This window comes from Nicotiana sylvestris, chromosome 7 (genome assembly GCF_000393655.2).
Source record: "Nicotiana sylvestris chromosome 7, ASM39365v2, whole genome shotgun sequence".
Lineage (NCBI taxonomy): Eukaryota > Viridiplantae > Streptophyta > Magnoliopsida > Solanales > Solanaceae > Nicotiana > Nicotiana sylvestris.
This window is the reverse complement of record NC_091063.1, coordinates 22,223,734-22,295,822: the sequence shown is the minus strand read 5'-3', so window position 1 is coordinate 22,295,822 and position 72,089 is coordinate 22,223,734. Positions and strand designations below refer to the sequence as shown.

General features: G+C 36.8%; 1 protein-coding gene across 1 annotated transcript; it reads left to right on the top strand.

Moving 5' to 3' along the window:
• Positions 1-34,854: 34,854 nt before the first annotated feature.
• LOC138872832 (uncharacterized) lies at positions 34,855-35,523 on the top strand. Its single transcript, XM_070151252.1, has one exon. The coding sequence runs from the start codon at positions 34,855-34,857 to the stop codon at positions 35,521-35,523; it is 669 nt and encodes a 222-aa protein (XP_070007353.1).
• Positions 35,524-72,089: the final 36,566 nt, after the last annotated feature.

The window sequence follows — 72,089 nt, the reverse complement described above, 5'->3', positions numbered from 1 at the left end:
ATATGTGTCCTGCATAATTCAAACCGTAATCCGGTCGTTAAATAGAAAATCGTGATTAGGCATTTTCGTCCGTGATTTTATTTGGTTTGACCTTACCTGTTTTGAAATATTTTAGTATGTGTGCAAATAATTGTATTTGAGTGTGTATTTAATTTTAATTTGATTTTTGGCTTAGTTTTGTTTTAAAATAAATAAGAAAAAGAAATAAAAAAAAAAGAAAGAAAAGACCCCTTCCCTTTCGGACTTGGGCCAATTTTAACAAAATTGGCCCAAACAAACAGCCCAAGACCCAGGCCTGCCCGGCCCAGGTCACCTGATGCCCAGGACGTCCAAACGACGTCGTTTGAGTCGTGCCTGATCTGGGCCGTTGATCTCAGAGTGATCAACGGCCAAGATCAATCCCCATAACCCATCAACAAACCCGACCCGTTTACACCCGGACCGACCCCAACCCCTTACCCTTGAAACGACGTCGTTCCCTGTTAGCCGAAGGATCCTGGCCCTTCATCTCGTCTCATCCAACGGCCAGGATCCACTTGCCCACTAACTATATAAGCGCATAACACTACCCTGCCCCCCTATCCAAACCCCAGCCTTCGTCGTCTTCACCACAACACCCAAACCCTAGAGCCGCCCCTGTACCCTTCACCATGAAAACCGGCGGCATGGATGCCGGTGACCTTCCCCTGAACACCATAGGACCCCCATGCCATCCTGAACCCAAATCTACCAACCCCATGGTTCGAATCACCCCCCAGGTCCTCGAATCTTCATTCGAAGATTCGAGTCAAAACTCGATCTAACCCAACCAACCCCAGTTTCATACCAGACACTCCCCAGACCCCCCTCGTGACCAAACCATACTTGGTTTGGTCCGAATCTGATCAGGGAAGCATGAATCCCAGATCTGAGTTTTGGAATTTGTGGGTTCTTCGTCACTGGTCCATATCCGTTCGAACCGAAGAGGTTAAGGTCTAATGGACTTTAATCCAAGTGTTTCTCGTCTGAGAAACACTTCGTTTAAAGTCCGTTCAGCCTTAAGAAAGGCTTGACCAAGTCCGAGTTAAGGTTTTGATCTTTTTGCGGTATAAGGTGAGTTTTCTTTCTTTTCTTAGTTGTTTTGGTTTGTTTGATTGTTGTAAGGGTCTGTTCGTTTGCTGTTTATGTCCTTGACCTCTATCAACTGTGCTTCAACTACTTCGCCTGAACCTCTGTTCGTTTGTCTAAATTCCCCCCTCCTATTCTGATAAGGCATTATGTATTTGTTTGTGCAAGTAGCTGATTTTCGAGTTTGGACTGACTAGTTGACTCCTCGAGTGTATTCCTGCTTAGTCAGTATAATGCGAACCATGTATCAATACCGTTTAAATGTCTGATTTTTGGCTACGATTGTGTATGTTAATACTAATATAGTCGAGTCGACATGTGTCGTCAATTAATTTCAACTGTCTGAGCATGGTAAATCGATTTGCTTCTGTTGAACAGTTGTTGAAATCAATTCAGAACCAGTTTTGTTTACTTATGGCTGTTAATTTGGATCAGTCAATGTAAAAAAGGGATTGTTTATGTTTAAATCCTGAATTGGAAGGCATGTGCACTCGTGCACAGCATGTGCATTGGTGCACCTCATGTGCCTTGTGCACAGCCTGTTTTTCTGCATTAAGGAGCTTTTAAGTTTTAAACAATCTGACAGTATATGCTGTCAGATATATTTTACTGCCCATACTTGCTTTTAGATAATAAAATGAAAAGTTAAAGCCTGCCAAGGGAATGTCATGGGATTAATACTTAAATAGCTGAGTGGAAACTGAAAAGTAATGGGCACATGGGAGGGGTATCTGATTAATTTAACAGGCTGTAAAAGGTTTTGATGTTCAGGCTTATAAAGGGAGGCACATTAAGAGATAGGGAGGAGAAAAAAAAAGGGAGAGGACATCTGATAGGGGAGAGATACACAGAAGAGAGTAACACACACAGAGATATAGAGAGGGACAGAATTAGGAGATAGACATACAGATACTGTGAGGAGTTTTGAAAGGGAGATACCATCTGAAGGAGAGGAGATACACACTGGACCTTGAGAGCTAAAAGGGAGTGAGGCATAGGAACAAATACAGAATTAGAGGGGAGGGGAAATCAGAAAAATACAGGAAGAAAGAGGGAACACACTGTGAGGAACAGAGAGAGAGCAAGAAGAAGATAAAAACAGATTAAGAAATCAGAAACTTGGTCTTGTTTGTCTGAAGTTCAGCTATTGTCAATACGTTAGGCAGTGTTTCTTCTTCTGAATTTCAATTGAGTTCTTTCTGTGGTGCTGTTCTGATTACTGCTGCTATCTTGCTCGCTATTGCTGCTGCATTTTTGTCCTGCTGCTACTGTTAATTCTGCCCTTTTGCTGCTGCTGATTCCCACCTTCTTCTTCTTCTCCTTTGCGTTTTCAGTATTTCCAGGTACACATTTCAAGTCCCATATTGATGTAACTGAACAGTTTGAAAGCATGAAATGAAAAAGGTTGAAGAAGTTCAAAATCATTTGTTGTAATATTCATGGCATATTAAGGGGCCTGTGTAGTTGTTAGTTCCCAGTTCAATAGTACGAAAATGTATGTTAACTAATACACTTCTGAGCTTGGTCCTTCATGTTTTAGTTTGTAGCTATTTGTTAATACAAGGTATGGATACTCCAAACTTATACTATGTTGACTTGTTTTATTTTAGTCTTTGCTGGGTCTCGTTAGGCAGTACATAATATCATATTCAAATCCCATTAGTAACAACGCCTAGTAGTTAATTCCTTTATTTCAGCCCCAATAAGTCTAGTAAAATTCAATTCAAGAAACGTTTGGACACAAGTATAATATTGGGTCAATCTCGAATGTAATTTCTTTGTCCAATTAAAGTATGTTTCATAAGTTATGACATCCCTCCGCTTTGTAAATAATCAATCAGAAATTGATAAGAATCCGGATTAGACAAAAGCATATAGTTAATTTAGCATTTTCCTTCTCTTTTAGTTTTTAGGGACAAATGTATTAAAATGTAGCCACTTTAGGATATCCTTTTCTAAAATAGAGATGAGCCTCGCCAAATAAAGATGCAAAATTGCGGGGCTCTCAATAAATAACCATGATAATTATTTAGAAATTCAGGCTAGGCCGTTTAGTGAATCTCATGGCCTTCTCAAAAATAATAACGCGTCAGACTCTTTAGGCGCGGCTTAATTAAATCATATTCTTAAATTCGGGTGCACATTGATGTGACCCAAATCCAAATCTCAACGAAGTCGAAATGTGTTGACGACCACGGGTGCATTGATTGTGACGTGGTTCGAGGTGCATTTTCATGACGTTGCAATTCTATAAAAAATAAATGATAATAATAAAAGCGGTTTAAACTTAATAAAAGCACGTAAGTCATAATATGTATTTAAATCAGATATTTAGCCATTATAACAATTTAAGCGACCGTGCTAGAACCACGGGATTCGAGGGTGCCTAACACCTTCCCTCGGGTCAACAGAATTCCTTACTTAGAATTTCTGGTTCGCAGACTTCATTTGGAAAAGTCGAATATTTTCCTCGATTTGGGATTCAAGACAAACCGGTGACTTGGGACACCAAAAGCCAAACCTTTCCCAAGTGGCGACTCTGAATTAAATAAATAATCCCATTTCGAATATTGTCACTTAAATTGGGAAAACTCCACCCGCGCACTTAACCCTTCGGGGCGGGCGCGCAAAAAGGAGGTGTGACATACGTATACTCTTTTCTTTTGACGTGTCAAATATCATATCACGCGAACGTGTCCACAATTAATAATGCGTTGTTTATTTATTAAGAAAGATTGATTGAAGTTGCGCGAACTCATCCCTCGGTTTATTTTGAAAATCGTAAATATGTCACGCGAACGTGTACACAATCACGATAATAGACTAAGTCGCACCTAAAGCGTTTCTACGAGTGTTCAAGAATCAAGATTGTCTCCTAAACGACTTTGAGATTATTATAAAATATCAGTTATGGACTGATTGTGGAGAAAGGGCAAGACTTTAGCTAATAAGATTTAGATCGATTATGTGCAAATCACTATCCAAAAATAAGACAAAAACTACAATTAATTCTTATAACTAGTCATGCAACCCATTTAACCTTGAATTAAAAATGTGGCAATTAAAACCAGTTAGTCCTTCAGATGTTCTTGAATCATGAGAAAATTGATTTTGAGCAAAAGAAATCTAATGATGCGTTTATGATCAGGTTGAAGGCAGAACTTTACCAAGAACTAAGAGATTTTCAACGCAAGAATCTTGGGGCAAAAATAAACTTCCTATCAATTAAAGTCAATCAATTAAACCCATTACACAAATTTGCCTTTCCCGTCAGTTTCCATCTACGGCCCATTAAATATTTAGGAAAATTTAAACTAAAGAAAACCTATTTCCATATACAACAAATGAACCTGACTCTCTCTTTCTGATGACTCATTTTTAATTCATTTTAAATCAAACCCCATATCTCATTGACCAAATATTTACAGAAATGAAATAAGCTAGATACTAAAACATTGCATAACCAGAACAAGAGATTGACGATGCATAACCCAAGCGGAATTACCCCAAACTTCCAAACTCCCTAAGCTAAATTAACTAACTCAATAACTTGTATTAGATGATTTATTTAAACATGCTACCACAAAATAAACATAAGCATATCAGCAAGAAGATCAGAATTCATGGCAAACCAAGATATTGAACCAATGAAAATTCTTCAACAAATAGCACAAGTAAACACATAAACAGAGATTCATGAGCAAACATATTGAAGAGATCAACCAAAATATAAATCGAAAGTGAAAACAAAAGGACCTCAACGAGATAAATTCTCCAAACGGATTTTTTCAGCTAACACGTACAAACGTGACGACGAACCCCAGCATCTAAACCAAATGGGAAACAAGCATCGCAACAGAAATTCCGACGGGAACCACGAATGGCCACCTCACTAACAACCTCAAAGCTCGGCTGAAATGGTAAGACCGTTTCTCGGCGAAAGAAGTAGCATTTGAGCCACTGTTTCCGAATGGTTTTCGTGCTGTTCAGCAACACTCTTGACTAGTGTTTGGCGGCGGATTTTCGTGGTTAAGATGTGCGACAATGGCCAGTGTTAATAGTTGCTCTGTCGCTGATTTGCAGCTGGCGTTAATGGAGGTTTTTTTTTGGAAGAAGAGTTGCTGCGAGGAAGATGAAGGGGACGACTGGGTCGTTGTTTGGGGTATAGCGGCGAGCTCGCCGCTGGTGAGGAGAGGAGGAGTCGAGGGGTCTTTTGGGTGGGGGAGGAAGACGAGATCGTGGGGGGTGGGGTGCTTAAAGAAGACGATACCGGGGGTGGGGGTCGTTCCTTGCGCAGCTATTTTCAGCTGCTGCTTCCTTCTTTCGTTGTTTTTTCCTTTTCTTCCTTTATTGATTTTTTAAGCACTTATTTATAGGTAGAGTCTAGGTCTAGGTGTATCTTTGTGTATTTTGCTCATTAGTCCCTAGGTCTTTTGTGTTAAGTCCTTAAGGTCCTCTTTATTTATTTTTTTATTCCAAAGAAGATTCTAGAAGGGTCCCTAGGCTTAATGGACTTACCCGAATTGGACCAAGAATTGGGTTCTAAAACTCTTAAAATTATGATCCAACACCTTAATTGACTCATTTTAAAGTAAGATAAAAATACTACCCTATGCCAAAGGCTAACATGAAACTATTATATATTTTTTATTTTTAAAATTATATAAAGATAAAAATAAGTACTATTTTTGTATATTTTTATTTAAATTTATGAAAGATACGTAAGCTAAAAATATATTTTTTAATAATTTTTGTTTTTTGTGACGAAATAAAGTAAAAGAGTCAAAATCAGCTGAAATAGAGATATTAGGCCTAAACTAAATATTTACATGCTAAAATGTGAAAAATCTTGGGGAGGGTCAAATCACATGTCTACACTATTGAAAAGAAGAATAAGAGGATTCATAAAGATTGTACACTCATATTATTTGAAATCAAATACTACCGTTGTTGTAATATTTTCGGTCTTGATTTTATTTTTTCGATGCAAATTTATTGTCTACAAATTCTGGCACACCTAGTGTGACAATATCTACCTCTCATCTCAACTTTTCAATAACCAAAGTTCGAGAACATCGAAATGGCTTCAAAGAAAATCACCTCCAGATCAACGTCCACTAAGGTTGCTAATTTCAGGTTCTATGCTGATGTGGAAAGCATCCTCGATGTTACCTTTGGAAACTTTGGACCGACTACAAGGAGCAAGGCAAGCTCTTTAGGAAAACAAGCACTCTAAATGTCATCCACATCAACCCCTATTTTCGGATCTTCATCCTCAAAAGGAGCAAGATCTTACACATATGCACCCAAAGGAGGAAGCGATGTTGTAAAAGATTAAGAAAACTCTTTCTCAGCTTGACCTCTCCGGATCCAAGAACTCTGCTGTGAAGGAAGTTGATGATGCTTCAAGTGATGGATCCTCTCCACTTACACCGCATAGAATGAGCCTTTCGAGAATCAATCTGTGTGACAATCCATGCTATTTCCCATCATCCACAACAATCATGCAAGCCTTGGTGACAAGCACTTTATCTATGGAAAAACAATTGGCAATCTTGACGGTAGCAATCGTTGGCTTGACCAAGTGCATGCAAAACCAAGATGCTAAAATTGACAAGCTAACAGACAGGGTAGGAATCTTGATGGAAGAAGAATCCACCCATGCACCTGGAAAGCTCCCAGAAGTTTCCATAGATTGATTCTCCCCCAAGACATGTAGCATCCGCCAAGGCTATCCGTTTCTCATATGAAGGGATGATTCCAATTGATCAACTGAAGTAGTTCATTGAAGGAACTATTAAAAGTAAGTATGAAGTTTCTTCCAAGTCTTCTCTTACATACCAAAGTAGTATACTGCAAGGGTCGATATGTTGAAGATGCCAGCTGGCTATCAACCTCCAAAGTTTCAACAGTTTGATGGTAAAGGTAATCCAAAACAACATGTGGCGCACTTTGTTGAGACGTGCAACAATGCTGGGACTTATGGAGATTTCCTTGTCAAGTAATTTGTTTGCTCGCTAAAAGAAAATGCTTTTGACTGGTACACAGACCTCGAGGCTGGGTCTATTGATAGTTGGCATCAACTAGAGCAAGAGTTCCTCAATTGCTTTTATAGCACAAGGCACACTGTGAGCATGGTGGAACTTACAAATACTCGTCAACGGAAGGGTGAACCAGTTATCGACTTTATCAATCATTGTAGGAATGCAAGCCTCAACTGCAAAGATAGGCTTAATGAATCTTCTTCCATAGAGATGTGTATCCAAGGCATGCATTGGGTACTATGCTACATCTTGCAAGGTATCAAGCGTAGCACATTTGAAGAACTTGCGACTCGTGCCCATGACATGGAGTGGAGCATGGCCTCTGCTGGAAATGAAAGGTTGCCCATCTATGAGCCTCACAAAGGGAATGACAAGCAAGAAGTCAAGAAACAGAGCAAGTTTGTACCCAAGTCTAATAATAAAGAAGCTATGAATGCCAACACATCACCTATGAAGTTCAAAACAAAATCGAGCAAGAAGCAGAGTAAGAAGTCCACTTCTTTTCAAGATAAGCCAAGTGGAAAGTTGACTCTAAAAGAAATGCAAGAGAAGGAATACCTAGTTCTGGATTCTGATATGCCAACCATTTTTGAAGAACTCCTCGAGTTATATCTTATTGAGTTTCTGGAGATGAAGCGGCCAAATGAAACTGGGAAAACGAATGACCCAAATTACTACAAATACCATCGACTTGTTAGTCACCCTCTGGAGAAGTGCTTTTTCTTCAAGGAAAAAGTTGTGGACTTGGCTCGTGAAAAGAAGATCGTGCTTGAAGATGAGAAAGCAAGCGCAAACCAAGTCTCTATCACCTTTGGCTCATTCAGTCCAGATGAATTATGTAGTTTTAAAAACAATAAAGATGAAGAATTACTGGAGGACAACAAAGTTGAAGTTGATCAACCTGATGAGGATGAAGGTTGGACGTTGGTGACTCGTCGTAAGCGCTACAAAAGGAGCCCATGTAAAGAATCTATAGAACAACCAACAAGAAAAATAATGGTAAAAAGACCAAGGAAATGGAATCCGTTAAAAATTTAAAAAAGGCAAAAGTAAAGGTGCACCATTCCCAAAAGCCACAACATCTAGTGACCTTGGAGGAGTTCTTGCCAAGTTGATTCCGCATGAAGATTTCCCGTGATGGTATTGAGGCATCTTCTTGCAATGCTGATAAAGGGGAAGAAAATGGTGATGACCTACCATTGGCACCATCTTCAGAAAAGCTCATCGAGTCAATTTCTCAAGAAGTTAATGCTTGAGAGAAAAACGTTACATTCATAAATGATGATTTCTACTAGGTGACACTACTCATAATTGCCTGTTGTACCTGGTTGGCTATATGCACGATGAAAGGGTAAATCGAATTTTGGTTGATGGGGGATCCTCAGTGAATATCTTGCCAATTCGCACTGTGAAAGAACTTAGTATTCATATGAACGAACTTTCGAAAAGACGAGTCATAATTCAAGGATTTAACCAAGGAGGGAAAAGAGCCATAGGTGCGACCAGATTGGGAATCACCATTAAAGATATGCAATCAAGTGCATGGCTGCATGTGATCAATGCAAAGACTTCATATAACGTCTTGCTTGGAAGGCCTTGGATACATGAGAATAAAGTGGTTCCATCTACCATAAATGTTTGAAGTAATACGAGGGAGGATTCGAGAAGAAGATAGTTGTTGATGATGAGCCAGTCACCGAGGCTGAATCACACTTCGCCGATGCAAAGTTCTACCTGAAGAACTACATTGTGAAGGAGCTAAAAGCTAATGATGTCATGAGTGGCAAGAATGACGAGTCCACGACTAAGAGAGCTGAGATGGTTGCCGACAAAACCAAAGATGTTGCTGAGGAAGTGCACCCTAGCTCAAATAAATATCATAAAGGGAACATTGGGTCTCACGGCAAGAAAGTAACTCTTGCGCTTTGCTATGTCCCTAAAAAGAAGAAAGATGAAAGAGAATCGGCCAAACTCCAAACCAATATACTAAGGGAGTTAATTCTTCCGATCAACTGAATTGATGTAGTAAACTTTCCCTCAATGCTACTCATAGGGTTTGTGGCCCAAAATCCTTTGCAGAATGTGGCACTCCCTGCGAAGCGTATAGATGAAGGCTTTGATCCTAATGCTTACAGACTATTTGCAAAATCTGGATATGATTCTAATGAGCCAGGGAAGCTCCCATCAGAAGATGCTACAAGGCAATCACGTGAAGGTTTTGGGTACAAGCAACCATCACCAATTCGCATCTCTATAAGAAGGGAAAACAATAATTATATCATTGTAGAAGATGAATCTGCCGCTTCTAACAGACCTTCGGTCTTTGATTGACTTGGAAAATCAATTGTGAAAACTTCAGTATTTGAGAGATTGGGTCCATTAAAGAAGGGGAACAAGTTCCATATAAATTATCAAAGCATAAGAACACCCGCTTCGCCCAAAATCCAGAAGATATCTAAGGATTTCCAAAGTTTGGTTCCTTCTTGAATGATGCGACAAACAAAACTTGTGGTTTCATGTAAAGAAGTACAGAAGGTAAAGCTATATACTATGGTCTACACTAAGGAACGTGACGAAGATGAAGAAAGTGTGGGTTCTTCGTATCATATTGCTGTGCAAGGTGAGAATGGTGTTCCATCTTCAATGGAGGATAATACAAAATTGGAGGATGTTTCACCGTGTTATCACATATCCTTCGATGATGGGGACCCTCAAGAAAATGAAGACGCAAAGGATGCTCCGCCTGAACTTGAAGAGGGGGTAAAGACAACAGTGGATGCTTTGAAAGAAGTAAACCTTGGCACTAATGAAGAATCGAGGCCCACTTATCTAAGTGCTTTACTAGCAGCCGATGAAGAAAGAACTTATATGGAGCTACTCAAGGAGTTTAAAGATGTCTTTGCTTGGAGTTACAAAGAGATGTCTGGCTTGGACCCTAAAGTAGTTGTCCATCACCTTGTAGTCAGGAATGGTGTTCGTCCTATTAAGCAAGATCAAACGTGTTTTTGGCCGGACTTGGTTCCCCTAATTGAAACCGAAGTTAACAAACTCATCGAAGCTAGTTTTATTCGTGAAGTTAAATACCCAACATGGATCTCAAGTATTATCCTTGTAAGAAAGAAGAATGGCCAGATTCGGGTGTGTTTTGACTTCAGGGATCTCAATAATGCGTGTCCCAAAGATAAATTCCCTCTTTATATTCCAGAGCTGATGATCGATGCTACTACTAGTTATGAGTCAATGTTTTTCATGGATGGTTCGTCCGGCTATAATAAAATTCTCATGGCACCAAAAGACGAAGAGCTTATTACATTCCTCACCCCCAAGGGTATTTATTGCTACAAAGTAATGCCTTTCGGCTTGAAGAACGCTGGTGCTACTTATCAAATGGCTATGCAGAATATCTTTGATGACCTTCTCCAGAAGAATGTAGAATGCTATGTGGACTGTTACACCCTAGTTTTTGTACTTAAGAGTACGTTGTAAGTCAATTGACGTAAGCTAAGAAATGAAATCATCTTTGAAAAATTTAAAGTAAGCTAATCATGGTACTATGGAAGCTAATGATATTTAAGATCATGAATAACAAGTACCAAGATGGTTGGAAGGCTTAGAAGCTAAACGAATTGAAGAAGATAAGTTTTGTTTAAAAGTCGGCAAGTTTGGCATTACACCTTGTGTGTTCTAATATGATGTATAATGAATATGAGACTTGTTTATCATGATTGAATGAGTATAAAGTCATAGTATGACTATATATGATGTTTGGACATAAAATATAATATTTTGGAAAAATTGGATTTAACTTACGGAAAAATCGAGTTAAGATTTGCCTGGTAATGAGCCATTTTGATAAATTAAATTTGTAAGCTTTATGATGTCATTTTGGGACATATATTATACCAAATTTAAGGTCTTGGAACCTAGTTTCCAACGGTACAAACCATTTATTCATACAACATCGGGGTAGAGAAATATGAATTTTTAAAGTAAGGGTCACCAAGTCACGTTGCCGCACTTCGGAGAAACTGGCAAGTTTATAGGCCAAGTTACGACGCAGTTTTCTCCCAATATATTAGGAGTTACATGGAGATATTTATATGGAATTAAAGACATATGTGTCTAGTTTTGAATTCTGCAAACCGTTTGTCAATACGATAATAGAGTAAAGAGATACAAGTATCCGAAGTGGCACTGCTCAAGATGTCAAGCAGGCAGCTTACCCACCTTCTTGGAGAATTGAGGCGGTGGGCTTATAAGCTGTCTATATCCATTATATTTCGTCAATATCCAAAGATCAATTACTGCAAAACACTATCAAACTCTCCAAGAACTTGTCCAAGGTTCAAATAACTAAACTCAAGAGAAATCAACACAAATCCTCATCAAAGGTGTTAAAGACTACAAGAGAATACTTCTATGATGTTGTGGTGTGATTGAGGGCTATTGTGAGCTAAGTTGGGATGGGGATTTGAGTTTTAGCTGCTATCTAAGATATGTATAACATATTCTTAATTGTGCCTAAGGTTAATCTTGTTTTGGTTGTGTTATTTAAGTGAAAAACCATAAGATGCACTTGAAGGAACATGAGATACGGTTGTCTATTTGGTTGGACTGTTTTGTGGTTAAAAGTATGGTTTGTGGTGGCTGAAAATTGTGAGAAATAATTTGATAATGTTGTGGTTGTTGATGTTAAGCTTTCCTAGGTGTTAATTAAATTTATTGAAGAAGAAAATATGAAAAAAGTGATTGACGATAAAAAAAATTAAGGTGCTGGAGGTATGAGGTTGTTTTGGTAGGCATTTTGTGGAGGTTTTAAACAAGAAATAATATGGTACATATAAGCATGATGTTCTGAAGGTTGTAAACTAATTTATGGAATAAGAGTTAGATTCAGTTTATATCTTGTTATGAGCAAAAAAAAAAACTTGCCGCTCAATATGATTGTTAAGATAATCGGAGAAACTCATATTGGGTTATATTGTTGTTGTTGCTAGTGTTGGTTATATTTGTTGTTGTTGGGCTATTGAGGACACTTAGTGGTCTTTGGTATGTATTAAAATAGGGAAGTTGCTTCCCGATTTTCCTTAAGTCATGCAACTAGCCAAATACGATGGTACGACATTATATGTTAACGACAATATCGTTTCACTTGTTGTAGATGCAAGAAGTTGTGTTGAGCTTGGTTGAGTAATAAGGAAGAGATCATACAGGTATGTTAAGGCTAAGCCCTTCTTCATTTTGGCATGATCTCGCAATTACACGAGTTTGATAACGAGACATAAAAAGAAATTCATATTCCTGAATTTATGTATGTTTCCTAGTCTCATAAGTTACAGTATTCTCCCTTATCGGGACTTCTTATTCAATTGAGTATTATTTTGTTCCAGTCAAGAGAGCAGAGCCTATATATACAGTATTATAGTATTTTTATTACCATCGAGCTATAATCGATAGGCAGGCCCTATTGGGCAACCTCTGATCAGATGGTAAGTTATATGTCGATCCTACTGTGGCCGAGCGCCTATGAGCGAGCCCAGTTGGTCGAGTTATAGAGCCTAGTATGTCCGAGCATATATATATATATACCGAGCCTTATAGGGCCGGACATCTATTTTACTTACTATATTGAGAGAGTTGAGTCAGTATCAGCAGGTAAGCATATCTTCAGATTATCTTTGACTCTCAGTTACTTTCAGTTATTATATTATCAGTTCAGTTTAAGATTTTAGTTATTCTGTTGCCTTACATACTCGGTACATTATTTCGTACTGACGTCCCTTTTGCTGGGGGATGCTGCATTTCATGCCTATAGGTCCTGATAGACAGCTGGATAGATCTTCCCAGTAGACAGAGCCAAACATCAGCTTGGTTGGTACGCTCCATTTTCTCGGAGTTACCAGGTCTATACATTGGAGACTATTTTATATATACAGGTTTGATAGGTAGGTCGAGCCCTTGTCCCTATTATGATACAATTCAGTTATCTCTAGAGGCTTGTAGAAGAGTCTGATATATTTTGGTCTATCGGTAAACGTTCATGGCGGCCTCATCAACTTGCACAGTTATATATATATATATATATATATATATATATATATATATATATATATGAGCTTTTGGGTATATTTACCCCTAAGATGAGATAGATGATTTTTTAAGATTATTCTGAGTATGGCCTCATTGGCTTAAGTTATGGATTACTCCTCCAGAGTTCACAGTTACAGAGTGGTACACTCGGGCCGAGTATGACATCGGGTGCTCGTCGCGGCCCATCGGTTTGGGTCGTGACATGGTATCAGAGCAGTTCTGTCCTAGGGAGTCTACATGCCGTGTCTAGTAGAGTCTTGTTTATGGGTGTGTTATGCACCACACTTATAAGCAGGAGGCTACATGGCATTTAGGATTGTCACTCTTTCTTCTTACTCTAGATCGTGTGGTAGAGCTCAGTTGTAAGAACTCAATTTCCTAAACCCTATCTTATTCATAATACAACGATGCCTACATTTAGAAAGACGGTTGGTAAGGGATTGCACATAGTTATGGAAGAGTTGAGTAAGAGGAACTTGATTCTGCATGATGCTTATAATGAGTAAATGTAAGGTCTTCAGCAGATCATGTGTGTACTAAGACATGTAAGCTTCTTGTTGAGGAGCCCTAAGGCATAAATATTAATCCACCCATATGGTGAAAAGTAACGAGAGAATCAGGCGGTGCAAGTTTCAACAAGTAACAAAAGTAAGGTGAAGAAGGGTACAAGGTAACCCGTTAGTAAAGATGAACATTATCTACAATTCAGGAAGAGAGATATAAGCATTTTGAGTTACCTTCAACAGTAACAGAGGTATGTACAATTGACCACATCGATCTTAGTTATTCCCTATGGGAGCTAACATATATGGTTTAAGAGAAGGACGGGATATCAGGACCCGACTGGGGTTAGAGTAACCCAAAATAATGGATGGATTGTTTGCATTAGTTGACATTTCCAAAGGATATTGCAAATGTGCTAATAGATCTCCTTGTGAGACACCCAGATGGTGCACTCTAGAATAGTACAACTAGATATGAGTACTACAAAGATAGGCACTGGAAGCCTTGAAGGGTCATCGATGATGTGAGATGATGCCAAAGATGAAGAGGTTAAACATCTATAGGTAGATTGTTGTAACGCTAAACCTTAGTACTCCCCTAAAGGGGGGAATATTGAATGATGTGGCACTAAGTCAGAATTAAGTGATTTTAGTAATTTTGGAATGGTGAATGAAGAATGCGATAAAAATATGAGAAAAGGGATGAGATTGCACTTATCCAAATCCTGCTGATATGCTGCGATTCTAGAATATTATGCAAACATGACGTCAAGGAGAGGAAGTAAGGGTTCCTACCCGAGATGCTATTGATAAATAAGGGGCCAGTGCGAGAGGTAAGTTAAGATAAAGGAAATAACCCAAGAAAGATTACGCAACATAATGATATGAGAATGGACCAACGAGTAGTTAGCAACTGATTCCAGAAGAGCCTAGTTATGGCTAAAACAGGGGATATAAACAAATCAATAGATCGTGCGAAATAAACATAGTAAATCCCAACATAGGGAATTCAGTCTTGCAGATATGACATCGTAACCTTGAGAACTATTAAGATAAGAGTTAAGGTAGTTAAAGGTACCATATAAGTGTTATGGAGATAAAAGAGAGTGTCGTTGGGAAGACAATCAAAATATCATCTTAGAAGCTACCCCACAAGCAAAAAGGCATGAAGGTAAGTAAGTAAGGATAATTACAAGTAAGAAAGAACATCAAAAATTCTGCCGGGTAAATGACGTAATAAGCTCGCAGCCTCGCAAGAATCAGAGGGTCCTCCCTAAGTACTACAATAAAAGACTAGCTAAGGAAATAAGGAAGAAGGCTTCAACCTAAGCATAGTGACCTAAATAGGAAATGGTCTTGTAACAACAGTCTCACTACAACATTATATGCACTCTATAAGAAAGTAGGATTCGAGATCATGTGAGTTGCACGGAAAGTCATGCATGGGAACTAAGAAAAGCTAAGTATGTATGCTATAAGGGAGTAGAAAGACTAGGAAGAGTAATAGCCTATGTTTAAAGAAAGTTGAGAAGAAACGAAAGGAATTATTCGAACAATGATCCAGAGTTAGTTACGTTATGAATGCACTTAAGAGTTTGGAGTATTATCCAGGCAACATATATGTTGACAATCATACAGTCGTAAAAGACTCCAGTATAAGCTAAAAGAGAGAATTGAGTCCAGTTCATAGACAAAGGATTGAATTGTTAGAAGATTGTATCATGGATATTCCATAGCGTCCATGAAGGGATAAATCAATAACTAAATGCCATAAGCTACAGATCAGAAGATAGCTTAAGCCTACATAAAGGCCGATCAAAAGGAAGAGGAAATTAAAGAGTTACATCAACAAGTAAATCAGTAGTCTGATTATTGGACCCAGAAAATTATAGAAATCATGATTGAAAACATTGCAGGATCACCTTTAATATCATAGATACAAGAGAGATAGTACGACAACCATATTATATAACGCTCTACGAGAAAGCTAGCTAGAAGTGCACCAGCCTCATAAGAAGTAGTATGAAGCTCCCACCGGAATGGGTATGCACCAGAGGTGTAAGTATTACAATAGAGCTTCAAGTTGTGGATATAAATCATACCTATGTAAAAGGGAAGTTATGAAAGAGATAGAAGACGTGATGCGAGATTTTAAAGCAAGTAAGGTAAAGGTGAACAACGTACAAGACACTCAAGTGCAGAAGGTTGTGAATATTCCTTACTTCGGATAAAAGGCTAGAAGCATTGGGATTCAGTATCCAGGATAGATAGCGGTGGCATGCCTTCTAGCCTATGGGTTCTAGGTATCGGGAAGCCTGATTAAGAGAGTAAAGAAGAGTTAGAGACAATGTGATGTCTCGCTTGATGATCCAGAATAGCACAAGAAAATCTATGGTGCAAGAAAGTTGATGGAAGGTTGCGAGTAGTATAAATAGACATGTATAGGTCGCAAGCTAAAGTATGGTGAAGCGACAGGTTTTAAGAAGACATGAGTAAGGACAAGAAAGGACGGGTAAGAAGGTGACGAGAAATGGATTAAGTCCTCAGAATTAAGCCTAGGAAAACAAAAGAGCTGATGGTTTCCATAAGTTATAGAAAGCTCAGTATAGCCTGAAAGAACTCAAAAGAGTCTAAGACTAGCAGCATTTAGAAGAGATGAAATGTTGCACTGGTAATAGAATGAGGATGTAGTTGTGATAAATAAGGGATAACGTTTGGGCCTTTGATTGAGTAATTATTTGAAAAAGAGAGATTTCATGAATTGTACAGGATTGACACACCCACGTAAGGTGAATCACATTGGGATGCTGTGAAAAACGGTTATGGAAATTACTCTAGATGTTTCTCGATGCAACATGGGCCATAGTGATTACATAAGAAGTTTCAAGTTATCTGTGGTAAATTGTAGATCAATATTGAGGTTAATCAACAATGAATGGACAAAATTCACAAATTATAAGATGATATTAGGCCGTTGTTCTTAAGATGAACAGTAATGAGGAAGCATTAAAGTATTTAGATTTATGCATATATTATAAGCAACGAGAATAACCTGGAGTTTGGTGGCAGGCCTCAGTAATTACGTATGACCTACCTAGATACGGTAAAGTCATATGGATGGATACCGGGTCCATGAAGTAAGGTATAGCAATATTCATAAGTTCATCAAAGTACCGAGAGAAGAACTTCAGTATACCTATGGATGCCTAGAGGGACATCTTGTCAAGCTCTGTATATGTTTACAAGGTGAGGCCAAGAGATTGGCTAAAAACTGGAGGAAAAAGCTGTAGGGAAGAGTCGTATGCCTAGGTAGAAGGTACAAGATGCATGATAGAAGGTAGCAATAGTTACGAGATTGTAAGGTTTCCGACTATGAGTCGTGGTGTCAGAAAGAGGCCTAAAGGGGAGGGAATGCCCTGACCTTTGGATTTATTCACGAAGCAGTTAGCTAGATGCAAGGACAATATTTAAATATTCGTAAGAGCTATACGTTATGAGATTGATAAGTGCATCAGTCAACATTTGAGGACGAATGTTTCAAAAGGGGGTATGATGTTACACCCCATGTGTTCGTACTTAAGAGTACATCGTAAGTCAATTGATGTAAGCTCATAAATGAAATCATCTTTGAAAAATTTATAAAGTAAGTTAATCATGTTACTGTGAAAGGTAATGATATTTAAGATCATGAATAACAAGTACCAAGATGGTTGGAAGGATTAGAAGCTAAACGTATTAAAGAAGATAAGTTTTGTTTGAAAGTCGACAAGTTTGGTGTTATACCTTGTGCGTTCTAATGTGACATATAATAAATATGAAACTTGTTAATTATGATTGAATGAGTGTAAAAGTCATAATATAACTATATATGATGTTTGGACATAAAATATAATGTTTTGTAAAAATTGGATTTAACTTACGGAAAAATCGAGTTAAGTTTTGCCTTGTAATGAGCCGTTTTGAGAAATTAAATTCATAAGCTTTATGATGTCATTTTGGGACATATATCATACCAAAATGAATGTCTTGGAACCTAGTTTCCAATGGTCCAAACCATTTATTAATACAATATCGGGGTAGAGAAATATGGATTTTTAAAATAAGGGTCACTAAGTCACATTGCCGCACTTCGGAGAAACTGGCATGTTTATAGGCCAAGTTACGACGCAGTTTTCTCCCAATATATTGGGAGTTACATGGAGATATTTATATAAAATTAAATCCATATGCGTCAAGTTTCCAACAATGCAAATCGTTTGTCAATACGATATCGGAGTAGAGAGATAAAAGTATCCAAAGTGGCACTGCTCAAGCTGCCAAGCAGGAAGCTTACCCACCTGTTTGGAGAATTGAGGCGGTGGGCTTATAAGTTGTCTATATCCATTATATTTCATCAATATCTAGAGATCAATTACTGCAAAACACTCTCAAACTCTCTAAGAACTTTTCCAAGGTTCCAAGAACTAAACTCAAGAGAAATCAACACAAATCCTCATCAAAGGTGTTAAAGACTACAAGAGAATACTTCTATGATGTTGTGGTGTGATTGAGGGCTATTGTGAGCTAATTTGGGATGAGGTTTCGAGTTTTAGTTGTTGTCTAAGGTATGTATAACATCTTCTTGATTGTGCCTAAGATTAATATTGTGTTGGTTGAGTTGTTTAAGTGAAAAAACATAAGATGCACTTGAAGGGACATGGGATACGGTTGTCTATTTGGTTGGACTATTTTGTGGTTAAAATATGGTTTGTGGTGGTTGAAAATTATGAGAAATAATTTGATAATGTTGTGGTTGCTGTTTTTAAGCTTTCCTAGGTGTTAATTAATTTGATTTAAGAAGAAAAGATGAAAAAAGTGATTGACGATAAAACAATTAAGGTGCTAGATGTATGGGGCTGTTTTGGTAGGCATTTTGTGGAGGGTTTAAACTAGAAATAATATGGTACATATAAGTATTATGTTCTGAAGGATGTAAACTAATTTATGGAATAAGAGTTAGATTCAGTTTATATATTGTTATGAGTAAAAAACGAGCTTGCCTCTCAATATGATTGTTAAGATAATCGGAGAAACTCATATTGGGTTATATTGTTGTTGTTGCTAGTGTTGGTTATATTTGTTGTTGTTGGGGTATTGAGGACCCTTAGTGGTCTTTTGAATGTATTAAAATAGGGGAGTTGCTGCCCGATTTTCCTTAAGTCATGTGACTAGCCAAATATAATGGTACGACATTATATGTTAACAACAATATCATTTCACTTGTTGTAGATGCAAGAAGTTGTGTTGAGCTTGGTTGAGTAATAAGGAAGAGATCATACAGGTATGTTAAGGCTAAACCCCTCTTTCATTTTGGCATGATCTCTCAATTACACGAGTTTGATAACGAGGCATAAAAAGAAATTCATATTCTTGAATTTATGTATGTTTCCTAGTCTCATAAGTTACAGTATTCTCCCTTATCAGAACTTCTTATTCAATTGAGTATTATCTTGTTCCAGTCAAGAGATCAGAGAGCCTATATATACAGTATTATAGTATTTTTATTACCATCGAGCTATAATCGACGGGCAGGCCCCTATTGGGCAACCTCTGATCAGATGGTAAGTTATATGCCGATCCTACTGTGGCCGAGCGCCTATGAGCGAGCCCAGTTGGTCGAGATACAGAGCCTTGTATGGCCGAGTGCCTATGAGCGAGCCTACTACGGCAGAGCAGTTATATATATATATATATATACCGATCCTTATAGGGCCGAACAATTATTTTACTTACTATATTGAGAGAGTTGAGTCAGTATCAGCAGGTAAGCATATCTTCATATTATCTTTGACTCTCAGTTACTATATTATCAGTTCAGTTTAAGCTTTCAGTTATTCTATTGCCTTACATACTCAGTACATTATTTCGTACTAACATCCCTTTTGCAGGGGGGATGTTGCATTTCATACCAACAGGTCCTGATAGACAGCTGGATAGATCTTCCCAGTAGACAAAGTCAAACATCAGCTTGGTTGGTATGCTCCATTTTCTCGGAGTTACCAGGTCTATACCTTGGAGACTATTTTATATATACAGGTTTGATGGGTAGGTCGAGGCCTTGTCCCGATCATGATACAGTTCCGTTATCTCTAGAGGCTTGTAGACGAGTCCTGTATTAGTCTATCAATATACGTTCATGGCGGCCTCATCAACTTGCACAATTATATATATATATATATATATATATATATATATATATATATATATATATATATATATTTGAACTTTTGGGTATGTTTACCCCTCCGATGAGATAGATGATATTTTAAGATTATTCAGAGTATGGCCTCATCGGCCTAAGTTAAGGACTACCCCTCTAGAGTTCACGGTTACAGAGTCATACACTCGGTCCGAGTATGGCATCGGGTGCTCGTCGCGGCCCATCGGTTTGGGTCGTGACTTGGACGACTTGGTAGTAAAATCAAGAAAGAGGGGCGACCATTTGAAAGACTTGAGAATGGTGTTTGAGTTGCTCCGGAGTCCATTGAAATGCGCTTTTGGAGTTACTTTTGGAAAGTTCGTCGATTTCATTGTCCTTCTTCAAGGGATCGGAATTGATCAAGCCAAAATGGATGTCGTTTTGAAAATGCCTGGGCCTCGAGATATTCATGAATTGAAAAGTCTGCAAAGAAAGCTATCATACCTTAGAAGATTCATCTCAAACCTAGCTGGGAGGTGCCAACCATTCAGTCGCATCATGAAGAAAGGCGTCCCTTTCAAGTGGGACCAAGCTTGTAGCAATGCCTTTGAAAGTATCAAAACTTACTTGATGAAACCTCCAGTTTTGGCAGCCCCTATACCTGGAAAGTTGTTGATACTATATATTTTAGCATAAGAAAGGTCTGTTGGAGCGCTGTTGGCCCAAGAAAATAGTGATGAGAAAGAAAACCCCCTTTACTACTTGAGCAGGATGATGACACCAAACGAGCTGAATTATTCGCCAAGCGAAAAGTTATGTATGGCACTAGTCTTATCAATCCAAAAGTTGAAGTACTACTTTCAAGCTAATGTCGTTCGTCTTGTTTCTAGAGCAAATCCTATCAAATTCGTGATGTCAAAACCTGTCCTTAGTGATCGATTAGCAAGGTGGTACCTTCAGTTTCAACAATTTGAAATTGTGTACATCCCTCAAAAGGCTATAAAAGGACAAATGTTAGCAGACTTCTTGGAAAATCACCCTATACCTGATGATTGGGAGTTAACTGACGAACCCTGATAAGGACAAAATGGTCGTTGAAGTACAACCTCTATGGAAGATGTTTTTTTATGTTGCTTCCCATTTCGGAGGAGCCAGTGCTGGTGTAGTATTTTTCACTCCTCAAGGGGAGGTTTTGCCCTACTCCTTTACGTTGACACAACTTTGCTCCAACAATATTTCTGAATATCAAGCTCTAATACTTGGGCTTGAAATGACTGTTGAAATGAAGCGAGTGCAATTACAAGTCTTTGGTGACTCTCAGTTGGTGATCAACCAACTTTTAGGTAGTTACGAGGTCAAGAAACTTGAACTACACCCATAGCATGATTATGCTAAGAAATTAATGGGGTGGGTCGATGATATGACTATTCAACATGTACCTAGGAAAGAAAATAAGAAGGCTGATGCTTTAGCTTCATCATTAGCCCTGCCTGATCAAGCGCATGTTACAATCTGCCAAAAATGGATAGTATCGCCACTAAATGAGGGTGAAAATGAAGAAAATGAAATCGAGCATCTTGTCGCTGTTTCTGAAGTTGAGAAGGAAGAATGGCGACAACCCATTATCGACTACTTGAGCTACAGGATACTTCCAGAAAATCTGAGGAGAAGTACTGAAATCCGCTGTCGTGCACCTCGCTTCCTTTACTACAAAGATACCCTATACAGAAGATCATTCGAGGGAGTACTTTTGCAGTGCTTAGGGGAAGACGAAGCACTCCAAGCTTTGCAAGGAGCGCATTCTGGGGTATGTCGATCACATCAGTCTGGACCAAAGCTCTACTTCCATATAAAAAGGATAGGATATTATTGGCCGACTGTGGTAAAAGATTGCTTGGACTACGCTCGAAGATGCAAGGCTTGCCAATTCCATGCAAATTTTATTCATCAGCCTCCCGAAGTATTGCACCCGACTGTTGCATCCTGGCCATTTGACAATTGGGGATTAGTTGTTATTGGACCACTGCCAAAGTCCTCTGGTGGGCACCTATATATCTTGGCTGCAATTGACTACTTCTCAAAATGGGTTGAAGTTATTGCCTTTACGGAGGTAAAGAAGGAAAATGCTGCAAGTTTTCTCTGAGTAAACATAATATATCGCTTTGGCGTCCCTTGTTATATAATAATGGATAATGGAAAGTCATTCGATAATATGTTGATGAACAAGATTTGTGATCTCTTTAGCTTCAAGCAACGTAACTCTTCGATGTACAATGTTGCCGCTAATGGCCTAGCTGAGGCATTCAACAAGACTCTATGCAACTTGTTAAAGAAAATCATCTCCAAATCCAAACGAGATTGGCATGACCATATGGAAGAAGCTATGTGGGCATATAGGACAACTCACCGCACACCAACACAAGCGACCCCTTATTCACTTGTCTATAGAGTCGAAGCCGTTTTGCCACTTGAGCGTCAAATATCTTCATTATGATTAACTATTTAAGAATGGATCATTGATGACGAAAATGCTCGAATTCGATTAGCAAAGTTGAAGGCTCTTGATGAGAAGAGGTTGGAAGCTCAACAGAGTTTTGAATGTTATCAGGCTTGATTGTCTCGCGCCTTCAATAAAAAGTTCGCCTAAGATCCTTTCAAGTAGGAGATCAAGTCCTTGACATAAACTTGTAGGGAAGTTCACTTCAAAGTGGGATGGGTCATATGTCGTGCAAGAGCAAGAAGCTTATTCAAGTGGGGCTTACAAGCTGGTTGATGCAGATGACATGAGAATCGACCCTATCAATGGCAAGTTTTTAAAGAAGTATTATCCTTGAATTTGCAACACTCCTTAATGAACGAGCCTAAACTGCATGTTCCTACACTCCTGGCCCGCATGAGTATAAACTGTGTACGGCCCACACACAAAAAAGAGTCTGCTAGGTTGAAAACCTCGAAAGAGGCTGCATAGGAAAAAGTTAGGATATAAAAAAAAATCATCCATTCTGAACTAGCGTATGACTTGATCCTCTTCATAGAGGTATGCAGGAATCTTAGAGTTTCATTCTCGCATAGGTTCAAAAGATACATAGTTCCCCAATCGTTGTCCAAATGAAGTATGATGGAAGTAGTTCATTCAACCAGCACTTGAAAATCGGGCTGAAATTTCATTCTTCTTTTGAACTTTAGATCTCATATGACTTAGAAGGGGCAAGCCTCCATAATAAACCAGTGTCTTCAATGGGACGATTATAGTTTTTTAAGAGGATACTAAGTATTTGCACTGAAGTTCAGAGATTCATTATGTCTTCATGTTCACCAAATTTTTAAGTCCTCTGGTCTTCAAGTTCGATGCTCTTCAAGTTGAAACATTTAAGCCCTCCAAGTTTCTAAGTTGAAGTCTTCAAGTCCATCGGTCTTCAAGTTGAATTCTTCACGTTCGCCGCTCTTAAAGTTGAATTGTTCAAGCCCTCCAAATCTTCGAGTTGAAGTCTTCAAGTCTGCTAATTTTTCAAGTTGAATTTTAAAAGTCCACCACTCTTCAAGTTGAAGTCTACAAAGTCCGCTAAATCTTCAAAGTTTTCCAAGTGTTCAAGTCAATGTTGTCAAGTCCACGAAGTCTTCGAGTTGAAGCTTTCTAATTTTCCAATCTTAAGGTCGATATTTAATTCCCTTCTCACCTTAAGTTAGCCTCTTCATGGGTTTGTCATTAAAAGAAACTATAACTTTCCAGTCTTAAGGTGGACGTATAAGTCTCTATGCTCCTTAAGTTGGTCTCTTCGTGGGTTTATCCTTAAAAAGAACTATACTTTCCAATCTTAAGATAGACATGTAAGTCTCTTTGATATCCGGGTCATCTTGAGAGTAATCTCTCTGATAGTCAGGTCACCTTGAGAGTAATCTCTCCAATAGTCGGGCCACCTTAAGAGCAATCTCTCCGATAGTCGGACCACATTAAGAGTAATTTCTCCGATAGTCGAACCACCTTGAGAGTAATCTCTCCGATAATCGAGTCGCCTTGAGAGTAATATCTCCGATAGTCAGTCCACATTGAAAGTAATCTCTCTGATAGTCGGGCCACCTTAAGAGTAATCTCTCCTATATTCGAATCACCTTGAGAATAATCTCTCCGATAGTTGGCCGGAGTTGAGTATCCATCCCCTCACACCCTAATATTTCCTTTTTTATGCGTGAATCATCTCGTTAAAGAAGAACATATCCTTCTCGTTGAAAAGAACGAGCAAAGAAAACGATAAGAAAAGAAGTAAAATAATTTACCTTCTCGTGACTGCTTTTCAGGGCGGCTTGCAAGAACCACAAATTAATGATCAAACTACATGAGAGTAAGGGGTTTATATAGATTCCCAAAGGCGGCTACTGAAAGTTTATGGTCGATGTGGGACGTTGCGACAATATGTCTTCGAAAAGGACTCGGATAGTTGAAAGGCGGCAGTAAGAGTTGGTTATTAACAAGGATTCAATAGCAATCTTTGAAGACAAATATCCCTGGTCAACTCCTAAAGGCATTTGGATAAGTGTTAGCATGATAAAGCAAGCTTGAAATAACTTGGAATTGAGTTACGTGGAAACTTCTTAAGGCCAATTAAATTGCATTAATTATGAACTGAGCTGAATTTCAATTTATGGCCTTACATGAGCTGTACTAAACATGTCAAGTGTAGTTCTCAACTAAAATAATAATAATAACAATAAGAGTTCTTTTAAATATCCAAAACCAAAGGGGACATGAGCAAACAATCACAACTCTCACATGACTGAAGATTAGAAACTTTAGTGTTTCAAGTATGTAGTATTTGTAAGATGATTTGGCTCGAGTTTTACGTAAAAAGAAAAGGAATGACGCTTCGATATTACTTCAATCCTTGTCTTCCAAATTCATCAAAATATATATTTTGCCAAGTTTTAAAGTAGGGGCATTTGTAGACATCTAAAATTTATTGGATTCAAATTCAATAAATAATTCGGATTATATTTTAAATATGTCAGTTCAAATAAATATTATGGGTTAATATAATTGGATAATTACTTAAGTCAAATAATTATTGATTGGATCGGCCCATTTAGTTGGGCTACAAATGATGAGCCTACTTCATTAGGCCCAATATGTCATCCTCCTAGAAGCCCATTTTGGTGCCACGTGTCAAATAACATGGCACGCTAAGTCAAGTGGAAGAGCCAATAGGATCATGCCACGTGTCAAAATGACAAGGCATGCCAAATCACATTAAAAAGCTAATGAAATCGCGCCACGTGTGCAAGTGACATGTTCTGGCTAACTAAATAAGGCCTTGTCACACTTCAATGTGATTGGTCGGAAAGAGTTTTTCTTATCATAACTCTTCCCTTCCACAATTATAAATAGGGGTCTTCATATCCCAGAAAAGACAACAGAAGTTATAACAAGAAGCAAGAGAGAGCTCGTGGATCAAACGTCGCAAATTTCTCTACAAGTTTCAAGTTCAAAAAATCAAGTTCAAGCTCGAGAACGAAGAACAAATCAAATTCAAGCTCAAGAACGAAGAACAAATCAAGTTCAAGCTCAAGAACGAAGAACAAATCAAGTTCAAGCTCAAGAACGAAGAACAAATCAAGTTCAAGCTCAAGAACGAAGAACAAATCAAGATTCAAGGAGTATGAGTTCAAATCAAAGTTCGTGTTAGTTGAATTCAAGATCATCGTTCGTGGCAACAACTACATATTCAAGATTAAGCTCGAAGGCCCTTGAATTTATTTACTATTGAAAAGAAAAATAGAGGATTCATAGAGATTGTACACTCATATTATATGAAATCAAATACTACGATTGTTGCAATATTTTCGGTCTTAATTTTATTTTCTCGATGCAAATTTGTTGCCTACAAAAAAGAAGAAGAAGAAGAAGAAGAAGAAGAAGAAGAAGAAGAAGAAGAAGAAGAAGAAGAAGAAGAAAGTCTAATCGAAAAATAAAATACATAAGGGGATTCCTTTTCCTAGTCAAAAGGTGAGAGAGGTATCCGTTACCAATCTATAAAGGTTAAGGGGTAAATTGATTTTTACTCTTTAAGTTACTATTAGTATAAGTACTTGTACGATGTGCGTATAATATTGTGATGCTACTAAATTCTATAAATTAAAAAGAACAAATTATACGAATAACTATTGACATAAACTTAAATAGTATAACCCCATATATAGCCGGTAATACAAACAAATAAAAATACAATATGATTCAAAAATAAATATCCTTTCCCTTTCAATTTACATAAAATATTTTTCTTATTAGTCTGTTAAAAAAGAATGATACATTTATGTATTTGGAAATAATTTTACTTTAAATTTTTTATTTTACCCATTTTACATATAATGAGAAGTTCTTACACCTATGCAAATATCATGACCCACAAAACTATTAGGATCATAAGTTTCAAAAGTTTTCTTTTTCGTTCTTAAATTTTGTGTCAAGTCAAACTATCTCATCTATATTAAAATTGAGTGAAGTCATACTATATAGAGTAATAACACATAAAAATACATTTAGTAATATCTTAATTTAAATTATAAAAATATATTATATTATTATCTCAACATAATAAATTCTCACATCAATATCAACTTCTACCAACCTAAAATTACACAGTGACAAATTAATATATACATACATGATAATTTATTAACAACCAATATATTCTAACTTTTAGGATTACCAACTTATAAAACAGTTGGATCGTAATTTTCTCAATAGTTTTGCTAGTTACCTCGATTTTAACCACACAATTAAAGTCACATTATTTTTAACAATTTAAATAATACCTTTGAGATATAGTTAAGATTAATATATTATAATTAAATAAATATTAACCTACTTTAAATATTTTTCTTTTACGATGCACATGTACTAAAAGAAGATGAATTCTTACATGTAATTCTTAATTAAATGAATCTTACCTTATGATTTTGTGATTCACTTTATTTTGTGTAAATAGCAATCCCAAATAGTACAATTATATTCATTTATGTGTTAACTCTATCCAAATCTATTTCATTCTAATTGACACACACACACACACATGTGTGTGTGTATATATATATATTCGACCTCATCGGTTGCTCGATCAATTGGCTCATACAATTTGAGAGAACATAAATATCAACAACGTGCTAAAAAGTGATTGTCCATACCTGAGCCATTTGAGAAGAATATATCCTCCCTTCTTATATATTTTAGCATAGCTGCTGCTAGCACTAGTAGAAAAAAATGTATGTATTGCTTCCAAACAATTGAGATATAAAATAATTATAATATATTAGATAATTAATTTTACCGTAAATAAATTAAGATAAGATATAAATTCTCTATTTTTTGTTCTTTGTCTATTGTTACTGTGTTACCCGTTACATAATATGATTACATTATTACTCAACTTTTTATTAGCTTGTCACCTAATTTATATCCCTATATGTTACTTCTATTACAATATACCATAATGAATATGATTTGTATTTCTCTTAAAATAATCTTTTTATTTATTTTTAATCTTTCATTACATAATATTTGAATTTATCAATAATATTTTTGAGAAATAATTATTTATTTGTTTATTTTATCATTTATATTAATTCAAAGTATAAATTCTCTCACACTATCTTTATCCCCCTCTTTCAAAATTATTTCCTCTAGTAAGTATGATATTTTATTTAATTTTTTCATTTAGTATTTTATTCAATAATAGACAAAAATAAAAGTGCATATGATCAAACTATATAGTACTTCACCAAAATGTTACGATATTTTTATTACTAAACTTCTAGTAATTATTATTTTTATTGAAGCTTTTAACCTTTAAAAATTTATTTTTATTGTATATTTGTTTAAAATTCAGAAAACTTAGTCTAAAATAGATACTTTGGATTATCCATTATGAAATAAATAAATTATTAAATATATTTACATTCTGAACTTTAGGTTAAAACCTTAAAATATATTCTTCAACTCATTAAAAAGTATTGAATTCTTAAAATAAATTAAAACTGCACATTAGATTACGGTAGGATATATTCTTCTCACTCGATACTAGAAAAGGAATTCAAATGCTATAGATATCAAAATTCTTTACTTTCCAAATAAAAAAAATTCAGTTAGAAAATATTAGTACAATGATTGAACTTTATTTATTTCAATTTAATTTCAATAAATGGAATTCCATATATAGTTCTTAAGTGAGATATTTTCTTATTTGACAATCTCCCACAAACTCTTTAAGATTGCCAAGTGGCTTTATAGTAGCTTTCCATTTAGCTTAACCACAATGCAAAATTTCTTGCTTTAATATATATATATAGATATCAAAATTCTTTACTTTCCAAATAAAAAAATTCAGTTAGAAAATATTTATCACGACCCGGATTTTTCACCCTTGGAGTCGTGATGGCGCCTACTCGTAGAAACTAGGCAAGCCATGGAATTAGAATTCCTTAAGTCCTTGTTTTAATCTCCTTACAAATTACATTAACAAGTGATAAATATTTAAATACAGCGGAATATGAGATTAAGCGGAAGACTTAAATAAATATAAAACTCAAAATAATACGAAAATCTACATATGCCTCTGCCCAGAAACTGGTGTCACAGCATCCACGGACTACTAAGATCACTACACACAACTGTTAGAAAGAAAGAAAAACATTGTTTGTCTCGGATACAAGAGATAACAGAACATAATAAAAGATAGAGGAGACGTCGGGGCTGCGGATGCCTGCAAGGCTACCTCGGTATCTCGGTGGACTGAAGGCTGACTCCCCTAATGTTGTTGACCAAGCGCTGCTCCTGTATCTGCACATAAGTGCAGAGTGTAGCATCAGCACAACCGACCCCATGTGCTGGTAAGTGTCTGGCCTAACCCCGGCGAGGTAGTGACGAGGCTAGGACCTGACTCTAGATAAACCTGTGCAGTTATATAATATACAACGGAAATATAAACAGGAAATAATAGTTTAAAAAGGAGGGGGAAACATGCTTCGGGGAAACATATCAATTCTAACAGAAACTTAATAAAGTATGAAAGAACACTCGTTGTCTACAACAATACAATAACAATACTGTTGCGGCGCGCAACCCGATACCTTATCAATTAACATTGTTGCGGCGTGCAACCCGATCCACATATATAACTGTTGCGGCGTGCAACCCGATCCACATATATAACTGTTGTGGCATGCAACCCGATCCAATATAATATCTGTTGCGGCGTGCAACCCGATCCATATATATATATATATATATATATATATATATATATATATATATATATATATATATATATATATATATATAGTAATATTGTGGCGCGCATTCCAAATATACAGTCAACAATAATCATAATTAACCATCCCGGCAAGGGAACTAAACATTACAAGTATATACGTCCCGGCAAGGGAGAAACAGATATAACCAAACTTGTTCCAACATCTAACTATCTCAACTATAACTCAACTAGTTTCAACATCTAACTACCTCAGCTTTAACTAAACTTGTTACAACACCTAACTACCCAGCTATAACCAAACTTGTTATAACACCTAACACAAAGAATCATCAACCTAAGCGTCAGTAATATCAATTAAGAACACAATGCAAGGGAACCTCAACTCAACAATAGCCCGGCAAGGGGGCAACATAATGATCTCTTCTCTTTCTCACTTTTACTTCACAATTCACTTCACAACTCGAGCCAATGCTCTAGAGTTTGAATTATCACTTATACTTTCACAATTACAACTGGAGCCAACGCTCCTCAACGTTCATAGGTCAAAATTCTTCCCACAACTTTACACAACAAATAGAATCAGGCATGAATAATACAACGAAATCATGAAAATCATAATATAAGACTCACGGTCATGCTTGACTCCAACGTATAGATACTCGTCACCATGACTATACATCGTACTCAACAAGAAACAAATAGCAAATAGGACACAACTCCTAATCCCTCAAGCTAAGGTTAGACCGAACACTTACCTCGATGCCACGAACACAACTCAAGGTTCAATTATAGCTTTACCCCTTGATTCCACTGCCAATTCACTCGTATCTAGTCACAAATTACTTAATTACATCAATAAACGCTAAATGAATCAATCCCAATGCATGAAAATGAGTTTTCTAAAGTTTTACCCAAAAAGTCAAAAATCGCCCCCACGACCACACGGTCAAAACCCGAGGTTCGAACTAAAACCCGATTACCCATTCCCCCACGAACTCAAATATATGATTTGTTTTGAAATCGGACCTCAAATCGATGTCCAAATCCCCAATTTTTGAAAAACCTAGGTTCTACTCAAAACACCCAATTTCCCCCATGAACACCATTGATTTTGAGTTGAAATCATATTAAAAGATGTCAATGATTGAAGGAAATGAGTTAAAATTAACTTACAATCGATTTGGAAGAAGAGTCGTTCTTGGAAAATCGCTCAAAGGAGTTTGTGTTTTGAAAAGATGTGAAAAATGAGTTTAAAATCGTCTAAGTATAAAGTTGCAGGTCGCAGGTATGGGAATTGCGAACACCGACCTCTGCCAAGTTGGGAAATGCAAAACAGAGTTCGCATTTGCGAATCCTTCAGGAAAGCTGGAATATCGCATTTGCGATCAACCTGTCGCATTTGCTACCTGGGAATTGCGACCACAGCATCGCATTTGCAATCACCGGCCAAAATGGAAAACTTCGCAATTGCGAAGATAATCTCGTATTTGCGAGAGGGAGCTGGCCTGGGCTTTCTTCGCAATTGCGACAAGCCGCTCGCATTTGCGAGCCAGGCTTCGCAAATGCAAAGCCTGCAGGCCTGCTATGCACAGCTGAAAACCTGCAATTTTCTAAGTTCAAAAATGCACCCCGTGACCTATCCAAAACTCACCCGAGCCCTCGGGGCTCCAAACCATATATACACACAACCTCAAAAATATCTCACGGACTTATTCATGTACTTATATCACCAAAATAACATCAAAAACATCGAATTAAACCTCAATATCAATGAAATTTATCAAAATTTCTTAAACATCAAATTTTCCAATTATGGTCCGAATCACGTCAAACGGGATCCGTTTCTTACCAAATTTCACAGAATTATCTTAAATCATATATAAGACCTGTACCGAGCGCCGAAACCAAAATACGGACTCGATACCAACATGTTCTAATCAAAATTCATTTCAATTTCCTTTAAACAATTTCAGAAAATAATTTTCTTTGAAAATTTATTTCTCGGGTTTGGAACCTCGGAATTCGATTTCGGGCATACGCCCAAGTCCCATATTGTCCTACGAACCTTCCGGGACCGTCAAATTACGGGTACGGGTTTGTTTACCCAAAATATTGACCGAAGTAAATTAGCTCATTTTACAGTCATAATTTATCATTTTTCACAGATTTTCACATCTAGGCTTTCTGGCTACGCGCCCGGACTGCGCACACAAGTCGAGGTGATGCTAAAAGAGGTTTTTAAGGCCTCAGAATACAGAATTTCGTTTTAAAACAAGTGATGACCCAAGGTCATCACAATATTAGTACAATGATTGAACTTTATTTATTTCTATTTAATATCAATAAATGGAATTCCATATATAATTCTTAAGTGAGATATTTTCTTATTTGACAATCTTCCACAAACTTTTTAAGATTGCCAAGTGACTTTATAGTAGTTTGCCACTTGGTTTAACCACAATGCAAACTTTCTTGCTTTAATATATATATATATATATATATATATATATGTTTTTTGTGTTTGTTAGTGTATTTTGGTGTGTGTCCGTTATAGTAGGGGGAGGATTGAGAAAGACAGAGATAACTAATAATTAATTCCGTAAAATAATAGAGAAAAAATATGATTAGTTTGCTTGTCGTTTTCCCCGTGCATGGATCTCTAAATTATATGTATTTCGTTGTGCCAAATCGATTTGAATTGATTTTTGGGTTAGAATCATGCAATTCAACTGTCTAGTTAGTCTTATAGCCTGTTTGGTGAAACTTTTAAAATCAGTTTGTTTTAAAAAATGCTTTTCTCGAAGTTATTTTCAAAAAAAAAAATTGATAAGAAGCAGTTTATGTTTGACTGATTAATGTGAAAAGTATTTTTGAGCATCGATTAGTACTTGTCTAAGATTTTAAAAAAGTGTTTCTTTATTTCTCGAAAATGTTTTTCAAAAAAATATTTTTGAAAGAACAAGTCTTTTCGCTTCTCAAAAGTTGCTTTTTTGGGTAATTAAACTTTTTGCATTAATCACCGATGTAAAAAAGTTGCTTTTGCTCCAACTTAAAAGCATTTTTTTCTCTCTAAAAGCTAGAACAAACACCTTGACTTTTGGGAAAAAGTACTTTTGACAACAAAAAAAGGAATCTTTACACAAATAGTCGGTCATATTTATTGTTTACTTTTTATAGTCATATACATAGATTATACAATAATTATACACAATTATACATAGATAATACATAAATTATGCATATATTATACCTCCACCGGCTATTTTTAGTTTATGCGGTTGGGTGAACGGTTATTTGGGTTAATTTTTCAAAAAACAAAAAATCACTTTTGGTCAAAAAAAAGCTTGGCCAAATAAGCTATTAATGTGTTTAGACTTTTGAAACAAAAACTTAAGTAGTTGCTATTTCATAATACTTTGTCTTTGAATTTATAAATTGTGTAATATTTTGTTCTAAATTCTGAAGAATTCTAGGCACTTACCTCACCATTGAGGGCTACTATTTCACGTTTGGTTACTAGATTCACCAAATAGAAATGTTATAAATTGCTTCATCAGAATTTCCAGTAATATAGGGTAATTGGGGAATCTTTAGAGGGAAATTTGACAGATTTAGTTCTTTGAATGAAATGTCTAATAAGTAAAGTAAATGAAACCTCATCCAAATTTATCATATATTTTCGAAATCTTTTTTCACTCGGTTTATTTTGGGAGAAATTCAAAAATAGCCAGATTTATAAGTGGTCATTTAAAAATAGTCGCAGTTTCAAAAGTAATTAAAATTTAGCCACTTTTCATATAAAGATAAATTTGAATGAAAACACTGTTCAAAATCCGAAAAAATACTCCAGCATAATATACTGGAGTTTGGAGCACCGGTGCTCCAGTCTCCAGTAAATTATACTAGAGCCAGCAAAATGTACCGGTCCAGCATAATATGTTGGAAGTTCATACACAGGTGCACCGAACTCCAGTATATTATGCTGAACCGGTCTTTGTTACAGCAAAATAGTGGCTATTTTTTAATGACTTGGAAAATGCTGGCTATTTTTTAATGATCAGTCCAAAAACTGACTAGACCGTGCTATTTTAACATTTCTTTTTTATATAAAATAATAGTGAGCTTACGAGCCAACCGGTGAGAAATGAGTTGGGCTAATATTTTTAAGGTCCTTTCAAATGAAGGTCAGTGTCGATTTGGGCTGAATCGTTGAATTCTGAGAAATATATATTATATTTTTAGCCACACCCTAAAATAATAGCCAATAAAATATATAATTTTATTATATACATATAATATATACATTTTATATATTTTTTTACTAAAAAATATAAGTAATTTTAGCCAATCGGTCAATCCTGTATTTTTCTCTTGAATTGTTCCGTTTTTAGATGGACGGTATGGGCCAACTCATTAGCTGTGGGTACTAGAGAATCAAGTGTAGGCGACGTGACATAATTTCTTTGAAACAACCACCTAATGTACAATTTCTTTCTTGCATACTGGAGATTATGGTAATGAAGATGAAGAAGAACTTCAAAGATGTGTTAAAAATTTTCAAGTCAGCTCAATTTGATAGGTGTAATTATTTTAAATATTGATAGTGTATATTAAAGGAATTTTTACCACCTATAGCAAAGGTTGATAACTTATTTATTTTAAATAAATACCATTTTATAAAATTATATCCCATAACTACCTTTTGATTTTTATAGCCAAATATCTATTTATGGTCACCTCCTACCCTTAAGCCATAAAATACGTTTTGTATTATTTTTCTTCACCCTCTCTCTCTCAACGCCAGTTTTCTCCATGAATACAAACTCGTGGATTCTCTCTCATCAGTTCCTCCGTCGATTGTTCTTTGGAGTAGTCAACAAGAATTTTCTGGGACTTTATATGAAGTGTGTATATTGAAAAAAGTCATGGAGCATATGAAGTATATTGAAAAAAGGGACATGTATTCTTGGAGGAAGCGAATGTCATTGTAATGAGCTATGTAATAGTCATGACCCAGGTTAACTTAACCATAGTTAGGCTTCTTGTAACTGTAGTTAGTTATTAGTAGTTAACTGTAATTAGTTGTTAATGGTTAGTTGATTGTAGTTAGCTGTTAGGCGGTTATATTAGGTACTACTGTAGCTTGTAATTCAATTTTGGAGAACTATCAGAAATGACTTCCTTTTCTCTTCTCTATTCCTTCTCTCTGTAAGAGAAATTATTATACCCAGATCCACAAAATTGACATGGTATCAGAGCTTGTAGACGATTGAATCTAAAGGTTTTCACTGAGAATTTTTGAAAACAAGGGATTCATCGTTTATTTCTCAATTTTTTTTGCCGAAAACGTCAATCGCTCGCCGAAATTCTAAGCAGTCATGGCCGGAGACGAAGCTACCAGTCGTACAGAGGAAATAACGAATTGATCAACAGTGGTGATAGATCATAATCATCCACTGTATTTACATCCATCGGATGCACCAAGAGCATTGTCACTTGGGTTTCAGCTACAAGGAATGGAAAATTACACGATCTGGAGCCAAGCTATGGAAGTTTTGTTACTAACATGGAACAAGCTAGGGTTTATCGATGGTTCAGTAACGCGTGACACTTATGGAGATACTCATGCAAATCTATAGGATCGCTGCAATGCTATTGTGAAATCGTGGATAATGCACAATGTAAGTCGCGATTTGCTGAGTGGAGTATTGTTCCGGTCAAGTGCATATGCAATTTGGTCGGATCTTAAGGAGCGATTTGATAAGGTCAATGCATCACGAATTTATTACTTGCACAGGAAGATTTTTTCATTAACACAAAGTACATCCTCTGTTCCAGTTTACTACTCGAAATTGAAGGATTTATGGGATGAATATGACTCGATTATGCCTCCCCCTGTTTGTTGTGATAAGTCGAAGAAGTTCATTGAACGGCAGGAGTATCAACGTTTGTGGCAATTTTTAATGGGATTAAATGATGGCTATAGTCAAGTTCGTAGCCAAATTATAATGAAATCCAAAATTCCCCCTGTCAATCAAGCTTATGCTATGATCCTTCAGAATGAAAGTCAAAAATTAGTAGCAGGTGGTGGTTATAGTGCTGAGTCCATTGATCCTACTGCCCTATTCAGCTCTAAACTTGGTCAAAAACAAAGGAGGAACTTCAATGTTGAATGTGACTTCTGTCATTTAAAAGGGCATACTAAGGAAGAATGTTACAAGTTGATGAAATGTGATTACTGCAATAAGAAGGGACATTTGAGGACCAATTATTATAAACTGATAGGGTATCCTGCAGATTTTAAGCCTAAAAATGAGCAAATATGGTTGAAGTTAAAATAATCAACCAATCACATCTTCATCAGTCATGATGACACAAGAGCAACATTTGGGATCTATGCATGGATTCACTTCTGAACAACATATTCATCAGGGGAAACAAAGCTTAGGGCCTGTGCAAATGTTCACTCCTGAGCAATATGGTCAGATTTTAAGTCTGCTAAACAAAACATCAATCTCTGAATCATCTGCCAGTGCACATATGACAGGTAATGTTTCTTATGAACCAAATACTGATGAGAAATGGATAGTAGATACTGGAGCTACAAACCATATGGTTGGTAATGAACAGCTTCTGCTTGATAAATTGTTAGTAGGTAATGCAGGAAATGTACAACTCCCTACTGGAGAGTCTACTAAGGTGTCACATGTTGGTAGTTGTCAATTAGATGGAGGTGATACTATCAACAATGTCTTGTGTGTACCGGCTTTTAAGTTTAATCTCTTGTTTGTGTCTTAACTGACAAAAGCTTTAAACTGTTGTGCTGCATTCTTTCCAAATTTTTGCATATTTCAGGATCTCTTCACTGGGAGGATGAAGGTGATTGGTAAAGAGGAAGAAGGACTATATGTGCTACATTCACAAAGGAGAAATAAGAATAAAACTAGATCATTGGTGATGATTGCCCACAGGAATGAAGATGAGCTGTAGCACAAGAGAATGGGACATGTTCCAATTCAAGTTCTCAAGAAAATTCCTAGTATAAATAGTAGTAGTAAAGCGAAATAAGCCCATGTGGTATTTGTCCTTTAGCCAGGCAAGCTAGGACTTCTTTTCCAGTTAGTACCAGAAAATGTCTTTGATTTGATACACATGGATGTTTGGGGACCCTATAAAGTTCCCACATATAATGGAAAGAGATACTTTCTCACAATGGTTGATGATCATTCTAAATGGATTTGGATTTTCTTACTACATCTTAAGTCTGATGTTATTACAGTACTAAAGAATTTCATTGTTATGGTAAAAACTCAGTTTGGTAGATTGATCAAATGCTTTAGGTCAGACAATGGTTCTGAGTTCTTTAACCATAATTGTGCAACTTTGTTTCAAATGTATGGGATTATAAATCAAAGTTCCTGCCCACACACTCCTCAACAAAATGGAGTGGTGGAAAGGAGACATAGACATGTTCTAGAAACTGCAAGGGCCATCAGATTTCAGAGGCACTTGCCAGTGAGGTTTTGGGGTGATTGTGTGGATGCAGCTGGGTATATAATAAATAGAATTCCCTCCACAATACTAGGGAACATGTCACCTTTTGAGTTATTCTATGGAAGACAACCTTCATTGTCACATATGAGAATTATATGGTGCTTATATTTTGCAACAAAGTTACCAAGGGGTGACAAATTTGCACCTAGATCCATAAGGTCAGTGTTTCTGGGATATGCAAGCATACAAAAGAGATATAGGTTATATGATATTGAACACAAGACACTCTTTGTCAGTAGAGATGTGATATTTCATGAAGATGTGTATCCATTTCAAGGTCTTGCTCAAAATTCTTCTCTCTTTATAGATGAATTTCAGAGGGTTGATCTTCCCCTTGATCAGCCTGCCATTGTTTTACCTTCTATTATCAGGGATAGGGATAACTCAGGCTCATCTACACTTCCTACACCTGCAAAATCTGTTCCTGGAAGTATTGATCCATCATTAGATTCTTCTTCTATGCCACATATAGAGGAATCAGCTATTGCATAGCATGAGGAACATACTAATAATACTGGTGAATTAAGGAGATCAGGAAGAACTTCCAAGCCTCCTATTTGGCTTAAGGATTATGTTGGGCCAATACAGAGGTCTAACCCTTCTCATGTAGCACATTGTCAATATCCTATTAGTGATTTTATTTAGTACACAGGATTGTCTGCTTCATATCAAGCTTACATCACTCAATTGTCTTCTGAAGTTGAACCAAGTTCTTTTTATGAGGTAGCCAAGGATTTGAAGTAGATTGAAGCTATGAAAGCAGAAATTCAAGCATTGGAGGACAACAAAACATGGGAGGTAGTGTCATTGCCTCCAAACAAAAGTGCAATTGGGTGTACAAGATCAAGTATACATCCAATGGGGAAGTTGAGAGGTATAAGGCTAGATTGGTAGCTAAGGGGTATAGTCAAAAGGAGGGACTAGATTATCAAGAAACCTTTTCACCTGTTGTGAAAATGGATACTGTTAGGTCTGTTGTATCCATAGCAACTGCCAGAGGTTGGACCCTATATCAAATGGATGTTTACAATGCCTTCTTGCAAGGGGATTTGGAAGAAGAGGTATACATGACCTTACCTCAAGTTTTTCTCCTGGACAAGGGAAGACACGGGTATGTAGATTGCTCAAGTCCCTCTATGGGATTAAGAAAGCTTCAAGGCAGTGGAACATTAAACTCACCACAACACTACAATTCAGATTCAAACAAAGTCATTTTGACTATTTTTTGTTTACTAAGAAGCAAGACTCCTATATTGTTATTGTTTTGGTATATGTTGATGACCTCTTAATTACTGAGGATGATGCTGATCTTATTTCAGCTACTAAACAAAGTTTGCATCAGAATTTCAAAATCAAAGACCTTGGAGAGTTGAGATACTTTCTGGGGATTGAGTTTTCTAGAAACAAAGAAGGGATCCTGTTGCACCAAAGGAAGTATGCACTTGAACTCATCTCAGATGTTGGTCTGGCAGGATCCAAGCCAGTTCATGCTCCTGTTGAGCTAAATCAGAAGTTCACCACAGTGACTTATGATGATCATTTAGGCCTCAAGGATGACAGCCTACTTGAGGATCCTGGTGCTTATCAAAGACTGATAGGCAGACTACTTTACTTGACAATTACAAGGCTTGACATCTCCTTTGTTGTGCAGTCTTTGAGTCAGTTCATGTAGGCCCCCGAACACTCTCACATGGAAGATGTTTTGAGGGTAGTTAGATACATTAAGCAGAGTCCAGGTCTTGGGATTCTCATGTCAGCTACAACATCTACTCAATTAATAGCTTACTGCGATGCTGATTGGGCTGCATGTCACAAGGAGGTCAGTCACTAGCTATTTAGTGCAATTTGGTAATTCTCTCATTTCATAGAAGTCCAAGAAGCAGAGTACCATTTCCAGAAGTTCTGCTGAGGCAGAATATCGAAGTTTGGCTTCCATAGTGGCTGATATTGTTTGGCTCGTTGGTCTATTTGCTGAGTTGGGAGTCACTCTCACACTCCCAGTTCCCCTTCATTGCGACAGTAAATCAGCAATACAGATTGCTGCTAATCCCGTGTTCCATGAACGGACAAAGCACGCTGACATTGATTGTCACTTCATTCGTGAGACGGTTCATCTGGGCTTAGTTCAAACAGTCTACTTGAAGTCTGCTGATCAACCTGCTGATATCTTAACTAAAGGCTTGAGTAGTGTTCAACATTCTCACTTGCTGTGAGCACGTGATTTTTGCCTCACGAAAACTACTCCAAAATAAATCAAAAATAAAATTAATTTCTTTTAGTGTGCAATTTTAGAAATTGTGTTACGTTTATTAACTGTTTGTGTTTTATCCGTAAATGTTTGCTTTGTTATAATTAAACAAAATAAAAATAAAAATACATGTTTCATGCATATCTAGGATTTAATTATGCATTTAATAATTGAGTTAATTAAAATAAAATCACAAAAAATATGCATGTTTCACTATGTGATTAATATTTTGTCTATGTGTTAATAATTGTTAAAGGTTGATTGAATGTCTTGTAAAGAGTAATTTTGTTTTTTATAATTTTAATTAGGATTTTAATAATTAAAGAATAAAATTGAAAATAAAAAAAGAGTGGAAAATAATAGGCAAAACGGACTTGGCCAATTAATTGAAAAGGCAGGCCCAAAACTAATTTAAACCCCCCACAGCCCAATTCAACATCCCCATATCCGGTCCAGTGCAAAGCAAACCAAACGACGACGTTTGGTTGTGTTTCATCAAGGGCCGTTGGATCAAAGCCATCCAACGGTTGAGTTCCCACACCCCTTACCCGTAACCCTTACCCGACCCACTGCCCCGATCCAGCCCGACCCCAGCATTAAACCAAATGACATCGTTTGGATAAATGAACTGATCCTGGCCATCTATTCTGTTTGATCCAACGGCTTGGATCAATTCACCCCTCCCCTATATAAACCCAAATCCTTACCCCGGCCCCCTAACTAAACACCCCCCTCTTCACTATTCATCATCTTCTCCGAAAGCACACCCCTAACCCTAGCCGCCCTAGCATCCTATCGCCTGAAACCCGGCGGCAACAACGCCGCCGGTCACCACCTTAACACCCCGGACTCCTCACAACCTCCTCTTCACGGATCTGGCCTTAGTTTCCTTCGAATCAGACCCCAACTCTTCGAATCTTAAATCGAAGGTTGGTCTGAAAACTGAACCCTCTCCGATGGTCTCCAAATTCACACCGTAGCTTCCCCTAACTACCCTAGCTATGGATCTAGTGTTGGTTTGGTTCGAATCCCTCAGAACTCTTCGAATCTTCTTTTGAAGGTTCGAATCAAATATGAACTCACTCAGATTCCTTCCAAATTAACACCAAATGACCCCTAGGCTTCCCTCACCCTTGTGTCATCTTTGGTTCCCTTCGAATCTGCCCAGAAGTGTTCAAATTTAAGATCCTCGAATCTGAAACCCTAAAAAATTTCCAATCTTGGAATTTTTTCAAATTCAAGCGAGGGATTGAGGTTTAATCGACCTTGGTCGAAGTATTTTCAGTTGAAAATACTTCGACTAAGGTCTGTTTGATTTCAAAAGTCCGAATCCAAGTTGAGTTTGAGTCCGTATGAAATTGAAGATTCAGAGGTATTCTCCTATGTCTTTTGTTTCCTACGTATGTATGGTTGTTTGTTTTAATAACCTGTGTAATTTTGCATATTTGTTTAGTTGATTCCATAATTCTGTCTCATACCCGTCTATTTGATCAGAATTATACAATTGTTTCTGTTGGTTATGATTATTTACAATGTGTGTAATTGACTCGATTAAGTTCGTCGATTAGTTGTGTTATAAATCCTGTTTCTGAAAATGTTGATTGAAACAACCTGTTTTGGAAGGATTATTTTGTTGTAATCAGTTGTTTCGTATTTGATAGTCAGTTGATTAATACTCGTTTGTAAATCAATAAGTCTGTCAAAATAAATGTTGTGTATATGTTGTTTCCTGAACATTAAGTTTCAGGGCATTGTCAGTATATTGACAATGCTCCTATATTTGTTTGATCTTAGTTCAATGTTGAAGTTCAGTTTAACTTGTTATGTTGAATTCAGTATAATGTTGTTGTGATGTTGGGTTTGAATTCAAGTTTACAGGGGTTGGGTAGATACAAATGTGTTAGGAAGCTGATTAGGATTGGTTCTAGCTGTTTAAATCAGAAGGATAATTAAGCCTGGACAGATTTTAAAATCTGTTTTGTAATAGATTCTGATTTTGTATTAATGGGCAGTAATAACAGTAGGATCAGGGCATTTCTGGGAATGAAACAGTAAAAAACAGTGTTAATGCTAGTGTGCTGGAAGTGGAATGTTAGTGGTTGTAAATCTAATAGGATAATAGGAAACCAAAGGAAGTGGAGGGGCTGAAAATAAAGTAAAGGTATCCTTAGTGCTGTTTGAATAAGAAAAAGCAGTTCAGTGGCAGATTTTAAGGGAAAATCTGCCTTAGATAACAAAAAGGGGGTCCAGGCAGCACTTAAGAGAGGGGGGCAGACTTGTATAAATACAGGGATAGACATTAGAAGAAGGGATCTGATTTTTAAGGCATTAGGGAATACACACAGAGATACATATACACAGAGAGATACACAGAGGGAAAAGATAGAAATTAAGAAAAGAAACACATACTAATCAGAAACAAAAATCTGAAAAGAAAGAAGAAAACAAAAAGAAACAGAAGAATGAGAACACACACACCCACACACAATCTGAAACAGATATAGAAAAAGGAAAGAAAAACCCGAAACATATTTTTCCTGGAATCTGTCCGTGTTTCTTTATTGATACTGTGTGGTTTAAATCTGAAATTTTTTCTCAAATCTCTGTTACTATTGGTCTGGTTTCACGGGACTCGTTGATTGTGCTCAAAATCAGCTGCGTTATTTGGCATTTTCTACCTATTTTGTTGCTGCCATTACTGCTGAAATTCACTTCTTCTTCCCTCGTTTCCAGGTACATATCTGTAAACTCCTGTCATAAAAAGCTTCAACGTGACAAATAAATGAAGCTCGAATTGTAATTCTGTTTTCTATTCACTTAAGTTTGTTAGTTTAAATTTCAGCTTTGTTTCATATTGACTAACTAGTAGTGAGTTCGACACGATGACTATAAGTTAATTGTCTTATTTTGAAATTCGTATAAAAGTTCTGTAATAAGTGTTATCCATTTTGAAATCTCATTAGTGTAGTTGAATTGTCAAAATAGGGAACATGGTAGAAAGATGACCATTATTTAAACTTTATGGTATTATTAGTTAGGTACAGCATAATATGGAAATATCAAGGAAAAAATGCATTATTGGTTTATTTTGTTAGTTAGTTATTTGTTGTTTAAAGCTAGGTGATGTTGGTTGCATTTTGTTATATTATGGCATAACAATGGTTATGTTTACAATCAATAATTGAAAGTTGCATTAGTAAAATCTGCTATGTTCACAAGGTCAAACTATGGCGAATAATGTTGTATGCAATATCATTTTATTAAGTCAACAGGTAGATTTGTTCTCTTTCTTAATAACAAAGGGCCTAGGAATTTTACAATGCGAAAGTTAGTGTTTTCCAATAGTTCGCATAGGTTGAGAATAGAAATCGTTTCGATTATGTATATCCCAAACTCAATCATAAGCAGAATTAACTAAAATAATCATGCATATCGGATTAAGAACAAGCGATATAGAAGTAGATTAGAGTTATAACGTGTAACAATTTTAAGAGTGCAAAAATAGCATTCGTTGCAAAAAGAATAATGAGAATTCTTCGAAAATATCATTTCCTTTCAAGAATTGATTTTTTTTAGTTTCATACGCTATTCACATTTTTAGTATACATATGTTGTATTTACTAAAAAATAGTGTTAATCATATGTTTATTCTTATCTTTAAATTTGAATAGCTTGGAGGAATGTAATTAATACGCGAAAATGTAATCAGGGATCAACATTTAATAAATTGTGAATTCTTTTCAAAGAATTTAAGGGCATCTCAAAAATGGGAATTTCTCATGATTTTCACATAAAAATGTATGAATATAATAAACAATTTGTGGAAAATCCATAATACCATTACAAATATTTTGCGCGATTAGGGATGCGTTCGCGTAACCTGATTATATTTTTAAAAGCAAATTCGGATTATGCGTTCGCGCAACTTCGAGCGAATATTTAATAAAAGGGATTTCTTCAAGGATGTTAAAATAATTTCATATAACCCGAGATGTGCAGTTCACTGTTTAATCATACAAGGGTGACGATGTTCTTAATTTTATTTCTAACTTCGAACGTATGATTTTTTTTTTAATAAAAATATAAAAAAAAATATTATCAACCTTTTGTGTACACGTATGCGTGGCACGATTCTCTGTAATTATAAAAGGTATATAATACGAATATACGTACGCGTAATTCGTTTATATAATTGTAAACAATAAACAGAAGCGGTAACAAAATCCTGCAATAAAAATGTAAAATCGAGATAAGCCAAGAATAAGAACAGTTAAGCGACCGTGCTAGAACCACGGAATTCGGAAATGCCTAACACCTTCTTCCGGATTAACAGAATTCCTTACTCAGGATTTCTGGTTCGCAGAATAACAAACAGAGTCATATTCTCCTCGATTCAGGGATTAAAACTGGTGACTTGGGACGCCTTAAAATTCCCAGGTGGCGACTCTGAAACAAATAAACAAATCCCGTTTCGACTGTCCTTTAATTGGAGAAAACTCCCACGCACCCTCGCGGGGGCGGAAAAAGGAGGTGTGACAGCTCTGGCGACTCTGCTGGGGAAAACACTTGTGAAAACTGTAACCCAGAACCACTGGTTCAGGGTTTAAAGAATTCGAGCTTAAAATAACTGTGATAATTGGCTTTATTTACTATATGATTTTCAACTGTTTATATGCTTAATATGCTAAATGTTGCTTTTTACCGCTTTAATATTATTTGAATTGTGAATATATACAACTGCTACGAAACCCCCTTCTTTCTGAGTCTTCTGAATTTATGGTGTACACGTGCGCGTGGCCCACCTTTCTGTTAAAGTCATACCAAATAAGACGAAGTTGGGACAAGTAACTAGGCCGGGTAGACTTTCGCGCTCCCGGTACGTTGCCCCCACTTCGGCTCAAACTGTCCGTTTGGGTAAGCCAGGTTTAGAACAATATGCCTCAGGTTTTTTTACCTAGAATAACTCAGCCATGTGCCGGATCCCTAGTAGGAATGTTTATTTTGCATCATGTACATTTGGCCTTGGAGACTCAACACAGGGGTTGGGTCTGTCTAGGACAGGTGAACCCGAAATAAAAAGACCATCATGATGCATCCTACTTGCTACCTATGCATTCATTTGCCTCGAATATGCTTGTTGACCAGCTTAATTGAAATCATTGTAAGAACCGAGGAATAAATGGGTTGTTTTAAGAAATTCCCAAGAAATAGTTTTAAATCTTGTAATAAAGGTGTTTAATAAATAAAAATTGAAAATGATTTTTTTTAGTGTATATTTTCAAAATGAGTTTTGACTTTATTAAATTAAATTTCAGATACAAAATGAGCACCACACAAAACCCCCCATCCACGAATACAGACGAGTTTCTATTTCAGCTTCAAATGTGGTGGTATGAATTAGGCGAAGATGGTCAAAAATGGGTCGTCAAGCATTTGGGAAATCTCACGGATATTATGAAAGTTAAACCCCGTGATGATCTGATTGCGGCGTTAGTAACTTTTTGGGACCCTGTTCACAATGTCTTTCGTTTCTCTGATTTCGAGCTTACTCCTACATTAGAGGAGATAGCTGGATATGCTGGTTTTGACGGAAGTCTAAGAAATCAGAGCCTGATATTCACAAAGGCTCCCTCGGTACATCGATTCTTCGGTCTTCTGAACATCAGTAATCAAATCAGGAAAAGCAATGTCATCAACGGATGTTGTTCTTTCAACTTCTTATATTCAAGGTTCGGAAAGCCAGATGGATTTGAAATTCATGAGAAAGGCCTTACTAACAAGCAAAACAAAGACACTTGGCAGATTCACCGTCGCTTTGCCTTCATGGTGGCTTTTCTAGGAATCATGGTCTTCCCAAACAAAGAGCGAACAATTGATATTCGCACCGCGAAAGTTGTGCAAGTCCTCACCACCAAGAAAAATCACACCCTTGTCCCCATCATTCTCTCAGACATTTATCGGGCGTTGACTTTATGTAAATCAGGAGCGAAAGTCTTCGAAGGATGCAAAATTTTGTTGCAAATGTGGGTGATTGAACATCTCCAACAACAGCCCAAGATCATACAGTATGGGCCAAGCAATGATAATTTCATCGAGAGTTATGAGGAAAGAATAAAAGATTATAAGTCTCCAGAAGGGATAGAAGCATGGGTATCTCATCTAAGGGCTTTAACGGCAAATCAAATTGAGTGGACTTTGGGATGGCTCCCGATGAGGGAAGTGATACACATGTCAACCTCAAATAGTTATTTGCTACTATTGGGATTGAGAAGCATCCAGCCATATGCACCCTTAAGAGTCCTAAGACAACTAGGGAGATACCAAGTAGTTCCTGATGATGAAGATTTGAGTATGCAAGTAATCGAATTACACCCAGAAGCCACTATTCCTGAGGCTCTAATTCAGCAGATGTGGAATGGATGTCGATACTTGAAAAGTGATACTCAAGTCTCAGACACTACAAAGGGTGAGATAAATCCTGGATATGCAAGGTGGTTTGAGAAACGGTCTCGCGTGGATGATGTACCAGAACCTGAGCTAAAAAGGCCAACAAAAAGACCCCATATTCAAAACTTTAATGATAAAATCCAAGAGCGGTTGATCTGGGGAGAAAAGGAAAAAGGGTACAAAGCAACTATCCATGCCCTAAAGGAAAATATGAGGAGCCTCAGTCTGGAGAAAGATTTGCAAGCACAAGAAGCTGAAGGCGAGAAGAAGAGTCTAGTTTGTGAGAATGAAAATCTTCATGCTCGATTTCAGGAAATGAAAAAGGCTTCTGAAACACCAATGAGGAGTTGGAAGGATAAAAAACCATCGCCAATCTTTTTGAAAGAATGCAAGATTATGATTCCATTCTTGCTACAAACGAAAGGGCGTTGAGCAAAGCAAAAGAAAGAATCCAACAATTAAACGAAGAAGCCAGATCTAATAAGGAGCGCCAAGTAAGGCAATCCGAAGAAGACATGGCACAATTCAATAAGGAAAAAGACCATTGGATACGATCAGAAGACCAACTTCGTGCACAACTAGAAGAGGCAAGAAGATACAACAGAGAACATCAACAAGAGGACATCGACAGAGAAAGAGCGCAGGCAAGATTAGAGCAGGCCAGACTCCGAGCTCTATTAGAGTCAGCTCTAGATCGTGAAGACCGTGTCAGAGATATAGCCACCACTCGCCAGCAGCAATTGCAGAACCAAGACCAACGTCTCCAAGATTTCAGGGCACAAATCCACGACCTGGCGGTCTACACCTCTCAAAGTTATGTAAACTGCCAAGGAATGGATTATGAAAGGTTTACAGAGCATGCACCCATTTTTGCCCGTCATCTAGCAATGGAGTTGGAAAGGATGTATCGTACGCTGGGAGGTCATCCAGGTCAAGCCCCACATTGAGCAGATAATCCAATGATTGACAACAAAAGTGGAAAGTGGGGCATGTTGTGAGATGTTAAGAGTTGTATCTTTTATTTTGATTTAAGTGTGTGTGTTTCAAACCATTTTCTTATAAGGTTTTCAAATGTAATGTCTATTCCATCTTTAAAAGTGTTTGCCTTATGACCGAACTACGCAAGGTCTGATTCATGCGGGGGCATGATACGTAGGCAATCTCTATAAGATTCGACCACAATAAAGAATATAATAAAATAAAAAGTGAATAACAATAAAAATTTCAAGAAAGCTGGGACGACACAAGCAGCCGAGCAAATGCATAATAGAAAGGGGATATTTGCCTAGGAACATTGCATCTCAACGTGTAATTATATATGTGTTAAACTCTCAAAACTAACAAGTTTGTTCATTTCCAGAATTCAAGCAGTTAGTTTCTCTAAAGAGTATACTGGCATATTATCATTATCACACGAGATCAAAAGGACCAATACCCGAAAGTATGTCTATCCCAGATGTTGACACAGGTATTTCGCTAGAGGAGATGGATGTCGGAAAAATGAAAGAAGAGATGTTTAAACTCAAGCAGCAAATGGCTGAAATGTACCAGGCCTGGTCTATAGGGCAGTTACCCCCATCTTACCCAACTAACCCTGCTTCATCAATGGCCCAAACTCAGGATAATCTTACCACTGAATTATCCCCAAATTTCCCCATTTACCAACACTACCGAGGCACCACCTCTCAGACACCGCAGTCTCCCCCTCCTAAACCAGTTCCATACTTTCCTCCACCTGTAACTCCTGTCTTTGTGGCATCTCCCACAGCTACACTCCACAAATCTCCTAGTGAGCCTACATTCCAGGCCCAGGACAACCAATATTACCCCCGGAGCTCACCTTCAAAGCATCCGAAATCCATTCAACTACTCCTCGTTTTGACCTCCCAACCGAAATTGATAAGCCAGCCAAAAATGCTGAACAAGAAGAGATGTTCAGAAAAGTCAAAAGTCTAGAACAATCGTTCCGAGACATGCGAGGGTTAGGTGGGCAAGTCAGTGTAGCATACAAGGATTTGTGTTTGTTCCCAAATCTACAATTACCAGTTGGCTTCAAGATGCCTAAATTTGACCTATACAATGGGCACGGCGACCCAGTAGCCCACTTAAGGGGTTTCTGCAGCAAGATGCGAGGAGCTGGGGGAAAAGACGAATTATTGATGGCTTACTTCAGTCAAAGTTTAAGTGGATCAGCTTTGGAGTGGTATACACGCCAGGACCATGGGAGATGGTACACCTGGGATGACCTGGCACAAGCATTTGCATACCATTTCCAATACAATCTGGAAATCATCCCAGATCGACTATCTTTGACAAAATTTGAGAAGAAACACAATGAAAGTTTCAGAGAGTATGGCTTTCGGTGGAGAGAACAGGCAGCAAGAGTGGATCCTCCTATGAAGGAGAGTGAAATGGTAGACTACTTCCTCCAAGCCTTGGAACCAACTTACTATGCCCACTTGGTTTCAGCGGTTGGGAAATCATTCAACGAAGTAGTGAAGATGGGAGGTATGGTGGAAGAAGGCCTCAAGACAAATAAAATCATGAGCTATTCAGCAATTAAGGCGACTACTCAAGCTATTCAAGGCGGGGTAGGAGGAATCGGAAGAAAGAAGAGGGAGGAAGCAGCGGTAGTTGATTCAGGAATTTGGTCGGGACCCAGAGGTTCACCGCCTTACTATAATCAACAACGACCTCGCCAATCAACTTACCACCACGATTCATCCCAACACTACTATCACCCTTCAGAGCCTCATTTTTCCATTAACCATGCACAAACATACAATCAGCCACCTGTTCACGCTAATTGGCGTGCTCCTGCCATACCAAGTACTTACCCACGAGCCTATCCCGGACCAGGTTTCAGGCCTAGGCCAGCATTCAGGGGAGAAAGGGAACAGAAAAAGAAAACCTACACTCCATTGGGGGAGTCTTACACTAGTCTGTTCCACAGGCTGAGACAGTTAGACATGCTAAGACCAATACAATCCAAGCTACCCAATCTTCCTCCAAAGAATCTGGACTACACCATTAGCTGTGAGTATTGCTCCGGTACACCAGGCCATGATACGGAGAAATGCTGGCATTTAAAAAATGTAATACAAGAGTCGATTGATACTAATAAAATCGAGGTCCAAACCCCCGAAGCTCCCAATATCAATAGAAATCCAATGCCAGCCCATCAGGAGGCCAATATGATAGAAATCATACAAGCTGATGGGGAGACAAAGAAGCCGTCACAAACTGTCATGATGATCAAGTCTCACGAAGCCAAGCCAGATAAGCAGTTAACAGAGGAGAAGTCGGTGCTTAAGCAGAACAGAAATGGTGATGAACCATCTGTGATAGACGAGAAGGGGTCTTCGAGCAAGGTTGCCACAAAGCAAGAAAGGTTGAAAGTGATAGTACCAGGGGTTGCCAGTAAACCCATTGTAGTCGTGGAAGGAGCCCGTGTAGATCGGGTTATTATCAAACCTGTAACCCAGCTACCAGTGATCAACAACAAAGCTATTCCATGGAACTATGAACGGGCGACTGTAATGTACAAGGGAAAAGAAGTCAAGGAAGAAGTATGTGAGGTGCAAGGCTTGACTTGTTCAGGAAGATGTTTTACGCCCGAAGAGTTAAGAAAAACTAAAAATAATCCAACACCAATAAAGAGAGCTGTGACGGAAGAAGAAGCGGAAGAGTTTGTAAGAAAAATGAAACTCCATGACTATTCTGTTGTGGATCAATTGAAGAAGACGCCCGCTCAAATTTCATTGTTGTCATTACTGATCCATTCAGAGGAGCACCGTCTGGCTTTGATGAAAATCCTGAATGAGGCTCATGTTCCTGAAAAAATCTCTGTAAATCATTTGGGAAGAATAGCCAACAGAATCTTTGAGACAAACAGAATTACATTTGCTGATGATGAATTGCCTGTGGAAGGTACCGAGCACAACAGAGCTCTTTACCTCACCGTGAAATGTGAAAACTCCGTAGTAACCCGGGTATTGGTTGACAATGGGTCAAGTGCAAACATCTGCCCTCTCTCCACTTTAAGCAAATTAAAAATTAAAGAGGAGAGGATCCAGAAGAATAGTATCTGCGTACGGGGGTTTGACGGTGGAAGCAGAGATTCATTTGGCGACATAGTGTTGGAACTAACAATAGGGCCAGTTGAATTCACAATGGAGTTTCAAGTACTGTACATAACTGTTTCTTATAATTTGTTGTTGGGTCGACCATGGATCCATGCTGCTAAAGCAGTCCCGTCAACACTACACTAGGCGGTCAAGTTTGAATGGGATCATCAAGAAATAGTTGTGCATGGGGAAGAAAGTTCAAATGCTCACAGCAGTGCCATTGTACCGGTCGAGGGAACAGAAAATGACCAGGGACCATGGGTATACCAAGTGTCCGACACAGTGTCGGTAGAGAAAATTCCAGAGGGGAAGTACCTTCCGAATCCAAAGATAACCTCTGCATCAGTCATGGTAGCCTATGAAATGTTAAAAAATGGTTTTATACTCGGCAAAGGTTTAGGCTCGTCTTTGCAAGGAATGATACAACCAGTATCTCTCCCCGAGAACTGGGGAACATTCGGTTTGGGGTTCATACCCACTGTCAACGACATGAAAAAGGTCAGAAAGCTGAAACAAAAGGCATGGGTTCTTCCAAAACCAGTCCCACATCTATCAAAGTCTTTTGTCAAGACCGGTGCTAAAAATCGCCCGATAACAACAATTCCTAAATCCCTGGTCAATCCTGAGGAGGAATTAATTGAAAGATTCGAGAAATTGTTTGACGATGTGAATATGGTGGAAAGCGGGGAAGGTTGTAGCAACGCAGAAGTTCAATTCGTTGGGCCAGAAACAAAGCTTAATAATTGGAAAGCCACTCCTCTCCCCATTCGAAAGGAGTCTTGGTAGTTTATTTTGATTTTCTTTCAGTTTGTTTGGGTTACCTCAGGGTTGTAATCCCAATGCTTATCTTACAGTTTGTTTGAAGTGTGCAAACCTTGTTATCTTTCAGCATCCAATAAAATACAGTTTCCTTTATCATTCCTGATAGTTTTCTTTTTCCCTTTCTTCTTTTTCTGTACAGTTCTTTTTACGCTGGCTCTAGTGATATAGCATGCATGAGGAATCCTCAGCCCAGTCTTAAAAATAATCTGGTTCCGAAATATTAATTCAAGAAATATATTGTGATTATGAATCAGAATATGATGAAGATGAGGTTTTTGAAGAGATTAGTAAAGAGTTAATTCACTTTGAGGAAAAAATCAAACCTAACCTGAGCGATACCGAGGACATCAATATAGGGGACACGAGTAATGTCCGAGAAACTAAAATAAGTGTCCATCTCGAACCAAAGATCCGAGAAGAGTTAATTAAAGCACTCATAGAATTCGAAGATGTTTTTGCATGGTCATATGACAACATGCCGGGCCTGAGCACTGATTTAGTGGTTCACAAATTGCCCACCGATCCAACGGTGCCTCCTGTCAAGCAGAGGCTGAGAAAATTCAAGCCTGATATGAGTGTGAGAATTAAGGAAGAAATCACCAAACAGTTGGAAGCAAAGGTCATTCGAGTCACTCGATATCCTGTTTGGTTAGCTAATATCGTTCCTGTGCCAAAGAAAGACGGCAAAATTAGAGTATGCGTCGACTACCGCAATCTCAACAAAGCAAGTCCGAAGGATAATTTCCCATTACCCAATATCCATATTTTGATCGATAATTGTGCCAAGCATGATATAGGATCTTTCGTGGATTGTTATGCTGGGTATCATCAAATTCTAATGGATGAAGAAGATGCAGAAAAGACGACATTCATCACACCATGGGGAACTTATTGCTACCGGGTAATGCCATTCGGTTTGAAGAACGCCGGAGCAACCAACATGAGAGCGATGACCACAGTGTTTCATGATATGATACACAAGGAGATTGAGGTATACGTGGACGATGTGATCATAAAATCAAAGCATCAGGCCGACCACGTTGGGGATTTGAGGAAATTCTTCTTAAGACTTCGCAGGTACAACCTCAAGCTTAACCCTGCCAAATGCGCATTTGGAGTTCCATCTGGAAAGTTGCTGGGATTCATAGTCAGTCGGCGAGGCATCGAGCTAGACCCATCAAAAATCAAAGCCATCCAAGAATTGCCACCTCCAAGGAACAAAACTGAAGTAATGAGTTTGTTGGGAAGGTTGAATTACATCAGCAGGTTTATTGCTCAGCTTACGACAACCTGTGAGCCTATTTTCAAATTGTTGAAAAAGGATGTTGCGGTCAAATGGACCGATGAGTGTCAAGAAGCGTTTGATAAGATAAAAGGATACTTGTCAAACTCACCCGTGCTGGTCCCGCCAGAGCCAGGAAGACCTCTGATTCTTTACTTGACGGTCTTGGAAAATTCATTTGGTTGTGTATTGGGGCAACATGACCTCACCGGCAGAAAAGAACAGGCCATCTACTACCTTAGCAAGAAATTCACAGCTTATGAGGTTAAGTATACTCATCTGGAAAAGACATGTTGCGCCCTAACGTGGGTAGCTCAGAAGTTGAAACACTATTTGTCGTCCTACACTACTTACCTCATTTCTCGTCTGGATCCGTTGAAATATATTTTTCAAAAGCCTATGCCAACGGGAAGACTTGCAAAGTGGTAGATATTGCTCACAAAATTTGACATCATCTATGTGACTCGAACAGCAATGAAAGCCCAAGCACTGGCCGATCATTTAGCCGAAAACCCAGTCGACGAGGAGTACGAGCCGTTGAAAACCTATTTTCCCGATGAAGAAATAATGCATATCGATGAGTTCAAGCAAATTGAAAAACCTGGTTGGAAACTTTTCTTCGATGGGGCTGCTAACATGAAAGGAGTCGGGATAGGAGCTGTAATCATTTCTGAAACAGGGCATCACTATCCTGTTACGGCTCAACTACGATTTTATTGCACCAATAATATGGCTGAATATGAAGCTTGTATTTTGGGGTTAAGGCTAGCCGCAGACATGGGTATCCAAGAAATCTTAGTCATGGGAGATTCGGATCTTCTGGTACATCAAATTCAAGGAGAATGGGAAACCCGAGACTTGAAGCTCATACCATACCGACAATGTCTACATGATCTTTGTCAGCGTTTTCAATCAGTAGAGTTCCGGCATATTCCAAGGATCCATAATGAGGTTGCCGATGCATTGGCTACCCTGGCATCAATGTTGCACCATCCAGACAAAGTTTATGTAGATCCACTACATATTCAAGTCCACGATCAGCACGCTTATTGCAATATGGTTGAAGAAGAATTTGATGGTGAACCATGGTTCCACGACATCAAAGAGTATATCAGGATGGGGATATATCCCGCACAAGCCACAGGAGATCAAAAGAGGACCATTAGGCGATTGGCAAATGGATTCTTCTTAAGCGGAGGAGTTTTGTATAAAAGAACACCAGATCTTGGATTATTAAGATGCATAGATGCCAGACAAGCTACGACTGTCATGTCTGAAGTACATTCGGGAGTTTGTGGACCCCACATGAGCGGATATGTACTGGCAAAGAAAATCCTCCGAGCTGGTTATTATTGGCTTACCATGGAGCGAGATTGTATCAGTTTTGTGCGCAAGTGTCATCAATGCCAGATACACGGAGATTTGATTCATTCTCCACCATCCGAGTTGCACACAATGTCGGCACCATGGCCCTTCGTTGCCTGGGGCATGGATGTGATTGGACCAATTGAGCCAGCAGCATCCAATGGGCACAGGTTCATTCTGGTAGCCATTGATTATTTTACCAAATGGGTTGAGGCCAAAACATTCAAATCAGTGACCAAGAAAGCTGTGGTCGATTTTGTCCACTCAAATATCATATGTCGATTCGGAATCCCAAAGGTGATCATCACAGATAACGGTGCTAATCTTAACAGTAACTTAATGAAGGAAGTATGTCAACAGTTTAAGATTACACATCGCAACTCTACCCCATATCGGCCCAAGGCGAATGGAGCAGTCGAGGCAGCCAACAAAAACATAAAGAAGATACTTCGGAAAATGGTAGAAGGTTCAAGACAATGGCACGAAAAACTACCATTTGCGTTATTGGGATATCGCACTACTGTTCGCACTTCAGTAGGAGCAACTCCTTATTTGTTGGTATATGGCACTGAAGCAGTAATTCCTGCAGAAGTTGAGATTCCTTCCCTTCGGATCATCGCCGAAGCAAAGATTGATGATGATGAATGGGTCAAAACCCGTCTGGAACAGTTAAACTTGATTGATGAAAAACGATTGGCCGCAGTATGTCATGGTCAATTATATCAAAGAAGAATAGAAAGAGCATACAACAAAAAGGTGCGTCCACGGAAGTTTGAAGTGGGTCAGCATGTGCTGAAACGTATTCTTCCACATCAGGTTGAGGCAAAAGGCAAATTTGCCCCGAATTGGCAAGGACCATTCATTGTGACCAGAGTATTATCGAATGGTGCACTATGCTTAACAGATATTGAAGGCAAATGCATAGACATGGCGATCAATTCTGACGCGGTAAAGAGATATTATGCATAACTTTTTGAATGTTTGTATTTAGCATTATTTCAAAGATTGGAATGACAAAAGCAATTTATTCTGCTATCCAAACACTATACCCTTTGCTTCCCCTTTGAGCCATATTTTTTTTTCCTACCCTCTCTTGGAATCAATGAAAATCAAATATGAAATAATTATAAAAAAAAATCACTATTATTTAGTGAACTACGTTTGACCTGATTCCTCAAAGAAGGATACGTAGGCGCCTCACGGCTCGGTCATAGGGTGCACAATATGCATAAAGTGCACAAAAAGAAACATTAAGAGACCCCAATCAAGAAACTGGGGCAGGAATTGTATTGGAAATAAGAAAAAGATTCCAAGAGTTGTAATTTTAAACCCGTATCAAAACTATTTAACTTTTTTGATACCTTTCCATTTTCAACCACATACCAAAAAAACCTTTCGATCAATCTTAGAAAAGTGTTGAGTCAAGCAAATGAAGATGGTTCATAACACTCTGGTCCAAACAAGAAAAGAAACTAAAAATGAGAGAGTCTTATAGGTGAAAACCCACACGGGCACCGTAAGACGACGGAAGTTGAGAGAAAGTAAAATGAGAGAGTCTTATTGGTGAAAACCTTCGCAGGCACCATAAGGCGAAAAGGAATGAAGAAATAAACAAATGAGGAAGGTTTGCCGGTGAAAACTCTTTTAAATACAGCGACCCAAATTGGGTTGTGAAAAATTTGGGACAAACAAAATGAAACAATTGAAAAGAGGTTGGTTAAAAAGACTGGGTTGATTAATCCAAAATGCATACCATGATCATTGGTGCCAGTGACTCCAATCAGATAAGTCCTTTATTTTTTCTCCCACAGTCATCCAAATTTGGATTTTTCTTTTCATTCTAGATTTTCGAAATCGTCATGTTTTCGTCACTAATAATCTTACTTCTAAAGCTTTTGAGATGAGTTTTATTCCAAACAAATAAGAAGGAATGTCAAGGTATACTACAAAAATTCAGGGTTGCATAGGACAGAAATACGGCCATGATGGGCAGGAGGTAATATGATAAAAAAAATAAGATATGGGTGGAAGAAAAGTGGAATCAAAAGTGGATCAGCAATGTCAGGAGAGACATATGATTACAGTTAAAAGGGTTTGAAGTAAAAACAACAGTTGGGGATCCTATAGTCAAGGATCAATTACATGGACAAAACAGTCTTTTCAACCATTCCAAGGCGATAAAACAAGACGAAGAGAAGCCCCACCATCGGCAAGAATGCCCCAGTTAACCACCATGCTTTAAATTAATGAAGTTTTCTTTGATTTAACATAGGGGCAAAAACAACATTTGTGTTAGGAAACACCCGGTGAAAAATTTAAGAAGAAATCAGGCGTCCACCTGGAGAATGAGGATGAAGAATTGAAAAAAAGAAATCAGGCGTCCACCTGGAGAATGAGGATGAAGAATTTAAGAAGAAGTTAGGCGTCCACCTGGAGAATGAGGATGAAGAATTAAAGAAGAAGTCAGGCGTCCACCTGGAGAATGAGGATGAAGAATTAAGAAGAAATCAGGCGTCCACCTGGAGAATGAGGATGAAGAATTAAAGAAGAAGTCAGGCGTCCACCTGGAGAATGAGGATGAAGAATTGAAGAAGAAGTCAGGCGTCCACCTGGAGAATGAGGATGAAGAATTGAAGCAACAGAAGTCAGGCGCCCACCTGGAGAGCAAGGGAATATAATTGAAGTATTGAAATCAAAAGCCCGCTCGTATGAGAAAGGAGCACACTTAGAGTTAATAGAGCAGAAGAGTCCAACAAAGTCCCCAGCAGGAAACAACAAGAGTCCCAAACAGAGAAAGAAAATACGGGACACAATGAAAGGGAATGCGGAATAAGCCAAATGCCCAAGAGTCACCAAGATATCAAGACAACAAGAAACGCAAGGGCATGATCTAGATAAGATTTTATAATTCATGTACCATAGTCTAGTTTAGCTTTTTGTATTACCTTTGAAGCAAGGTGTAATAAGGAGGTCAGCAAGCAGTAAAAGCAGCACGAAACAGCAGTAACATCACAGTCCCACGGTAGTCCCAGCTACCCAAAACTTCCCGAACTACATTGACCTGATTCCTTTATAGCCAAGGATATGTAGGAAACCTTTGAAGCAGAGGTTCGGTCAAATCTTTCAAAAAATGCTTCCCACGGAGTATTTGAACGGGCAAAAATCGCTCGTATCCGCTCACTTTATCTTTGCACGAAAACTCTTCGAGTTTCCGCACAAAGAGGGGCAGCTGTGAGCACGTGATTTTTGCCTCACGAAAACTACTCCAAAATAAATCAAAAATAAAATTAATTTCTTTTAGTGTGCAATTTTAGAAATTGTGTTGCGTTTATTAACTGTTTATGTTTTGTCCGTAAATGTTTGCTTTGTTATAATTAAACAAAATAAAAATAAAAATACATGTTTCATGCATATCTAGGATTTAATTATGCATTTAATAATTGAGTTAATTAAAATAAAATCACAAAAAATATGCATGTTTCACTATGTGATTAATATTTTGTCTATGTGTTAATAATTGTTAAAGGTTGATTGAATGTCTTGTAAAGAGTAATTTTGTTTTTTATAATTTTAATTAGGATTTTAATAATTAAAGAATAAAATTGAAAATAAAAAAAGAGTGGAAAATAATAGGCAAAACGGACTTGGCCAATTAATTGAAAAGGCAGGCCCAAAACTAATTTAAACCCCCCACAGCCCAATTCAACATCCCCATATCCGGTCCAGTGCAAAGCAAACCAAACGACGACGTTTGGTTGTGTTTCATCAAGGGCCGTTGGATCAAAGCCATCCAACGGTTGAGTTCCCACACCCCTTACCCGTAACCCTTACCCGACCCACTGCCCCGATCCAGCCCGACCCCAACATTAAACCAAACGACATCGTTTGGCTAAATGAACTGATCCTGGCCATCTATTCTGTTTGATCCAACGGCTTGGATCAATTCACCCCTCCCCTATATAAACCCAAATCCTTACCCCGGCCCCCTAACTAAACACCCCCCTCTTCACTATTCATCATCTTCTCCGAAAGCACACCCCTAACCCTAGCTGCCCTAGCATCCCATCGCCTGAAACCCGGCGGCAACAACGCCGTCGGTCACCACCTTAACACCCCAGACTCCTCACAACCTCTTCTTCACGGATCTGGCCTTAGTTTCCTTCGAATCAGACCCCAACTCTTCGAATCTTAAATCGAAGGTTGGTCTAAAAACTGAACCCTCTCCGATGGTCTCCAAATTCACACCGTAGCTTCCCCTAACTACCCTAGCTATGGATCTAGTGTTGGTTTGATTCTAATCCCCTCAGAACTCTTCGAATCTTCTTTTGAAGGTTCGAATCAAATATGAACTCACTCAGATTCCTTCCAAATTAACACCAAATGACCCCTAGGCTTCCCTCACCCTTGTGTCATCTTTGGTTCCCTTCGAATCTTCCCAGAAGTGTTCAAATTTAAGATCCTCGAATCTGAAACCCTAAAAAATTTCCAATCTTGGAATTTTTTCAAATTCAAGCGAGGGATTGAGGTTTAATCGACCTTAGTCGAAGTATTTTCAGTTGAAAATACTTCGACTAAGGTCTGTTTGATTTCAAAAGTCCGAATCCAAGTTGAGTTTGAGTCCGTATGAAATTGAAGATTCAGAGGTATTCTCCTATGTCTTTTGTTTCCTACGTATGTATAGTTGTTTGTTTTAATAACTTGTGTAATTTTGCATATTTGTTTAGTTGATTCCATAATTCTGTCTCATACCCGTCTATTTGATCAGAATTATACAATTGTTTCTGTTGGTTATGATTATTTACAATGTGTGTAATCGACTCGATTAAGTTCGTCGATTAGTTGTGTTATAAATCCTGTTTCTGAAAATGTTGATTGAAACAACCTGTTTTGGATGGATTATTTTGTTGTAATCAGTTGTTTCGTATTTGATAGTCAGTTGATTAATACTCGTTTGTAAATCAATAAGTCTGTCAAAATAAATGTTGTGTATATGTTGTTTCCTGAACATTAAGTTTCAGGGCATTGTCAGTATATTGACAATGCTCCTATATTTGTTTGATCTTAGTTCAATGTTGAAGTTCAGTTTAACTTGTTATGTTGAATTCAGTATAATGTTGTTGTGATGTTGGGTTTGAATTCAAGTTTACAGGGGTTGGGTAGATACAAATGTGTTAGGAAGCTGATTAGGATTGGTTCTAGCTGTTTAAATCAGAAGGATAATTAAGCCTGGACAGATTTTAAAATCTGTTTTGTAATAGATTCTGATTTTGTATTAATGGGCAGTAATAACAGTAGGATCAGGGCATTTCTGGGAATGAAACAGTAAAAAACAGTGTTAATGCTAGTGTGTTGGAAGTGGAATGTTAGTGGTTGTTAATCTAATAGGATAATAGGAAACCAAAGGAAGTGGAGAGGCTGAAAATAAAGTAAAGGTATCCTTAGTGCTGTTTGAATAAGAAAAAGCAGTTCAGTGGCAGATTTTAAGGGAAAATCTGCCTTAGATAACAAAAAGGGGGTCCAGGCAGCACTTAAAAAGAAAGGGACAGACCTGTATAAATACAGGGATAGACATTAGAAGAAGGGATCTGATTTTTAAGGCATTAGGGAATACACACAGAGATACATATACACAGAGAGATACACAGAGGGAAAAGATAGAAATTAAGAAAAGAAACACATACTAATCAGAAACAACAATCTGAAAAGAAAGAAGAAAACAAAAAGAAACAGAAGAATGAGAACACACACACCCACACACAATCTGAAACAGATATAGAAAAGGAAAGAAAAACCCGAAACATATTTTTCCTGGAATCTGTCCGTGTTTCTTTATTGATACTGTGTGGTTTAAATCTGAAATATTTTCTCAAATCTCTGTTACTATTGGTCTGGTTTCACGGGACTCGTTGATTGTGCTCAAAATCAGCTGCGTTATTTGGCATTTTCTGCCTATTTTGTTGCTGCCATTACTGCTGAAATTCACTTCTTCTTCCCTCGTTTCCAGGCACATATCTGTAAACTCCTGTCATGAAAAGCTTCAATGTGACAAATAAATGAAGCTCGAATTGTAATTCTGTTTTCTATTCACTTAAGTTTGTTAGTTTAAATTTCAGCTTTGTTTCATATTGATTAACTAGTAGTGAGTTCGACACGATGACTATAAGTTAATTGTCTTATTTTGAAATTCGTATAAAAGTTCTGTAATAAGTGTTATCCATTTTGAAATCTCATTAGTGTAGTTGAATTGTCAAAATAGGGAACATGGCAGAAAGATGGCCATTATTTAAACTTTATGGTATTATTAGTTAGGTACAACATAATATGGAAATATCAAGGAAAAAATGCATTATTGGTTTATTTTGTTAGTTAGTTAGTTGTTGTTTAAAGCTAGGTGATGTTGGTTGCATTTTGTTATATTATGGCATAACAATGGTTATGTTTACAATCAATAGTTGAAAGTTGCATTAGTAAAATCTACTATGTTCACAAGGTCAAACTATGACGAATAATGTTGTATGCAATATCATTTTATTAAGTCAACAGGTAGATTTGTTCTCTTTCTTAATAACAAAGGGCCTAGGAATTTTACAATGCGAAAGTTAGTGTTTTCCAATAGTTCGCATAGGTTGAGAATAGAAATCGTTTCGATTATGTATATCCCAAACTCAATCATAAGCAGAATTAACTAAAATAATCATGCATATCGGATTAAGAACAAGCGATATAGAAGTAGATTAGAGTTATAACGTGTAACAATTTTAAGAGTGCAAAAATAGCATTCGTTGCAAAAAGAATAATGAGAATTCTTCGAAAATATCATTTCCTTTCAAGAATTGATTTTTTTTAGTTTCATACGCTATTCACATTTTTAGTATACATATGTTGTATTTACTAAAAAATAGTGTTAATCATATGTTTATTCTTATCTTTAAATTTGAATAGCTTGGAGGAATGTAATTAATACGCGAAAATGTAATCAGCGATCAACATTTAATAAATTGTGAATTCTTTTCAAAGAATTTAAGGGCATCTCAAAAATGGGAATTTCTCATGATTTTCACATAAAAATGTATGAATATAATAAACAATTTGTGGGAAATCCATAATACCATTACAAATATTTTGCGCGATTAGGGATGCGTTCGCGTAACCTGATTATATTTTTAAAAGCAAATTCGGATTATGCGTTCGCGCAACTTCGAGCGAATATTTAATAAAAGGGATTTCTTCAAGGATGTTAAAATAATTTCATATAACCCGAGATGTGCAGTTCACTATTTAATCATACAAGGGCGACGGTGTTCTTAATTTTATTTCTAACTTCGAACGTATGATTTTTTTTTTAATAAAAATATATAAAAAAAATATTATCAACCTTTTGTGTACACGTATGCGTGACACGATTCTCTGTAATTATAAAAGGTATATAATACGAATATACGTACGCGTAATTCGTTTATATAATTGTAAACAATAAACAGAAGCGGTAACAAAATCCTGCAATAAAAATGTAAAATCGAGATAAGCCAAGAATAAGAACAGTTAAGCGACCGTGCTAGAACCACGGAATTCGGAAATGCCTAACACCTTCTTCCGGATTAACAGAATTCCTTACTCAGGATTTCTGGTTCGCAGAATAACAAACAGAGTCATATTCTCCTCGATTCAGGGATTAAAACTGGTGACTTGGGACGCCTTAAAATTCCCAGGTGGCGACTCTGAAACAAATAAACAAATCCCGTTTCGACTGTCCTTTAATTGGAGAAAACTCCCACGCACCCTCGCGGGGGCGAAAAAAGGAGGTGTGACACTTGCTATCCAAGCTAGGCCTTAAGAACATCTTCATTAGTCCTAGCTTGAGAGGGTTAATGAGTTATGTAATAGTCATGACCCAGGTTAACTTAACCATAGTTAGGCTTCTTGTAACTGTAGTTAGTTATTAGTAGTTAACTGTAATTAGTTGTTAATTATTAGTTAACTATAGTTAGTTGTTAGGTGTTATATTAGGTACTACTGTAGCTTGTACAGTACGATTCAATTTTAGAGAGCTATCAGAAATGGCTTCCTTCTCTCTTCTCTATTGCTTCTCTCTATAAGAGAAATTATCATACTCAGATCCACAAAATCGGCACATTGAGGTCAGGGTCATTTTCGAGATCGTCAAGCTCATCTTGGGTTTTGTCATCGATCCAATCTTTGTCTTTGGATTTGGAATTGGAATTTTGATCCTCAGAAGGAGCAAAAGGGGCGGGCTTGAAAACAGGGGTTTTGGAGGGAGATTTTCGAGCTTCCTCTGAATATCATCCTACTGTGTTGAGATTCCTCTGTATTTTCTCTCATCAGTTCTTCCATCGATTGTTCTTCCGAGTAGTCAACAGGAATCCGATGGGTCGTCGGAAAATTGTCGGCAAAAAATAGGTCGTCTGAAGTTTGGGGTTGAGCAACTCAAAGATTCTCTTACCTTTTTTAGTGTATTTCAATGTATGTCGCTGTTTATTTCCATGTATTTCATTGTATTCATTGTCTTTTTTCCCATTGTATTTCAATGCATCTTGCTGTATTTCATGTATTCCATTGTATTCACTGTCTCGCTATATTCCATCAATGTATTCATATATATTTTTTAATTAATATAATTTATGTATTTTATGTAAACAGATTTATAATTGCGTTTGTTGAGTTATATTAGGAGTCTATTGTGTTAGTTGATTCACTTTCCGTTTAAAAACAGCTGAATAGACTATGAATTGCACTATTTACGTTATTGTATTCACAAATACATATCGTGAATACAGTCGAATACAATAATCTATCTAGCTGTAATTTCCTGTTTCACGCCGTGAATACAGTTGAATATAATAATCTATCTAGCTGTAATTCCTTGTTTCACGCCGAGAAATGCTACTGTATTCATGAATATAGTAGCTTAAATACATCGAATACACTCTAAAAACCTGAAAACATAGCTATAGGAAGTAATCTATATCTATACTATATTTAAAGCACGAAGTCCCTTAGCGATATATCGTTCGCCTTTTCTACCCTTTTAAAATAATGTTCACACTGGACAAAATAGTCTTTCCATTATTTTCCTAATATTTAAAAATATTATTTAATTATTTTCCTATATTTAGGAATAAAAAATTAATTAGTTTCCTACTATTTAGGAATAGTCATTTAATTAATTCCCTATTATTTAGAAGTAATCATTTAATTATTTCCTAATATTTATAACTTTTATGTTTTAATACCTTTATGTTCTAGAATTTCAAGTACATTGAATTTACACTATGAAAGTTTTGTCCATGTTTATTGAACTAATTCATACGTTAGAGTATCAAATTTCTCTTTTTAGGTTTAGAAGGGTCTTTTTTAGTTAATAAAATTTTGACATATTATTCACACGCAACTCAATTTGACATATTATTCAAATTTCAAGTTCATTCATACGTTGTACTCCTTTTAGGTTTAGAAAAAAACAAAACACTTTGAACTTCTTTTTGATTTAGGAGTATTTATTTTTTGATAATATTTTCTTTGTCTATTTGAATTATACACAATTAAACCTTATTTGAATTATACAAGCGACTACTTCTATTAAAGAAACAACGATTTCATATTTTATTATCAAAACTTTGTGTTGTTCGGGTATTGAGCAAAAAGATTTGTATTAGTAGTTGAATTTTGAATTTACATATTTGTATTAGTAGTTGAATTCATTCACAAGCTAATTTGAATTTTGCATTCACATATATTTTTTTTAAAAGTTTATTCTTATTAATACGAGGGTCATGCGCTATATTAAAACACATGAAGCCCCTTAGCAAAATATTGTTCGCTTTTTTACCTTTTAAAAATAAGAGGATGTTTGGCTAAGCTTATAAGCTGGTCAAACTGGCTTATAAGCACTTTTTGACCTATCTACGCGTTTGGTAAAATTAAAAGTGCTTATAAGTTAAGTACTTATAAGCCAAAAATAAGTCAAAAGCCATAAGTTGGTCTCCCCCAACTTATCAAATTTCAGCTTATAAGCACTTTAATTTTGACCAAAATATTTACTATTCTATCCCTAAAATACTTCTTTTTAAAACAAAACTCTTCGTATACCCAGCTCTTCAGGTGCATATTATTAAGTTCAGCACTTTTATCCAAACACATAACTGCTTATTTTTTAAATCAGTTTCAGCACTTAAAAGTGCTTTTCAGCACCTAATGCTTATCAGCCACTCTAAATCAGCTAAGCCAAACGGGCTCTAAGTTTCATACTAGACAAATTAGTCATTTAATGCTTTCCTAATATTTAGAAGTAATTTTTTTCCTTATTTTAACTACTTTGTAAGAATTTCTATATAAGATTTTAAAAGTGTAGTATTTTACCTAATTTTTTTTCTTATTTGAACTTTGTAATATAAATATAATATTTTTTGAAAATTTAGATGGGAGAGCATTCTCGCCTATATTCCTCAATGAAGTATCTATTTTTTTAAATAACTCTTATGTAGTTATTTCTAATTTTGACGCTTAATTTGGTAGATTTTAGTGTTCCCTAATAAGGATGCAATATCAAGACAATAAAAGACTTTGAAAAATAGGCAAAGTTGTTTCTGACAAGAAAAATGCCACAAAAAATAATTCTTCGCCCTTTTGTCATTATATTTTAAATTTTTAACCACATAAGAACATTTTTTTCCCTCTATTTTTCTTTCATATAACCTGTTCACGGTTAGTAAAACTCAATTTACAAGTGTTTTTTAAAATTTGATTGATATTTACTCATAACTATTCTTGAAATTTGATTCCGTAAGTGTTTCGACAATATTTATTTTAGATAATATCTATTATTAGGTTTACAAATTGGAGTTATTTTCATAAAATTAATTTGTAAGTGTTTCTTTAAATTGAAAGTTTAACTGATAATTTATAATTTTTCTTGCTTGGATTTTTGAAGACATTGTACCTCTTTCATCTTTATTTCATTACTCAAATAATTTATAATAAAATATTTATGTAATTTTTACTATTTTATACTTATTGAGATAGAATACACGCGCAACACACGTACACTTAAACTAGCATAGTAAATAATAGATATAACTGGCTAATAACCACTAAAACATAGTAATTTCTGAAAGTTTCTCTATATCAAATTAAGTATTTAAGTTCCTTGTAAAACTAAAGTTCAGAATGTTGAAAGCTGTGAGCTCGTGCCGCACCAAACTATTAGAAAGGCCCAAATTTGTTGCTCTAGGGATGGGGCCAAGTGCAGAGACAAATCATTTTTAGGGATTGTATTTAGAGATTAGTCAGTATTTATTTTGTCTTGAAATTTTAAATTAAAATTTTTAACTTCAGTACAATTCAAGATATTTTGTCCTAAAAAAATTGAATAGAAAAATTAAAATTTAGGACGTACCGACTAATTTCTAAATAGCAGCCCTTTAAAGTGGCTATCTGGCGGTAATGCTCACAGTTCATTGGATCCATTTCTCTCCATATGCCTGGCTTTTGAAGCCCAAAACAAGTTCGAACTATAGCTAACCCAAGAGCGAATGCATGGTTAGTAGAGACCTTTACACAAATAGTAGGTTAAATTTACTGTTTACGTTTTCTAATCGGTATATATATATATATCATATCATATCATCATACTATATTATAAGCATGAAGACCATTAGTGTGAGTTATTTTACAAAAATATCCTTATAAAATTAAATGACCAAATTATCCTTGCAATTTACCCTCTAAAATATCCCCTTTTGTAATTTATACTAAATACTAAATATTTAATAGGTCATAGATTATGGGTTTGCAGCTGTTTTCTTATGAAATTAGTTTCGCATGATAAATGCACAATAAATTTGGCGAATTGATTTAGATCCTATTAAATGGTAGCCGACAAAACTTTTTTTTTTTTTCAAACCAAAAAGAAAAACTAAACTCTTCATTCAACATTAATGTAAAACAACGTAAATAATAGAATTTGTGTAGGAATATTAAAGTCTATCTTCAGATTTACAGAATTTAATTGGAAAAAATTTAAAAATTTATTATGACGCATGTATCTATAACATTATTTTCATCTTCCAATGTCTCTTGAAATGCCTACATGTACGTAATCAATAAATTAAATTCTCTCAAGGATTATTTAATGAATTAATATCAATTTGATAATGTGACTTGGATCCGATATCAAGAAACCATGTGGGCGGGTAAATAGTGTTGATTGCATAGGTAAGAAAAGTAAATAGTTTATGTATGAGTATTTAAGGGTAAATAGTTTGGATTTAGTGGGTATAAAGTGAGATTTTCCCGTAATCCATTTCCTCATATTTCTCTTTATTTGTATCAAGGTTTCACGCTTAAATTTATTTTTCATGTGATGTTGCTTTCACTTTATAATTTTTTTTTTGCCACGAAAAATCTTTCATACACTTACAGGTTCGTAATAATACCTAATTAGAGTTATTGGATACTTCTTACAACTTCATATGAGGTTTTATTCCTTTTGATGTTGTTATTGTTGTTTCTTTTTTTCTTTTTAACTTTATATTGTTTTCTAAATTATCTCTTGAATCTAATTTACATTGTATTAGTTTGTTGAAGATAGTATGTTTAATTACCAAAAAAAAAAAAAAAGATAGCATGTTCGAATGAAAATAAATTGCTGATTTGTTAGACATGGATTAGCTTGAGGTTAGTCGCGTAAAAGTAAAGATGGGCTAATTTTTTCAAATATATTCTTGAAACAAAAATGAAATAAGTTTAAATGTCAATTTGGTTATCGACTTTTCCATAATTCCTTGGGCATTACCAATATGAAGCCTTAATTTCATGTGAAGAATATAGAGCAAACTAAGGAGCAACGCCAAGTTTCAGTGATCACAACTCATATGAATAATATTTGATGACTTTTAAAAGCCTTACTCATCTGAAGTATGCATGCTTGGATCCCGTGATTGCAGCAATAGTTTGATGGTCCTTTTTAAAATATGGTAGCAACTAAGTACACAAGCTTTAATCCAAGAATATAATTTTTGTGGAGTAGGATTTCTACATTTATTGAGTTTGTTAAATATAAGCAACTTTCAGTATTTGAATAATTTCCTTTAATTTTTAGTTTATAACTCCGACTAATTCTACACTTAAATCTATATATTTTAAAAATAATTATACTTATTGATATTGACACACGTACAACAACGCGCGTGTTCAAATATATATATATATATAGAGAGGCGGTTGGATGGACGCCTATAGTGGTTAATTCTTCTTGTTAGTTGAATACAGTAGCATTATAGTCTTTTTCTTCGTTGAGGAAATATTTTTGAGGTCAAATGTTCAAAACAAAATTGTGCTTGAATAGTTATAGGTCTTTAAAAACTTTGTAAGTGGAAGTCACGAAAAATATTTGCTGAAAAAGAAACTGCTCAACCAATCTTTTTTAATAAAAAGTCTAACCAAACAAACCCTTTAAAAGCTTTTCAAAAGATCTACAAGCAAATTTGAACTAATTGTATTAGTGGTAAGAAAAGCTAGGACACAGTCACGTTACACGTATATATTACATAGAGAAACTTTAAATTTGATGAATTGGCTCTCATACTTTGAAAAAAGGTAAATCATATCTCGCATCTCCTTAAATTCGGAAATTATTGTACTATTAAACAAATATTTGTGATAAAAAATAAATTGCAATCACACTATAAATATGAAGAAACATAATTTTATTAATAAAATAATGCATGTACAATTTTATTTATTTTCTTGATTCTGTAGGGAAATGACACCGAAAAATAACAACAATACAACAATAAAATTATTTGTGAGCGAAAATACACCGATTGACTTGAGTCGTGCTAGGCACTGTCCTAAGAAACTATTTCAGCAATGTGAAATATTTCCCCAGGATTAAACAAGCTCATCTCTATTTATTTAGAGGATAGAGGAATCAACAAAATTAAATAATAAATCCAGCTATTAAAAAAGGGGAACAAAAGAAGATAGACTACTAATTTTGAGAAGGAAAGACAACAAAGAGACGCTACTGCATAACGAAAAGGCAAGGAAAGTTGCAATGGTTTTTGCTTAAGTTGAATGCCTATTTATAAGCTTTAAGAGAGGTTTGATGTCTTGAATTTTTCATGCAATTGTCACTTTTCATACTTCTTTTGCCACTTATCATAGGCTTCTAGAATGGCTAAGACATTTGTCATTTAGGCTTTGAAATAAATATGACATTTATAAAATAAAAGGGCACTTGGCTATTTAATTTTTGAAAATACTGCCACAATCCTCACATATTTTCAAAAATTTATAGGAAAAGGATAAAGGAATGGAAGAATTAACAACTTGTTGGATTTGCATGGTCCAAATGTAATAGGTTTGGTATCTTCTAGACTATGAACCAAATTTAGACCAATAAAATTTAACTCACAGAATTACTGGTGAAATATAATATTTCTATGAACCAATAGTTCTTATTGTAAGTTAGAGATTTTATCAATCACATTTCGACCCTCACGATTTTGCTGTTCAACGCGGTTTTGCGCCACTAGGCCATGCACGTGCCTGGTTATTCATAAGAGCTAGAGACTAGGCCAAAATCTCATAGGAGCGGCCCACTCCACTCTCATATTGGTAAATTCGTCAAGTGTATACTGCTTTTAGATATACCATCCATAAAGAATATAAATTTCATTAAGAATTATAACTCAACCTCTCAATTAGTAGTAGTTAAACACTCTCTTTTAGTGCATTGGTACCAATATCAATTACCCATATGAACCTACTTCATGGGATCTCCAATCACATATGTTGGGTTACCATCTCTATTGACAACATGTTGGACTTAACCCCATCTCTTTTGAGGTTTGAAGAATTAATTTTCTTCCCACGGATTTAGTTAGAGGATCAGCCAAATTTATCTCTGACTTCACAAAGTCAATGAAAATTATTCCATCAACAGCTGTTTTATGATATCATGTCTCAATTTCATGTGTCTACTTTTATAATTATAAGATTTATTCTTTGCAATAGCTATTGCCGCTTTACAATCACAATGCATAGATACATGAGGCAATACGTCCTTTATTAAAGGAATATTAGCTAAGAAGTTTCTTAGCCACTCAGCCTCAAAACCAGCTAACTCCAGAGCTATAAACTCTGATTCCATAGTCGATCTAGCAATGATTGTCTGTTTAGCTAATTTCCACGATATTGCACCACCACCAAGGATAAATACATAACCACTAATGAATTTTGTCTCATCTGAATCAGAGATCCAATTTGCATCACTGTACCCTTCTAAAGTAGAAGGAAATCCACTATATATGATACCATAATTCATAGTTCCTCTCAAATATTTTATTAGTCTAGCTAATGCAGACCGATGCTCGTTGTTGGGATTAAGAGTATATCTACTCAGTCTACACATATCATAGGTTATATCAGGCCTTGTAAAATTCATTAAACGCATCAGACTCCCAATAATCTGAGCATATTTACACTGAGCAACCGGGTCACCATTATTCTTTTTAACTGAGAGTTAATATCAAAAGGAATACTTACCGGTGTGACTTTAAAATATTCAAATTTCTTAAAAAGTCTTTCAATATAATGTTCTTGTGACAATATTATGTCACCTTCACTCGTTATAACTTTAACTCCCAATATCATATTTATTTCACCCAGATCTTTCAGGTCAAAATTAGCAGACATAAATAATTTAGTACTTTGCACAATATTTAAACTTGTTCCAAATATAAGCATGTTATCAACATACAGACATATTATCACATAATCTGTCACGACCCAAATTCCATTATAGGTCGTGATGGCGCCAACCGCCGTTGTTAGGCAAGCCAACCCTAGTCAACTAGTGAGTTCTCATTGATTTGACCAAACAATCCCAACATGTTCTTGACTTAAATTTAAAACAAGTGATAATTAACAATCCATAATAATAGATATACAACCCAAAATGATAGTCTAGCAATGTATGTGCCAGGAATCAGTGTCACAAGTACTAGGGCAACTAGTAGAATGTACAAAAAATATAACTACCCTACTGCTTGGGATAGGATAGACAAATATAACAAAAGAAAAGAAGAGACTCTGGCATGTTGCTGAACGGCTCAGAAGAGGCAGCTCACTGTGAAGTCTCGAACAAGTATCAGGGGTGCGCGCCGGTCGGATAGCTAGATACACCTGCCTCAGATCCTGTATAGTTAAATATATAAGTGTAGTATGAGAACACAAACAACATATACCCGGCAAGTATCCAGTCTAACCTCGAAAAAGTAGTGACGATGGGTCGACTTGACACTTACTAAGGTCAATATCAATAACATTTAAGGATTTCGCTAAGCATGGATAGCATGAATATAATGATAGTCTCAGAATTAAGGAGAAAACGATATATCAATTTCAGTCATGTCATATAATAATTTGCATTTCAAAGCATTTAAATAGAGTAAATCATGGATAAATTCCACATAAATAACATGCGCACATTATGCCGAGGTTGTATAGTCCGGTCCAACATAATATTAAACTGTGCACTGCTAGAGGGTCGAATGGCGCAAACTATAGATGCATCTATTTCTACCGAGGCGATCGACCCAATCCACAAATAGCAATTTTTATCAAGTAAGCACACATTGCTCATTTATAGTCAAATAAATTCATTCAAGTTCTCAAGTAAGTGCGTATATTCGTTTATAATCATTTACAATTTCTAGCATGTCCTAAACGATCTCAGAAGCAAGCAAAAACGTAGGCATTTTCATGTATAGCATGATACGAGTCCTAAATTACCCGGACAATTAGCATAATAGTAACTACGCACGGACTCTCGTCATCACGTACGTACATAGCCCCCACAGATAGTCACAAGCATTTATTTAATTCACCTAACAGTTTATTTCCCTCTAACAAGGTTAGAAAGGAGATTCGCCTTGCTCCAAAGCTTACTTCCAAACTCAAGAACGTGCTCAAAACCTTCAATTCGGAGCCGAACGATCCAAAACTAATCAAAGGGGGTAAGAACTAGTCAATACAAGCTCAAGAGTTCATATTCTAGCTATTAGAGTAATTTCTCAACCCTAAATGCAAAGTTCCTAAAATTTATCCCCAGGCATACGTGCCTGGATTCCGAAACTTTTTGAAAAAAGTTGTTACTCATAACCCAAGGATCAATAATATATGATTTTTACTCCATTCCATAATAAATTTCGTGGTTAGATCTTTTTTTTATCAAAACCCTAGGTTTACTCTAATTTCATGAATTTCACTAATTTTTATATGTTAATCTACCTAAAAACCAAGTATTAAACTCACATTAAGTAGAGAAAACTTACCTCACAATGCTAGGTTGAAATCCCCTCTTTGGAAGCTCCCAAATCGCCCAAGTGTAGAAGTGAAATGAAATAAATGGCCTAAGTCCCATTTTTAAAAGCTATGCCCAGGTCTCTGATGTCGCATTTGTGACATCAGGTTCGCAAATGCGACAAAATCATCGCAAATGCGAACCTGAGCTCCCTTTGCAAGGGTCGCAAATGTAGACCCTGCTGGATTCTCAAATGCAAACAAAAATATCGCAAATGCGATGACTGCCCAACTCAAGCTTCTTCGCATTTGCGAAACCTTTATCGCAAATGCGAACAATTCCTCACATTTGCGAGACCTGCAACACTGCCCAGAAATACCAGAAAAACTGGAGTGTTTTCACTCCTAACACACGTCCGAAACTTACCCGAGTTCTCGGGGCTCCACACCGAATACTCACACAAGTCTAACAACGTCATACAAACTTGCTCGTGCGATCAAATCGCCGAAATAACATCTAAAACTACGGATTTAACACCAAAACACATGAAATCCTTATGAACATTTGAAAGTCCTATTTTTACAACCGGACGTCCGAATCACGTCAAATCAGTCCCGTTTCTCACCAAAATTCACAAACATAACTTAAATGTTATATTGGACTTGTACAGGACTCCAAAACCAACATACATGCCCGATACCAACATGATCAAACATTATTCAATTTCTTTAAATCCTTAGATTTTTAGTTTAACAATTTTTAACAAAATTCATTACTCGGGATAGGGACCTCGGAATTCGATTCCGGGCATACACCCAAGTCCCATATTTTACTATGGACCCTTTGGGACCGTCAAAATATTGGTCCGAGTCCGTTCACTAAAAATATTGATCGAAGTCAAACTTGGCCTTTTAAGCCAATCTTAAGGAACCAAGTGTCCCGATTTCAACCCAAACTCTTCCAAATTCCGAACCAACCATCCACGCAAGTCGTAAATCAATTAAATCAAGTATGGGAAGTCTTATTTATCGGAACAAGATTCTAGAAAGCAAGACGACCAATCGGGTTGTTACATTCTCCACCTCTTAAACAAATATTCGTCCTCGAACGAACATAGAAAAATACCTGAGCTAGGGAATAGATGGTGATATCTGCTCCGCATGTCCTCCTCGAACTCCCAGGTCGCCTCCTCGATTGGTTGGCCCCTCCACTGGACCTTTACCGCATAAATCCTCTTGGATCTCAACTAGAGATCCTGTCTACCAACAATGGAAACTGGCACCTCTTCATAACCCAAACTTTCATCTAGCTGGATAGTACTGAAATCTAACACATGGGACAAGTCCGCATGATACCTCCGAAGCATAGACATGTGAAAAACTGGATGAACTCCTGATAGGCTGGAAGGTAAAGCAAGCTCATAAGCAACCTCCCCTACTCACCTAAACACCTCAAATGGGCCAATAAAACCTTGGACTCAACTTGACCTTCTTCCCGAATCTCATAATACCCTTCATCGGTGAGACTTTCAAGAGGACATTCTCGCCGACCATGAATGATACATCACGCGCCTTCTGATTCGTATAACTCATCTATCTGGACTGTGCCATGCGAAGTCTTTCCTAAATCAACTTTACCTTCTCTAAGGCATCTTTCACCAAATCTGTACCATACAACTTAGCCACACCAGGCTCAAACCACCCGATAGGAGAACGACATCGCCGACCGTATAAATC

Coding starts and splice junctions, on each gene's coding strand:
- LOC138872832 (XM_070151252.1), top strand. CDS start 34,855: ATGCACAATGTAAGTCGCGATTTGCTGAGTGGAGTATTGTTCCGGTCA.